The sequence below is a fragment of the Myxocyprinus asiaticus genome, chromosome 49 (assembly GCF_019703515.2).
Source record: "Myxocyprinus asiaticus isolate MX2 ecotype Aquarium Trade chromosome 49, UBuf_Myxa_2, whole genome shotgun sequence".
Lineage (NCBI taxonomy): Eukaryota > Metazoa > Chordata > Actinopteri > Cypriniformes > Catostomidae > Myxocyprinus > Myxocyprinus asiaticus.
This window is the reverse complement of record NC_059392.1, coordinates 25,046,271-25,118,359: the sequence shown is the minus strand read 5'-3', so window position 1 is coordinate 25,118,359 and position 72,089 is coordinate 25,046,271. Positions and strand designations below refer to the sequence as shown.

The following is a 72,089-nucleotide window of genomic DNA, read 5'->3' as shown; positions in this document are numbered from 1 at the left end:
ACTCAAATGAACATTCTTATCAACTATAAGAGATGACTGATTTCAGTATGGAGAGGCAGTGCAGGCAGTCCATTCATTCATAAATAATTACATTACATCATAAGCCTACAAACCGCAAGGCCGCAATTGGTTATGCAACCATCAGTGATCTTTTCCCCTCTGTCTGTGTACACAAATGAGAACCATGCATGCCATATGGTTTGTCCACACTCTCGAAGATGTCGTACAATCATAAATGTTAGGGATCAACATGGGAAGGTGGGCTGTAAAAACCGTACAGCGATGAAACCCGGGCCAAGACCAGCATGTACTTGTTGGGGGGCCAATTCAGACCCGCATGTTCCTCTGTCTAATTTTTCTAATAACTTTTCCAAAATTAAGGTTTTTTGCAGTATTATTGGAGAGCCATCTCATGTTTTTAGTCAAACCTCAAGCCACATCAGAAGCATATGTGCAGGGACCCTAACCCTAAAAGGCCCAAAGACTTTCTGCAACAACCATCCTCCTACACCAATGCCGAATGTTAATTTTAAGCATAAATCCATGGCTTGCGGCAAGAGTTAAGATTACAATCGCTCAGAGGACTCATTGCTTGATTGTAAGGCAGCCAGTTTGGCGGACACACAGATGAACTGCAACTGCAGAGCTCATCAGGTGGGGAGATATTTGGAAGAATTGTTCCCCTCTTTTTTTTTTTTTTTTTTGTCTGTTCGAACAATTAAAGCCTGGACATGACAGAGAGTTGGACGTGTGTCCCCTCTGAGTCCCTGGTGTAAGATCCTGGTCCAGCTGTGATTAAGTGATGTCTTTTGGAGCCTGTGCTGGTTTAGTTATTTATTTTGTTTTAAACTCCAAGGAAAATCTCCACCAGAGCAGATGTTGGGAAGGCAAGAGTGAAAGGGAGATGAAGGAAAGAGAACGGTGACACATTTTTCCCGTGAATCCTCTGAGGGTGCATCACGAACTGCTGATCTTCCAACTGCTTGAAAATGTTTTACTGGTTTTCCTACTTGGTGCAACCTAAGAAACACTTGCAGGATTGCAATCCAGCTCAACTGCGTGCATCGCAAGACCAATAATTTTGTCAGATATTATTCAAGTTTTCTACATCAGAGATGTTTAAACTTTATAGATCAGGATTAGTCTAAATTATTTAACTGTGCTGAGCCTCACAAGCCAAATTATGTAGAAAATGTATTCATTGGTCAATGTAAAATTACTCATAACTTATGATGAGTATTGGACTATCAAATTAAGGCTTGGTTGTCCTAATATTGTACAGACACTGCAATAAAACAGAATTTACTGAAAAGCACATCATAAAACATACACTTAGAGAGAAATGATGCATTGACATTTATCGGCAAAATTTATGCATTTGGATTATATAACTTTACTCTTTTGGAACCTACTCCCACTGCTTTTGTGAGGCTGTCTGTAACAGTTGTGTAATGTAACCCACCTTTGGCTCTCGCTTCCTTGCTCCTTCCTGGCTCCAGAGGTCCTTTACGGAGAATGCCTTCCACCTCTGGCCTTCAGAAGAGACCAGAAAACAGGTGGTGAAGCTATCTCCAACTGCTTTTCTTTTCATTTAGCTCTCTGCATATAAAAAAATGAGCCATATGGAATGCAGAGACACACTTGAAGGTGAAGGGAGGGCTGGGTCAACACTGGCACAGGATGGAGAGAGTCAACGGTCTTTCAGGAAATTCCTTTGCTAAACAAAACACTTAATAGGAAGCCTGGTCTTAAAACCGATTGCTACATTTCTCTCAAGTCAAATACATTTCTCTCCATTTCTAACCTTTTTGTGTGTGTGTGTGTGTGTGATTGTTTCTTTCAGAGGCTGAAACTCAATTCCCTTTTTTGTTATACTGAGCTTTACTTGCCAACAGGACTGACCTTTTCACAGGACCGAACTTTGCTGTTACCGAAGGCCCCTCCATTCTTTCTAAAATGTATGAACACACATGATGGTAAGTATGTTCTAGTTGAAGTGCAATATGGAAAATATTCTGATGCTCACATGCAATTTCAAATAACAGGTGTCCAAACAGGTGTTACTGTTGCATTCACTCTGAAATGACTGCCCCAGAGTACAGTGGGTTGAATGTATTGCTTTCGAGACATTAAGTCTTATCTGCCATACTGCTCCAGTACTGTGCTGATTAATGTAGCCCTTTCACTTTTGCTTAAAATATGTATTTCTTAGAGGGGATATTTCATGAGTAACATGATTGTCCTAGCTCTTTTTGAATTATGCTTGATGTACTATGTACACATATTCTAATGTTCATGCAAAGCTTAACAAGAGTTCTTTTAGGCCTGCAGATGTCTTTTTATGATGTCAAGTTGAGAAAAACTATAGATCACTGAAGTATTCATGTGCATAACAATGACATGTTAGGTGGTTTTGAGGAAAGATGGTTTCCAGACAGAAGACAAGAGATTTTGTTTAGTCATATTAGTCAGACTGAGTGCCTTTGTTCTTATTTGTTCTCATGTTAAACCATATGTGGCCTTTTTGAATACTTAAAACCAGAAACTGCCTTGAAGATTAGAGGGTTTTCCTTGACCCAGTCTGCTTTGTTTCTCTGAGTCCATCGCACACACTGGACCGCGTTTAGATGAATCAAGTTTATCGTTCTGCGGGGAAAATAAGATAGCATGCATCGGATTCATTCTCACAGCAGTGGATAGATATTTAGTTTTAATTGTAGAAGAATAATTAGTGAACAGTTTATATAGCTTTAAGCAATAGTTTTTATTGTGTTATTGGTTTATACATTAATTCCCACAGGTTAGGTGCAAGAGGTTTGAAGTGCAATTTTGGCATGTTGAGGAACCAGTCTAGCCAGAATCTTGTTGTTCAGGGTGCCCAGTGATTTACATTTTGTTGGTAATTTGCTCAGGTTCTGTTTTGTGTTAGAGAGCTGGTTTCTTCAGGCCTGTCATCACAACTCTCAACTTATGCCTCTCTGTCTACAGGGTGGTAACAGCATCTTACCATGTGTGCTTTCTCAGCCTCCACCTTGTCTCACAGACATCTCAATGCACATTTAATTCAGATATCTCCAGTGTCACATGATTTACTGAATTGATTCCCTCAATACTGTTGAATGTAACAGCTTAGCAGGTGTGTTGCCTTGCAAAAGAGTACTGTGGTGGTACCATGATACTTAGATACTGTTATATGCAGTACCATGATACTGAATGGTTACTATATTCATGTATCATGGTATTTACATGGAACTCCCAGGTATGTCAATGACTACTATGGTATTGGCATGGTACATGTAAAAAAAAAAAAAACAACAACAACATGATATTACCATAATACATGTCCAAAGAAACATGGTATTAATATGATACCATGTCCAAAAAACATGGTAAATCTAAAGTACTTTTCTGAGTCCTATGGATGCAAAGTGCAGAGCTAGAATATTGCAGAAGTCATCTGTGGTGACATAAGAAAGAGAAAGAGAATGTTTTACTTATATTTATTTTATTTATTTTTTTGTCTTTCTCTCTAAAATGATTAATGTGCTATTGTAGGATGAGCACTGGCTTACTGTAAACAAATCTCTTGCTCTGACAAATTTGATGGAAATGGGGTTTGTGTTGAAAATCGAATAACTGTGTGTACCATTTCACAGTTGGAGAAGAAAGCGCTATATTTGAACACTCACTCATGTTTTGGAAATACTGACTCTATTCGTTTTCCTTTCTGTTGACATGCCTCTCCCACTGGGTCCAGATTTGACAAATCACATTGAGTGTTGTGGAGGAAATACCCCGATCTTCTCCATGTCGGGATTCCCGAGTGAAGGAACTGGGTGGAGAGATAGCCAGCTTGGAGAAGGTAACTCCCAAGAAAGCATAAGAAAGTAAACTAAGTAAAGTAATCAAAGTCAGTTACATAAATAGGTAAGTAAACTAAACAAGCTAAGTATTTACTAAGCTAAGTATGAAAGTGAAGTAATTAGGCAAGCTAGTAAAGTGAATAAATTAAGTACATAAGTAATTTAAGTTAAATAAGTAGTTAGGTAAGTAAATTATGTAAAATAAGATAAGTATAGTAACTGAAGTAAAAAAAGAGGTAAGTATCATGTATGTTAAGTAAATCATGTAAACTAAGTTGGTAAGCAAAGTAATTAAAGTTAAATAAGTAATTAGTAAAGTAAATAAAGTAAGCTAAGTACATCAGCAATTAGTTAAATAGGTAATAAGGTAAGTAAATTATGTAAACTAAGTACGCAAGTTAAGTAATTTAAGTTATATAAGTAATTAGGTAAGTAAAGTATGTCATTAAATATGTTAAGTAGGCAAAGTTAGTTAAAGCTCCACTACCCTTACAAAAAAATCTAAACTAGCCACAAACTTGCTGCAAATTTGCAACTCTTGATTTTTGTAAGGGTACGTAATATTTCTTTGGTTGCAATTAACTGAAATACTGTCAGTTATGTCTCCAAGCAAATGTAAGCAGTGGGACAAAAAAAAGTGGATTTCTATCAAAATATCAGATCTGTGCATTAGGGCTTGCATTGTAAATGCAGCCTAATCAACCTGCTGCTGTCTAGTATGTCATTAATATAAGGCTAATCAAACAATATTATCCCTTTCGCACATGAGTTTGTCCTGTACTCACTAATCCCCTAGCATGAGTTCTTTAATGCACACTGTAATAAAAAAATAAAAATAAATGCCACCTTACACTTCACATGAGACACACTGTAGGACAGATTATATATTATGAAACATATTATGTGACTTTTAGATATTTATTGATTATTACAGATAAGATATGATCATGAGCGTGATTGCCAGGTATGCGCGCCGCCATGTTGTTTACATTGCAATGAAGCATGGGATTCTGAGTTCATCAAGCATAGATGGTTCTAAAATCCAAGCCCTTTCATTATGAAAACTGATTTAGTCCTTCTTTGCTGGTAAACAGCAGCACAAATGAAGATCGCACAGGTTTGATCGTATGCCTCTGAGCCCAACCTAGTGTTATCACAATGGTTTGATAGTATTTGTGAAAGGTAAACAAGAAAATGAGAAAATCACTCACAGCTCTTGGCTGGATAATTTCATTAGCTTTAAAAAAGTGTTTTTGTATCTAATAATCATACAGTGAAGACTGTACCTATTAGGGAAGCACCGATCTATCGGCAAACAACTGCTATCGTCTGACATTTGCATTCAATCTGTGCGCAGCCGATCATGCATAGATTGAGGGCCATGAGTCATTACGATAGAAATTCTGACTCGCTGTACAGTTAGAGACGGAGAGGACAAAGAACTGCAAATGGAAAAATGAATTAAACAACAAAGATGCAAATACAAATCTGAGTTTACTTGATGTAACGTGAGTTGTGACAATCAGACGGTGTGTGGATCGATAGAGACATTTTGAGCAATTATCACTCACTCCCAACATGCGCGATCTCCACTTTCAATTTCTTATCAGTCACTCATCCCAGCGCTATTTTGTGAGAACCCAGATTTAAATCATATATAAATATCTGTCACAATACCACTAATAACAGCAATAACAGTTTAACCTTGAATAACGGCACTGCATCTTCATGCAGTTGCTTAATAACTGGGGATTTGTTGCAACGAAAATCACTAAAGACGGTAAACAAATCATAGATACTAATGATTTCTCAGTGGAGCAGTTTTAGAGCTTGTAGTGGCATCTTATTTTTAAACATATATCTGATATGTGTGATGCTCTTATGGTGTTTACTGGTTGCCAGTGTGTCACTAGGATCTTTGATAGCGAAAACTATTCATAACGGTTTTCGATTCAAATAAATGTTGCACAATTAATTGAAATTGAATGTAATTTTACAGTTTGAGACATTAACATATAACTGCAGCATATAACTTGTAAAAAAGTGAAGTATAAAAAATTAAGTATAAAAATAAATACTGGTGTGTTTGCAGTGTTCAAATATCAATTATCATTTTGGCATCATATTTCCAAGGGAGTATGCTAGGAAGCAGTAGTAAGTGCTTGTCATGGCAGCCAGATACATTGCAAGCTGATTTGCTGAAAGATGTTCTAGTATGTAAACATCAGCGACTCAACTTGCAATGGCAAAGAACAAACTTTCCTTCCCTGCAACTTCATCCTATTGAGAACCACAAATGATACCATAGATGGTAACTATAAAGACTTTGAGCCTACATCTAAATCCAGGACATATTTACATTTTTAGTGACTTTTCGGTGACTTGGGACACCAGGACGCAACTTGTGAATCAGGGACATCTGGTCACCCTATTCTAGTGTAAAGACTAATCTCAAAATAGGACCAAAAAAATGACATATCTTTGAAGCATAGTTCTGTTTTTGTAAACTGAAGCATTTCAGTGCTCATCTGTCTTTGGTGAGAAACATTTTTCCTGCTTAGAAAATAAATTGCTACAGATCAGATGCAGATGGAAGATATTTCCCTATTGATTGTCAATGCCAATTTTCTTTGATGCAATTTGTGTAGTTTCTTTATTGTTAGCTTATTTTGGTGGATATGGTTTGGTATTCTTAATTCTACCTGGCTAATTTTCAAACGGATTGTGACCATGTTTTCAGTCTCAGCAGCCAGGGTGGATATGCTTCCCAGCACACGTTTGTTCAGAGCAACAACAATTCTCTGGCTCTCTGTGTGTCCCAGATTTCAGTAATATACTGAAAAATTTGCTGAGTTGGTCTTTGCATTAGAGCCCGACAGATATGGGATTTTTGAGACCAATAGCAATACCGATTTTAGAGAGGGAAAATTCACCTATTACCAATATGGTGACTGCTATAGCTAATTTTAGAGCTGGAATGAAAACAGACCTTTTATATTGGATTGTGCACTGATATGACTATGCAAAGGTACTCAGCAGGCTGCTTTCTTAAACAATTTTATCAAAGAAAATTTGACATTATTTTATACATTGTCAACAAATTATAGAAATGAACACTGAGAAAATAAATAAAAATACAATAAATAGCTAAATAAACATCAGTACTGAATGTTTAGAATGAGTGTAACGTTGGTGTCAGGAGTGGAAGAGGAAGAGAGAAGATGCAGGAGTAGACTCTTTCAATATTTAATTATAATCGTAGGAGTAGAACAAATGCTGGAGTGGAACAAACTATAAATCTAAACATCAAAAAACACTTCAAGGACTGACAAATGATGAAGGAAACTAGAGGGTATTTAAACACAGAACTAAATGATGGAATGAAATAAAGGTGAGGGTAATAAGGAACAGATGGAAGTGATTAATGCAGTGAACTATGGGAAATGCAGTCCAGTGGAAAACTTCAAAATAAGAGTCCTTGAAGAAAATAAGGGAGAGAGACTGACAATGAGTCAATTGCTGACCATTTAAATAAAAAATAAATAAAATAAAATAAAAATCAGTACTGTATGTTTAGTATCAGTCAATTGCTGACTATTTAAATAAAGCATAAATACAAATACAATAAATAGCTAAATAAAAATCAGTACTGTATTTTAGTATCAATCAAATGCTGACCATTAAAATAAAGCATAAATACAAATACAATAAATAGCTAAATAAAAATCAGTACTGTATTTTAGTATCAATCAAATGCTGACCATTAAAATAAAGCATAAATACAAATACAATAAATAGCTAAATAAAAATCAGTACTGTATTTTAGTATCAATCAAATGCTGACCATTAAAATAAAGCATAAATACAAATACAATAAATAGCTTAATAAACATCAGTACTGTATGTTTAGTATCAGTCAAATGCTGACTATTTAAATAAAAAATAAAAATACAATAAATAGCTTAATAAACATCAGTACTGTATGTTTAGTATCAGTCAAATGCTGACTATTTAAATAAAAAATAAAAATACAATAAATAGCTTAATAAACATCAGTACTGTATGTTTAGTATCAGTCAAATGCTGACTATTTAAATAAAAAATAAAAATACAGTAAATAGCTTAGTAAACATCAGTACTGTATGTTTAGTATCAGTCAAATGCTGACTATTTAAATAAAAAATAAAAATACAATAAATAGCTTAGTAAACATCAGTACTGTATGTTTAGTATCAGTCAAATGCTGACTATTTAAATAAAAAATAAAAATACAATAAATAGCTTAGTAAACATCAGTACTGTATGTTTAGTATCAGTCAAATGCTGACTATTTAAATAAAGAATAAATAAAAATAAAATAAATAGCTTTATAAACATCAGTACTGTATGTTAAGTATCAGTCAAATGCTGACTATTTAAATAAAGAATAAATAAAAACACAATAAATAGCTTAAAAAACATCAGTACTGTATGTTTAATATCAGTCAATGGCTGACCATTAAAATAAAGAATAAATTAAAATACAATAAATAGCTAAATAAACATCAGTACTGTATGTTAAGTATCAGTCAAATGCTGACTATTTAAATAAAGAATAAATAAAAATATAATAAATAGCTTAATTAACATCAGTACTGTATGTTTAGTATCAGTCAAATGCTGACTATTTAAATAAAAAATAAAAATACAATAAATAGCTTAGTAAACATCAGTACTGTATGTTTAGTATCAGTCAAATGCTGACTATTTAAATAAAGAATAAATAAAAATAAAATAAATAGCTTTATAAACATCAGTACTGTATGTTAAGTATCAGTCAAATGCTGACTATTTAAATAAAGAATAAATAAAATAAATATCTAAATAAAAATCAGTACCGTATGTTTAATATCAGTCAATGGCTGACCATTAAAATAAAGAATAAATTAAAATACAATAAATAGCTAAATAAACATCAGTACTGTATGTTAAGTATCAGTCAAATGCTGACTATTTAAATAAAGAATAAATAAAAACACAATAAATAGCTTAAAAAACATCAGTACTGTATGTTTAATATCAGTCAATGGCTGACCATTAAAATAAAGAATAAATTAAAATACAATAAATAGCTAAATAGACATCAGTACTGTATGTTAAGTATCAGTCAAATGCTGACTATTTAAATAAAGAATAAATAAAAATATAATAAATAGCTTAATTAACATCAGTACTGTATGTTTAGTATCAGTCAATTGCTGACCATTTAAATAAAAAATAAAGAAAAATAAAATAAATATCTAAATAAAAATCAGTACCGTATGTTTAATATCAGTCAATGGCTGACCATTAAAATAAAGAATAAATTCAAATAAAATAAATAGCTAAATAAACATCAGTACTGTATGTTTAGTATCAGTCAAATGCTGACTATTTAAATAAAGAATAAATAAAAATACAATAAATAGCTAAATAAACATCAGTACTGTATGTTTAGTATCAGTCATTTGCTGACTATTTAAATAAAAAATAAATACAAATACAATAAATAGCTTAATAAACATCAGTATTTTATGTTTAGTATCAGTCATTTGCTGAATATCAGGGGCCAGTTGCACCAGCTATACGTACATTACAACTTAGCCTAGTTGTGGCGTAAATGGGTACTAAATCAAAATTTATGCACTACTAAATATTAGTGCCCAGGGCAGCATCTTGTGGTGGTGGCACGAGGCACCAACAAACAGATGTGATAAACAGGAGTGACATGGTTGTCAGGGACAAGGTTAACGTTATATTAGTTATATAAAATAATGGGGTCATTGTTTATTAACTTTCCAGTATGTATTTCACAAACTAGTTAGCAATTTACTGAGAAGACACTGCTGAACTCCGCCCTGTCTGCAGAGCCACTGTCAGTTCAGCTCTGTTAACAATGTAGTCGGAGTGTGCTCTGCTGGACAAACTACGTTATGACACCAACTCTAAAGCATTGTTTTCTGCATTATATGTTCTGAAAAAAAGTTGTAATATCTGCGCATATCGGTAAACATATACGTTGATACCGATATATCGGTCTGGCACTACTTTGCATGGATGTTCACGTGTGTCTGTGTGGTTGTCTGTCTAATATGTCAGAAAGTCTCCAATGAAGTCTTATCCATGTAGTGTGTAATAATTGGATGTTTTGACTTTCTTCAACCCTCTTGTCCTTCCAAAAACTGCATATATCCATACTGTATATATATATATATATATATATATATATATATATATATATATATATATATATATACATACACCGTATATACTGTACAGGGTTGGGGAGATTACTTTTTAAATGTATTCCACAACAGATTACAGAATACATGCTGTAAAATGTAATTTGTAATGTATTCCGTTAGATTACTCAAGGTTAGTAATGTAATCTAAATACTTTGGATTAATTCAGCACTGGCAAATTTTTTCATTTAATTTCAGATTGGCCAGTGGCCTGCCACAGAGTGAACACAACAAAATGCTTTTCTGATCGTATGTGTATTCTCTTCGTAGAATGAGGCAGAAAATATATTATTTGTAGCTTTCTATATGATGTTAAAGACTACATTGGTTAGCATTTCTTGTAAAAATACCCTAACCACATACAAAACATTGAAATGGCATGTAATCGTAATGTAATCATGTATTTATTGGATTTATATTTCATCTGTCAAAGCATAACTGTTTTTTGTTAAGCTGTAGAAACATTATGTAGCTCCTCTATTAAGCACCCAAAGAAAGTTCCTCAATGACGTCATATCCTCCTTTTCACTCACAGCAGTGTGAACTTGTATGAATCATAACATCATAAGAAAGTGTTTCACCGCTGTTCAAAAGCGGATTTCATCATTTATATGGATAAATATTTTCCAACTGAATAGTCTAAACATTAAATGAAATAAATGACAATAAAATGCAAAGTAATCTCTTCAGTAATCAAAGTACTTTTTGAATGTAACTTTATTCTGATTACCAATGATTTACATTGTAACTGTAGTGGAATGCAGTTACTTATATTTTGTATTTTAAATACAGTATATAATCCCATTACATTTATTCCGTTACTCCCCAACCATGTGTATATATGTATATATAAATATATATATATATATATATATCTGTCTCCCCACAACTGATCAAAGCCATTTTTGTGACTAGGACACACAAACATACACACATGCCTAAAATGAGAGCAATTCCACAGTACTCCATTGAGCTATTACCACAGCACGTTTTCACGCTTCCTTTGGGGTTTGTATTGGTTCGGTTTGATAGTCATAAGATCCATTTGTCTTGCCCATCCATCTTTCATCTCCAAAAATCTCTTTGGTTTATGCGCACAGACTTGTATGCAGATAAACAAACTCTTATTGCAGCATAGCACACCCACGTACTTTTATTTGGACTTTATTTGTTAAAAGCTAAGCAACACATTTTAAATACTCTGAAACTGAGCAGTTTGTGTGTGTGTGTGTGTGTGTGTGTGTGTGTGTGTGTGTGTGTGTGTGTGTGTGTGTTTAGTCACCCCATTGCCTGGCTGTAGATATTTTAACCCTAAAACTCAATTGGCTTAACCATTGCATACACATCTACTGATGCTCAGACTTGCCACCAGGAGGCTTAATTCCCTCTGGCTGTATTCTTGCTGGCACTCCAGGCAACAACTACGCAGTGGCTACTTTGATTCATGGCCATGAGCGCAGCTGTGTGAATAGAGTGCAGTGGTAAAGCTAGCTGTGAAGACTCCAGGGAGAGAGCTGTTGATTTGTGTGTATGCCTTTCTGCTGAAAACAGCCAAGAAAAGATGTGCGGGTGGCCTGTACTTATAGATGCTTTTGAGTTTCGTCAATGGAGAATTTGAGTAAAAGTTTTCATACTCTTGTACGCTTATCAATTCCCTTTTATTCCTTTTGTTGGTCTGACAACACTCAAAGCTGTTCAGGACCCATTCACCCCATTTCATATAATTTCATGAGTTCACTGGTATATACCTTGAGTGCATTATGGTAAAAATATTTGGCATGCTGTCTATAACAGAGGGGTTTGAGAATGGGACTGGGCTTGAGCTCCGAGATCCCCCCCTAGACTATCTGACTGAAGCAAGAAAAATAATTGGTATAGGGGTTTTAAAATATAAAGGTAAAGATGGGGAGTTGGAGGGATGCCAGAAGAATTATCACTGGTGTGAAGGATGTAACCGCTTATATATCCTTGGGATACGATTGATAGGCTTAGATGAACATGCTCCACCCAGATTTACGTTTGGAACTTTCATCATTCTCGTTGTGTAAAACTCTTTGTCCCTGATATTCTTGCCTGGACTTTAGACCCATTTCCCCACAACCAGAGTATTGGTCACCCAAGAGCCTGCGTTCTATAACTTTTACTCTGTAAATACGTCAATAAATTGGCTAGACACTTTGGTTGTGTAATAGAGAGGTTTTTCACCATGTAAATTGTGGAGTTGTGGAAAACTGACTTTTTGTGACCAAACAGATTATTTTACCATTTCCGCTGATTAGGACATTGTCTATCTGCTTTCAGTTCTGTCATCTAACGTTCATATTATCTCCCTTTTAGTCACTAACCCTCTCTCTTTTTTGGGGTTGGAAACCTAATAAAGTCACATAGAGGCATTTTGAATTTTTATAGTCTTTTTTTTCCCCCATAGCTTTGTGGTTTTCTGAGAATGTCCCTGCATTGGGTTTGGCAGGGCAAACTGTCCTTCACTTTTTCTAGCTCTGGAAAAGTGTAGTAATGCAGTAAAGCAAGTATTGATATTTATTTTTATAATTGGAGTTGTACTTGGTGGTGAAATGGGGCAAAATAAGAGAGGTTTAGAAAGAGGCAGTCAAAGTCCCAGAGGTCAGATGTCTAGTAAACAAACTGCTGGCCATTTGTCTCCTTTCTCAAGGAGACCAAGTGTTATTCATTTTCTTAAACCTGTGCAATAACTTGCGCAATAGGCTATGAGACCCAGGGTACTGGGTTTCATTCAGGGCTTGACTTTAACTTTTTGGCTTACTGGCCATTGTAGCTAGTGCTGTTCCAAATTCACTAGCCACTTAGCGTTTTCACATGCCAAAATCCCTCATCCCAATAAAAGTAATAAAGGTTAACTGAAGACTGTTACTGCATCCATTTGTTTGAACTTGAATTTTATTTGAATGAGAATAAAATGAGAAGGAAACATATGGAGTTATATACGTTCCACAATGTTTTGTGCGTGCAAGATGATATTTTGAGCGCACAAAAAGTTATTTTGCATGCACAAGATGATATTTTGATTGAAAAAAATAAATAATTCTGCACACGCAAGATGAAATTTTGAGCGCACAAAAAGTTATTTTGCATGCACAAGATGATATTTTGAGTGCAAAAACATTTTCTGCACATGCAAGATGATATTTTGAGTGAACAAAAATGTTCTGCACGAGCAAGATGATATTTTGAGCACACAAAAAGTTCTTTTGCACACGCTTGAACTCAGTTTTGTAAAGCAATGTATCTTCATGCAAAGATAAACGAAAATCAATTTTGCACTTGAATACATTTTATTTGAATGTGAATTTTGCTTTCTCCTCCTACCCACTCTGCAAGCAAAATACCTTTTTGCATGCTCAAAATATCATTTTGTGTATTATTCTGCTTCTTCCCAATGGGAGTCTATGGCATCCCATAGAACCATTCGTAGGAACATTTTGAAATTTGGCACACTGATATGTGTGGTCATGAATAGTCCCCATAGCAAATTTGGGACCTCTAGGACAAACTCCATAGTGCCACCACTAGTCCAAAAATTTTAATTTTTTTTGTGTGTATCTTTTGAACCGTTTCTCCTAGAACAAAATAACATTATTTATAACATACATTATAACTCCGCAAATTACAGTAGCTGCCATTTTAGATAATGATGTTTACAATTTTCAAGTTTTCATGTCATTTAAACTTTGTCTGATTTGTCCAAAATCAAAATGGCTCAAAATAATCTCCAGACCGAGCCGCACGGAAATTATAGTAAAACATTTTGATTTTTGTCTTTGTTTAAAAGTTACAGTAGCACAAAGTTAACAAGGTCGATGTAAAACTGGATGTGAGGCTGTATTTTGGCAATGATTTGTCCTGTGAAAACAAAACTTGGTATGCTTCATCAGGACCATGATATGAGGGTACATGCAAAGTTTGGAGACTTTTTTTTTTTTTGGACAAAATATGTAAAACAAAAATGGCTATTTTTGGCTGTAACTTTCGATCCGTATGTCCTAAAATCATGGGGTTGGTACCAATTATTCTCATGTCAGCTATACTGTCCATCTGCCACATTGAATTTGATTAAAAAGTGATATATCTTTAAAAGCATTGTCAGATTTAAAAGAATGTTTTATGCATCATAAACATCATGTCCTGAGGATACCTGAGCAGTTTTGAGACAGCGCCACCAATAGTTAAAAAAAATTATCCACACTTGTGTGCTGACTCTAACCATGCAATGTCTCTTTGCCATCAGTCTAACATGTCTACTGAGTGGTTCAGTGTGTTAAAGTGCTGATTTATAGTTACAAATGTCATGGGGTCAAATCCCCACCTCAACAAATTATGCAATTAAACTTCTGTTGTTATGGAGATCTTTGCATTTGGCTTACCAAATGGTTGATGGGCTTTTCTCCAATAAAATTTTCATTTTCATTTTGTTGTAGTTACATGAATACAAAGTTGATTATGGTGACAACGATGATTGGCTGTGATTGCTCTATGCTTGGTATGTCCCTTTACTGACTGTCAGTGGTGCATTGGGCTGAGCAGTGATCTATTAAAAATAAATTTTTAGGTTCAAATCCATCCTGAGGCGATGTGTAATGTTTTGTGTGTTTGCACTTTATGTCATATCATTTATGTGATCTTTGGGTTGTGGTTAATGCTGTGCAATGCTGACATTTTGGTGCTTGGCCCTGTAATTGCTGCTTGCAGCTATATTTAGGGACCAAGCACCAAAGGTGCTGTGGCACCTATTATTTTCGTTAGTATTATTATTATTATAATTATTATTATTCCTCCCCAATGGGAGTCTATGGCAGCCCATAGAACTGAACATAGGAAAACGATGAAATTCGGAACACTGATAGGGGTGGTCATGAATAGCCCCCATACCAAATTTGGTGTTTCTAGGACATACTCAATAGCACCACCACCATGTCAAAAATGCACTTTTCTTTTGTGCGTATCTTTTGATACTTCATGTTTTGTCTGATTACTCTCCTCCTGATGGTTCCAATGGACCCCTTACATTAAAACTCTGCCCAATACAGTGGCCGCCATATTAGATTATGTCATTAATAGTTTTTTCAATTCTGCTCCTTCAAACTTTGCCTGATTTGCACACAAAATGGCTCAAAATAATCTCCAGACCGAGCCACACAGAATGAATAATACAAAATTGTGATATTTGACTGATGAAATGTTATGCAAACACATAGTTAACGAGGTGGCTGTGAAAACATAGGGACCCACTTTATATTAGGTGGCCTTAACTACTATGTACTTACCTATTTGATACAATGTACTTATTATGTACATACATGTTGTTGCATTGTAATTACATTTAAAGTACTTGCATTTAATTACACTTGTAGTTGCACTGATAACTTTACCCCTAACCCTAACCCAACACTTACTCCAAAACCTACCCATACCTCAACCTCAGTAGCAGCAAATGTGGGCATTTTTCAGAGCAACATGTAGTTACACAGTAAATACAGAGTCTTGTATGTATTTAATATTAGTTCATAACAGTTAAGGCCACCTAATATAAAGTGTGACCAAACATAGTTATGCAAACACAGTTAACGAGGTGGAAAAGGATTTGAGGCTGTATCTCGGCAACGCTGTGTCCTATCGAAACTAAACTTGGTATGCCTCATGAGGACCATGGTCTGAGGGCACATGCAGAGTTTCATGACACCTATGGGTCAAGAATTGTTAAAAATAGCTTTTTTTTTTTGCCTGTAACTTTTGAATCGTATGTCCTAAAATCATGGGTTTGATGTCTGTGGATTCCTTAGGTCATGTGGATTTCAATGATACCATATTGACATTTATTAAAAAATCTTTTAAATACATTGTCAGATTTCAAAGAAAATGTTTATGCATCATCGACATCATGTCCTGATGATACTTGAGCAGTTTGGAGACAGTACCACCTATATTTCAAAAGATAACCCACACTTGTGTGCTGACTCTAACCTCAGGAAGTCTCTTTGCCACTCAGTGGGTATGTCAACTGAGTGGCTCAGTGTGTTAAAGCACTGATTTAAAGTTCAAAAGGTCCTAGATTCCGTTCCCAGGTGGGCCAGTGTTAGAGTTAGTGTAATATTGTACTGGAGATATTTGTACTGTTTACTGAATAGTTGCAGGGCTTATCACAGATAATTTCTGTTTGGAGGTATACTTCTTGTTCTTCTTTGTCTTGGTGTTGTTCTTCTGATATATAGGGGAGTGATATCATTTGAAAGGGTTGAGAAGTTTGGAGACAGCATCACATGTAGTTCAAAAGAACATGGTCTGTTTAGCATGATTATCATGATACATGCTATGATAGCTTAGAATGCTAATTGGTTAGCATGTTAACTGTTGGGTTTTCTGTCTTATAAAGTTATTTGATCACAATGCTATCTGTAGGGCAACATTAGCTTGCCATGCTAATCAGTTAACATGATAATCAACTAGCATGCTAATCAGTTAAATACATAATGACCAGTCTGTTCTTTCTTTCTGCTGTGTTTGTCTCTCCACCATTTTGAATATTTTTTTTTTTTTTTTTTATTCAAAGCTTGGCGACTCTCAGCTTGGTATATCTCTTCAGCAACTGGAAAACCTGTGGCAATGTGCTCCAGCAGTATGATGCAACATACCTGTGTGTTGTGGTGGAAAGTTTGCTGGTTCAAGACCAGCTTGGGATGACTGGAAAAACTTTGAGTAATTGCAAAATGCCTCATGACTGGTTTGTTCTTTCTTTCTTCTGTGTTTGATATCAGCCATATCGGCACTCCACCCTTTTGAATAGTTTTTAAATTTAAAACATGCTGACTCTCATCTTGGTATATCTCTCCAACACCTGTAAAACATGTGGCACAGTGGTCAGTGTGCCATGCCTTTGTGCTCTGGAGATCAAAAGATTGCCAGCTTGGGGCAACTTGCAAAGTTTTGAGGATTTGCAAAATACATTATGACCTGTCTGTTCTTTCTTTTTGCTGTGATTGATATCAGCCATGTCGTCTCTCCAGCATTTTGAATAATTTTTTTTTATTATTCAAAACCTGATGACTCTAAGCTTGGTATATTTCTTCAACACCTGTGGCAGTGTGATCCAGTGCACTATACCTGTGTGCTTTGAAGATCAAAAGATTGCTGGATTGAGACCAACTTGGGGCAACTGGAAAAACTTTGAGTAATTGCAAAATACATCATGACTGGTTTGTTCTTTCTTTCTGTTGTGTTTGATAGCCATATCTTCACACCACCATTTAAAAAATATTTTGTATTAAAAACCTGCTGACTCTCAGCTTGGTATGTCTCTTTAGCACCTGTAAAACTTTTCTGTTTCTATAACTTTTTTGGTGACTTGTGTAGGGTGGGGTTGCTTTGTATGTCATAGGGCAATGTGTTGTACTTACTATGAAGTAATGCTTGCCATATCAGAGATTTTTTTAAATTCTGTTTACTGAATTGTTGCTGAGCTTTTCCCCAAGCAAATTTCAATTTTCCCCTTTGTTGAAAAGTTACATGAATATAAAGTTGATCACGGTAACAGCTGTGCTTGGCTGCAATTCCACTAAGTTCAGTATGTCCCTTTGTTGACTGGTAATTCTGTGTGGTGTAGTGGGTAGTACACTGAACTCTTGAACAGAAAGTCATGGTTTCAAATATGTCCTGGGGCAGTAAGATCTTTGGGTTGTGTTTAGTGTTGTGCAGTGGTTGCTTTGCTGGTGCTTAGCCCAGTAATGCTATATTTTGGGCCCAAGAACTGAAAATGCGGAGGCCCTATTGTTCTTCTAAGGATTATTATTATTATTATTATTATTATTATTATTATTATTATTAGGGTCCAAGAACTGAAAGTGCGGAGGAGTGTGGACGTGTAAACTGGGTGTGTAAGGGGGGCTCTGTAGCACCCCCATTTTCACCTAGAGTCACCAAACTTGGTACATATATTATTCTCATCAAGTCGAACAACTTTCACACTTATAGTCATTAGCTCGCCCAATAGGAAGTCGGCCATTTTGGATTATCTGAAAATCGCAAGCTCTGAACATTTAAATCCTCCTCCTAGTTTGTGATCTTTGGGTTGTGGTTAATGCTGTGCAGTGCTTGCCATTTCGGTGCTTGCAGCTATATTTTAAAATTGTACTTGTCCTTATGAAAGTTACTCATTGTTCTTTCATTGTTTAACAGTGACATTTGTAATATTAAGGCCATGACCACAGGTAAGACCAAGGTTGGCTCCCAATTACCATGGTTATGTCAATGTAGACAGTATATATATATATATATATATATATAAAAAAAAGAAAAAAAAAATATATAGTACTTGTTATGAAAAAAGAGTCTACATACTTTTAGAAACTTTAAATACAACTTTCACAGTTAAAAATGAAGTCTTATAGAATTGTGTGTGTGCTGCAGTGGTTCATTTTAAACCACACTTCATTCGCCTCACACAGGTGCGCATGTAAGTTATGAGAGGTATATTTAGTCCTTATAAAGTGCTGATGAATACATTTAAATTTACTTTGGCTGCAGAGAATATTACATTCAGAAAAAACCCTGAAAACATCACCAGCCACCAGTGGCTAGTAAGAGTGACGGAGTTACCCACCACTGCCGTGATCTACCCGCATTTGGCAGGTACTCTTTCACATGTACGATCAGTTTGAATACACTAGGCTGGGCTCAGACGTGTACAATCAAACCGGTGTGATCTGCATTCATGCTGCTGTTTACCAGCAAAATCGGTTGTCATAATGACTGAAGCAGTTGTCATAATGAACCAGCTGCTCAAATAGTCTTTTCAGCATCACAATACCTTTATTTTTATATAATACAAACTTTCAAACAATCCTTAAATAAAAGTATAAAGCCATTACCATCTGAGCGCACTATTTTGATGCAGTGCTGTGGCCATGTTTTCTGCTGTCAAAGAATATACAAACAAGTCAGTCCACTCCAGCCTACTCCCATTCCATTCATCACAACCACTTCCAGGGCTGGGAGAGTGGATGTGCTAGGTTTTAAGAACCTTCTATGCTCCTCCTTTTGTATGCTTCTATGATGATACAAACTCAGAATCCCATCTTGCATTGCAACGAAAATATGGCAGTGCACATAGTCGGCAAGCGTATTCACGATCGCATCTTATCTATCTTAATCAATCATTATAAACATCTAAAGACTGCATTATATGTTTGATAATATATCATCTGACCTTCAGTGCACCCGCTGTGATATAATCTGTCCTCCAGTGCATCTGCTGTGAAGTGTAAGGTAAGATTTATTTTAATTACAGCATGCATTAAAGAACTCCCGCTGGGAAATCTGTCAGTACAGGAGAACTCACGTGCGAAAAGGTTAATGTCAAGCCCTGGTTTCATTGTAATCTTAAAAATATCTATGGTGCTATAACAAAAGAGAAAAATAGGACACAGATGGTTTTCTTACAAAAAGAAACAGAACTTTTGATATTTATTATTGAAAAATACATACAGAAATTGAGGAAACATGTCCTAAAAACATCAATATCATCTTACAAACTCCATAAAAATATGAATAAGTCAGATAAAATCTGCCAAGAGGACCGGCAGGGGAAAAAAAACTGTACAAAATATGTAACCCATACAAGCTGTACTTTGTTTAGATCTTCAAGATTCCTTGAATATCTCTCGATTAACACTCAAAGAAAGAGGTTTTTTTAAGAAGGCCAGAGCGGTGTGACTTGAATTGTGTTTCACAAGCTTGAGGGGGAAGATTTTTAATCCTTACATAGGTTTCCTGAAAAAATACTCTCTCCATATACATATAAATACATTTGTGCTGTGCAAATTGCAAGTGTAAGGTCCTCCTTACAATCTAGAACCAAAAAAATTCACCAGGGCTTACAACTGAAGACCATAGCCATGGTACAAACATCTGACTGAATGTTAATTTGCATGTTTTGTGCCTGTAATCCCAACCTGTTGTAAACATAGATGTGTCATCGCATTTTTTCTATGTTAGTGGGGTTAACCTGACTTTTTGAGCCTTTTGCTAATACAATGTGTTTGTAAAAGCAACATAGCAAAGAGTCCCAGCTATACATATGAGTTTCAGTTTACATCTGACATAGAGACTTACAATATCAGTACTAAACTAATACAGCTGCCTCTGGTGATAGACAAAAGCCCAGGCTGTCTTTACTGCTTAAGCGCATAATCAAAGCCTGGCCCTTCCTCACTAAAAAAAAAAAAAAAAAAACATTACAAGAAACATGGCACCACAAACTTTGATAAATAATATTACACAAAATATCAAAATAGTTTCAGGGAGCCAGCTTCCCAATATTTAAACAAGTCTTTTTTTTCCTTTCTTTTTTATATTCATCACTTCAATGTATTTGAAGTAGTTTATCTCATAGTGAATTATTTCATTTTCTCTAGTTATCGAACGATAAATAAAGAGATGAGGCATTGTTTTGCTATTACATATCACAAATGCGCTCAAAAGAATTCCCTGACTCTTTGATCCTGTACACTATTATACATGGTACGACCTTTAGTGACTTAGGCTGAGGAGTGACCGCACTCCCAACCAATGAGAGTTGCTCTTGTGGGTTCTGTGTGGACACTTGCTTGAGTCCTACCATTTCCCTGGGATTGGCGTTCCACATTCATACCATGCAACATAGGTGATGTGGGAGTTTCCACCTATCTGACCAAAGTTGACTGGCTCTTGTCTCATTGCTCTGAAGTAGCCTAAAAGACATTAAGAAAAGTATTAGACTCAGGTACATCAATTTAAAGCCATCAAATTCTCAAAGCTGAAGTGTGTAATTTCTGCACCACCAAACGTAACTGCAAAAAATTTTTCAAACAGCTTTCCTGCAACTTTGCTATGTTGGGCTGGTTAGGACGCTGAAAAAATAGGCAATATTTTTATAGTGCCAAAAAGTCACAGTGTTACACTTTTGGGGGAATCCACCCTAGAAAGATGTATTTACACTGTCTCTGCACAATTAAGCTGGGATAGTATCAAGTATTTTTACATCGAAAAAATTACACACTTCGGCTTTAATGTCCTGTCTAGGTTAGAAGAGAAGACTACTTTTTGTAACAATCTAAAATGTCAAATGGTTAAAATGTTTGTGGTGGAAAGTATATTTGACATTATATTTGTTCTCCTTTGTTGTTTTTCCTGGAACTGTGCTACCTGGCCTGTCTGGCAGCTGGTCTGCTGGTAGTTGAGTGCCTGTTCTTCCATCTAGGAATGAGTCCACAAACTGGCAGTGGTCCTCACCATGTCCTGTCTGGTCTCCAATGTTGTAGAATTTACCTGAAGGGTCAAGGAAAGGAGAGAGTTGCCCATTTAAAGTCAACCGTACCATATAAAATGAACACAAAATTTAAAATGGATCAGCTTTGGTAATTGTTTTTGTGAGACTTACCATTGAGGGAGTCGCTCAGGTAGATCTTGTACCGTAGGGAGTTACAGAGCTGGATGCCAACGAATTTGCGGTACCACGTCCTCTTCACATACTGCTTCCCATTGCACTCAGAGTAGGAGTCAGTTTTGAAGGGGAACTGCGTCCAAATGGCATCTTTACCTGAATGCAATGCAGAACAACCACAGAATGTTATTTTATGAACTGATCAGCCCAGATATTATGTTCTGGAATATATTGTGCAGAGCATTGAGACATCAATGTTTCATTCAGTTGACTTTTCAAAAGAACATTGGAGTGCAGACACAATTTTTGTAGATACACATGTTAGCAAAGGCTTGCTTGACAAAGAGTAAAGGGGCTGTTCCATTAGTCTCTGTTTCCATTGGCTCCTGACACAATATTTTCTTACTATTGGCATACTTGATATCCATTGTTTCATTACTCTGTTGATTTAGGCTTGAATAGTATATATTCCAATACACCAAGAAGAAATCAAGGGAGTTGAATACCAGACTGACCCTTTGGCCAACAACTGAAAGAAGGTAAATGGAGCCCTTGTTGTTGAGTGGGGTCTGTCAGTTACATGAAGGAGGATGCTATTATCCATTTGCCACTCTTGGGTAAATGTTATGTCTGGCTGAGAATTGTATGTGGAAGAAGTGGACTCATAGGATGTCCACACAGCTTTCCTTTGCCTTCTGAATTTTTTTTTTTTTTTTTACTTTAATATTTCTATTTATTTGCCTCTGCAGTCTATAGGACTATTCATTACATTATCCATTTATTCAACAGATTGTAATTTTTCACCTGAGAGAATAAGGGTTGTAAAGAAGAAACACATACCTGAGACATTCTCACTCACTCGTGGATCCGCTGCAAGAGAAAACAGGAATAAAACGAGGAGGAATCAGAAATGATGGCTTTTTTTTATAGCCACCTGGCCATAGAGACAATTAAAATAATTTGTAGACTATAGGAAAGTTACTGACACATATCAGCCAATTCTGCATTGGCTATCCATGGGTGGGCAGAGTGCCTTGAGCAATGAAGTACAATAAATTCCAACAAGCAGAAAATAGTGTTTTTCCAACAGATCTGAATCTCTCGTGTGAAGAAAGATCAGCTGGCATGAACTAACCTGCCAAAGCTATAGGGGAGAAACATTGAGCCTCAGGGACTTCTCATCTCATCACTTAGTTTTCCTCTATTGCTCTCCCATCATTGCACATATGGACTCTCTTTCCTTCCTAGTTGCCTTTGCCCTACTCTCTTTCTTTCTCTCATTCCCTTTCTTCTGCGGGCCAGATGAGCTTTAAAGCTAAAGCCCCTCCCATAAAACATGTAGATGATGTGGGTCTTTATTTGTTCATTATATATGATATGTTGTTTGTGAGCGTGTAAGACAGGCAAACATTGGCAGGGTGACAGCACTCTAGGGCTGCATCTGTGATGGGGCCAAAAGTTACGACAGTACAGGGATATGGTGGAGTCATTAAGTTAACAACAAGAAACTCATTACATACATCTCTAAGATATAAAGACAAAAATCACAAATATGGCTGACTTATGCAGACAGCAGGGCCATATGTAAAGTCATGGCAAATCAATTTGCCCCTCCTCCCTGGGGATGTTTGCATTTTATGCCACTTTTAAAACATAGCTCATGTTAAAACTGGGATTTGGGTGGTTCAACTGACCTCTTGTGTCCAATGACTCATGAGTAAACTATGACTAAGACAAACAAACATGCTGATAGCTCCAGGACCTCTGTTATTAAAATGGCATATGTTTAAAGCATGTCAATTACAAGATAAAAATCTAAATTCTATTGCAAATAACTGTTATATATATATATATATATATATATATATATATATATATATATATATATATATATATATATATATATAACCAAATGCAAATAAATGCATAATAAACCTGTCATATGTATATAACCATTTGCATATCTGCTTATTTGCAATGCATGTGCTCAAGTTTGAAAGCATTACCAGACTCTGTGTTGAAAGACACCGGTTCGCTGGGCGGCCCCTCCCCAAGCTCATTCTTGGGCTTCACCTTGAATTCATAACTGCAAAGCAAGACAAAAAGAGGCCATGTGGCATTACACTGCCTCTTTGGTCCAATCACATAAAACCATTAAGTATATTCATTTCAGATCAAAAAAGTTATACTGCTGACAGTGCAGAAAGTCTGTTTAATACCAAATTATTAAAATGTATTGGAACACTGGTGGGTTGTTTTCATATTCTACGCAAAATGAGGTTCTTATTTTCCCATATTCTGAGCCCTGAAACTTGATATATTTATTCTGCAGAGTCTGAGGACTGAAAGCCTGTGGCCACCCCTTTAATGGATCCTCCATGTGTGATGTAGAGCCATTACCAAGGCCCACGTGCCTCGAGACGCAGTCCATAGTAAGCCTTGGTTTATGTTGTGTCAACAGATCACAAGTCTATATTTAGCCTCATTAAAAAGCCAGTGAGCGTGGCGGCTCCCCTCCGGCCAGACCACAACACACAGGTCCAACACCTTGTCCAGATCTCAGGTTGCATGAAAGTACTAACACCCATGGTATATGACACCCACATAAAACAAAACTCATCTATCAAATCCACCAGGTTGCTTTGTATGGAGAGGTTAGAGAAAAATATTGCATTGAAGTTCTACCTGCTCTCTGGTTTGAGGTTCTCCACGGCTGTGTGAGTCTGGTTTGTGATCAGGATGGAAACCTGTTCACCATCAGGTCCTTTAGTAGTGGAGATAACCTCATATTCTGAAGAAAGAAACAATTGAAAATAAAATGTGAATAGGGTAGAGTAAGGGTTAAGGTTTGAATCATCAAAGTCAAAGGATAGGGTTTAACTCCTCAAAGTCAAGGGTTAGGGTTTGACTTATTGAAGTCAAGGATTAGGGTTAGTGTTTAAGGTCATATTTCATTCCAACAACAAAATATAGTCCACATTTCAAGTGTTAAGGTCCTCAGATACAGTTGAGCCCAAAACTACAAACATTTTGCCATGGTCTTCAATCTTACCTTTGGTCTCATTATCTGTTTTTTCCCAGTCTAGAATGATGAAAGAGGGGCATCCTTCCACGGTCACTACAGTGAGGTTGGATGGTGCTGTTCTTGGCGGACTGGTGGCATTTTGTTCTGCTCCCTCCTCTTCAGGAAAGTAACTCAGAGAGGTGGTAATAGAGCATGGTTCATCTGGCTTTTTATCCGTCTTATAGACCACATGCGGAGCTGCAGAACACCACAATTGTGTTTCAATTAAGACACCTGTACTCTTTGCTTTGGCCTCAAAACACTCACATTAGATTTTAGACTGATTGCATTTATGATGTGAAGATGCATAATCAGCATCATTGAGACTGCTTGACACGACTAGTTCAGAGTGAAAAGTCTCATTACCAATGTAGCGTTCTTTGCCCATGGCATCAACTTTAGAGGCAGGAATGGAGCTGAACACTGAAGAGTTCTCCCATGTCTCAAAGTGGGGTGCTAGAACACAAAATAAGTGTCAACCAATTTCAACAAAATCATTGTTGAAAGATTGTTTCTACCTGGGTATTTGTACACACCAAGTGAAACTTTGGGCACACATTCAGCAGACATTTGTACCTTCAGTAGAATATCTGAACACTTCCAGATTTGTTTTCAGGGTAGGAGACAATTACAAAGAGGTAAGGCCAAATTATCACATTTTAAAGCATCCTATGCACACATACCTATAACTGCAGGAGCTGACGTTGTTTTTGGTTTGAATGGTTTCGCTGTAACAGGAGTCAGCGCCAGTTTTAAGATGGAGGTTTTGTCCTGATTCAGGTCTGTCATCTTGTCTGCTGTGTACACAAAGAAGTTAATTTATGCAATTGTTTAATGACATCTTCCTTAATTGTTTAGTCATTCTTTACAAAATAGACAAAGTTTTTTTTCCCCTTAGGGACAATTATGATTAAGAGCACCCAAAGGCATGTGCTATCTTTGTTACTATGACAACACTTCATAAATAAAGATGATTCTTCAATGTTTTTTTTGCAGCACCTTAGGTTTAGCAAATTCAGCATTTTTTCTGTTTAGGGTTCTTGATTCAGCTATGTGGTTCTTTTCAGTTTTTTTTTTCAGATCAGTATATTCATTTCTTGGTTCTTTAAAGTAGGGTTTTTCAACTTTTACGACCCAGGGATACCCCATCCAGACCCTCAACCACCCCAATGACCACCAAAATAAGAAAGTTAGATTTTCTCAATAATTTCTTAACTTTTTAATTATAACTTTTACAAACATTATTACCTTCTTCAAACCTTCTTGACAATACATTTAAAACATATATAGAATATTTTTAGATTATTAAAGAAAATCTTGCAAATGCAAATGAGCTTTGCGGCAAACTTGCTGCAAATTGTCCATTGTTGCCAAAGGTTTGCCAGAGGTTCACCACTACCAGCGAAGAGCTGCAAACTTTTGGCAAATATTTGTGGAGAATAAAAAGCTTATTTGCATGTGAAAATAATGAGTACAAAATGTGGTCAATCTATTTTGTTACCTACCCAATCCTCCTGGTTTGCCCACAAGATTAGTCTTTTTTGCTGGAATAGGTAGACGTGCAGCTGGAGAACCTATGATGACATGAGAGTTGAAATCACTGTTACTTCAGGCCAGAATTAAGTATCCTCCTCTCTTTTTTCTCTCATCTGTATCCAGTAATAATGAACTTAAGATGAGTATGCAGTCATTTGACAATTGCCCCCCAAAAAATATCCAGCACTGCAGCAAAAGGTCAGAAGTAGCCCTTCCTTCTAATCACCGCAAATCTTCTTAGCATTCTCTTAAATTCTTGTGAAAAACAGTGGAACACATCACTACCACCCTTAGCTCAACTACTTTTCTGCAAACCGATGTGGGTTAAATGAGTTTGACTCCTCTTTGAGTTTTAATTTATACATTTTTTGCACGTTTTTAGCTTTTTAGTTATCTGTGGAAATAAAATCATACCCCTGATTCAATAAGAAGAAATATTATAGCACAACAGAAATTATTATCATCTTTAACCTTTCATTGTCTATATCAAGACAAACCACGATAATCAAGCCAAAACTCACTACATCAATCCATGTGACACCGTTAAAATGTTCCTGCTTGGAAAATTGCTCAAACTTAATGCATATTCTAAAATATGTCTCACTAAAATGAAAACACCTGTTGTCAGTTACCCTTGTCTGTGATGGGAGCCAAATATATAACAATCAAGGTATTTGTCCAACTCTAACAGCAAAGAGTTCCTACGCCAAAATACATTAAATAGAAATACACTAAATGCCCTCATTTTGAGCCATAATATGGACAAACACAAGAAAACTGAAAGTTGAAAAATGGATTTGAAATGTTTTTTCAATCTTTGGTATCTGAAGTATGTCACACTCTAAATAGAAAATTGAATATGGTTAAGTGCTCAAATTATCCTTTTACACAACTATAATTCTTTGTTTACTTTCTTTGTGAATCTGCACTTTGGATGCTTTGCATAGGAGAAGCAAATTGAGAGGTCAAACTCACTTGTGAAGTTTATTGCAAATGAAAGAAAATTCCCTTGACTGTTTTCTTTCTGATTGCATGGATGAAGTCTAAACATTGGCACTTCAACTGCCTTTCAGGCCTTCAGTTCTCCATGCCATCTTGCAGTACAGCCAAAAGCAAACAGGCAAGAGCATGTGGACCCTTCCCAGGAAAACTAATTTAATTCATATCCGAGGCACCATGTTGAAATCCTCAGTTCATCACGGGATAATCAAACAGAGCTCAGCTCCCTAAACCCTGTGGTACGAGTAAGTACAGAAAATCTGGGTGGCAAAAAGCCGAAAATAAAACTAAAGACCAACAGATGTTATACTTTTGAAGGAGGAAAAGTAATTTTCTGAAGAGCTAGCCGAGGTTTTTGGTGGTGGTGACCAATGTTTTGGTCTCATGCAGTCTGTGGTTAAATGCTTTCAAGGTGCTAGTCAAGAGGGCAGTCGCTGTCAAATGAATCTGCCCATGTTGTTGCCATAGAACATCCATCAGTGTTAGGCACCAATTGGCCATGATTACAGCAGATGGGATGTGAACTTATGTAAACAAATCATGCTAATTAAAGCTTATTGCTCAGGTGCCAATGGTCTCTTCACAAATTATATGTTGATTTGTTGTATTCCACTGTTTTTGCACAAGTCAAAGGATGTGACACTCCTAAATGCACTCCTCAGCATTTAGGCTATATAGTGTACATGCATACATAAAGTAGTTAGGGGGTTATGTTGGTGGTTGTAACAACCTTATCTTCAATTTCTGAGCAAAAACTTATCCCAAAAGCTCTTGTGATTGTGAACTATGATTTTTACAGTTGCATTTTTGCCTGTAGTTTAAAAGGGATGCAAACTAAGAGTGCACAGATTATCTAATACCATGAATTTCCAGCTTTTTACAGAGACATGGACATACAATATGGCAGAATGAAAAAGACTTCACACCACATGGAAGCTTGTGACTACAATAAAGCATGCAAGTAGTCATGCACACCATAATATCAACCAGAAGCAGCTACAGTCCTCTGTAGAAGGGAGTAACAAACATTATTGCTAAAACACACAATTAAAAGAGCCACAGAATGTTACCAGACAGTTTAAGACAATGTGGTGGGTTTTTGTGTCTTCCAAAAAACAGAATTCATGTTTTCTCTAAAAAATAAATAAAAATGCTCTACAGCATAATTTTAAAAGTACCACATTGATGGTGTTGGTTTACAAATGAAAGAAACATCTCAGCCATTGAAAATCTGGGAAAAAGCTTTTGACAATTACACCACAAAGCTCGCGACAGCACAGGATCTGCAGAAGCTTGCAAAACAACAACAAACGTTGAAGACAACATGACAGATTTGCCAGCAAATGGGTTGACTGGTGAATGACCAAATGGTTGGAAAAAGGCAGGTTTACAGGAGATGGAAATGGATGGTAAGGACACCAACATGGGCTGCATCACAAAACAATGTTTCTGCGGGTTAATGATGGCTAACACACACAGAGTACGAATCAACTCTTTTTACCCATTCTTGCTCTGGACCACATGACTTGTTTGGGAAGAGAGAGTCCCTTATGGTGTTCACCGTTAGCTGTGGGGGGGGGGGGAGGAGGAAAGTGGATGTTATGGAATAAAGGAAAACTATGGCAGCATCATATTGTATTTTTATTTTTATTTTTTTATTATTTTTTTCGGTTGAGGTTCACAGCAGCTGAGCAAAATCATGGTTTACAAAGACCCACAGATGGAAGTTAAGTGGAATTATAGGTGGCCACTCAACTGCCTGGGGAGAAGAGAGGCTCTTTAAGATGAGATTAGTGCACCAGCAGTCTATATGCCCGTCAGGCAAAAAAACACATATTTAACACAGTAAATCTGTCAAAGAGTGACAGGTTGATGGCCGGTTTGTACACACACTACATGTTGCAAAGGAGAAAATGTGGTTCTGAAGAGAGACTGAGAAGCCTGCCAATCTGTGGTGCTGCAAGACAAATGCAACCAAAATAACTTGGTGCTGGTAGTGGAGAATAAAGGGCAACTTAATGTAAAAGTTCTTCACAGAGCAAAGATCATAACATGACTGAACAAGGGGCTGAAATAAAAAAGAAAGAGTGAAAGAAAGAAAGAAAAAGAGCAGAGTAGGACCCTACTAGAATAATCCATTTTAAACTGTTAGTTGTGTTTTGGAACATGGTAGCTGGTTTCTAGCTGGTCCAAGTTGGTCATCAGCCTCCAAGGTCCAAGCTTTTCATTAGCTAATCGACCATGCCCCAAAAACCAGCTACACCACCTTAAGGTGGTTTGACAAGCTGGTAGATTTTTTTTCCCCTCGCTTGTCCTAGATGGTCTACCAGCTCAGACCAGCTTTGACCAACTAGAAACCAGCTACCAGGTTCCACAATGCTGCTAACAGTTCAAGCTGAGTTTTTTAGTAGGGGATGGGGTAGAAATAGTTTATTTTACCCCCATATCTTCGGGAGGAGTCACCGAGCCTGGGGGAGGAAGGTCTCAAGCCATTAGATAGAGGAGAGAAAGGGTCTTTGCCCAGTGATGTATGGTTCCTGCTGGACACTGTTAGGATTGAATCATTGGGTTTGGGTGGAAGAGAAGAGATCGGGCCATTCCGGATGCTCTTACCTAGATGGAACAAAAACAGCAACCGCAGATTTGGTTACGCAGTGTCAGCTTTGGGAAGTGAATTGAATGCTGGGGCAGAGATGTCTACATTTAACATAGTTAGCTAGCTCTGTTTCAGTTAACCTACTATTGAGTCATTTGATTTTTCTACTAATAGTGCTCAATTAAAAAGTTGTGACATAACTACTTCATTTTTACTACATGTTTTCTGTGGTGAATGTTACGTCCAATTTTGCTAAATGGATGTATGTTAAAATGTTTTAAACAAAGCTAAAATTACTGCATTCTTATTGGTAGCTGAAATCTTTATCAAATTAGCCAATATTTTTAATAAATGAACACATAAGTAGCAGGGGTATGTGTAGAACTTTGGCATTCAAAGTCTGTGGAAATTCCAAGCAGGCCTAATCAAACTGGAGATTTAACCAAAGTCTTTCTAGCAAGTCAGTCGACTGGCAGCCATCTTTGGAATGCTCTCAAGCAGCTATTTTTCTATGTGAACAAGCTGCATTCAAGTCAGCTCCTATCTACTTGAATGGAGAAAGACCGAAATCTCGAAAATAGTTGGTCAAGATTACAATCAAAGAACATATTTCAAATCAGTGGTAAAATCTGACAACACTGGTATCATAAATTGTGCTTCTTTACCTTAGATTACACAAAGAAAACAAAAACAAAAATTCCTGGCTTGTATAGCTAATCGCATTCTCGAGTTGATTGACAGGCATTGTCTATTCCTTTGTTACCTTAGCAACATGCTAATGCCAAACTTGAGTTGAGTCAGAGACTATTTAGCAGAGACAGGCCACTTCTAACGAATGTAGAAAGGAAGTCCCGCCTTACAGGTAAAAGAGGCAATCACCATTTAGATACAGACATTGCCTGTAAATCAACTTGAGAATGTGCATTAGCATTCCTGGCTATACAAGCCAGGAATTGTTTTTTTTTCTTCTGCGTAATCTGAGGTAAAGAAGCACAATTTATGATTCCAGTGTTGTCAGATTTTACTGCTGATCTGAAATATGTTCTTTGATCGTAATCTTGACCAACTGTTTTCGGGGTTTTGTTCTTTCCCCATTCAAGTTATGAGCTGCTCTTGTATGCTGCTTGTTTACCATAAAATAGCTTCCCAAAAGCATTCCAAAGATGGCCGCTGAGTGGACTGACTTGCTAGAAAGACTTTAATACAACTAATTTCAGAGAATTTAACCATTTTCGTGCTTGATGTTTGATCTCCACGTGCATGCGCGAATGGAATCATTACAGCCCATTTTCTTAAAAAAAAAAAAAAAAAGGTTTTAAGACAGCTAACATTCAAATGATTATATCTTGCCAATGGTTTGGTACAGAAAAATTCAAAATTATATCAATAGAAAGCTGAGATCTTTTTACTTCAGTGCATGAAACTCAAAATGTGGTTCTGGGTCAATGCGACTCAGAATGATTAAGCATGTCACATACAGTATAATCTGCATTTTTCTTGCAATCGTCTGCCAAATTTTGATGGGTTTTTTACTAAGCTAAGCTTACATTGCAGTGCATTCTGAATTTTCCTTCTCTGCAAACATGTCTTAGAAGGCATCATAATCATGTTACCTAACATTTGGAACATCATTCGCATTAGGAGCAGCTCACTACTGTAGCTTTTGAAACGGAGTTACCTTATCGCTAATACAATAAATTAAGTAAAACTTAGAAACTACTATTAATAGGACAACTACATGAAAGAAGCGTAAATTTAACATTAACAACATGTATGTTCTGACTATAGTGAGGCTAAACCTGAGTGTTGATAGTTGCAGTAAAGTGCATCAGTGCATTCTTGTGAAGACAAGACATGGTGTATGGGAGGAAACAGGAAAGCTGTGATTTCAGACAATAACAGACATGATATACACCGATTGGACATTTGTAATAGCCTGCCTGACAGCGCAAAACAAATAAGGGGATTCTGGAAGTTGATGTCACCATGGTTCATGCTGTTTTTTGTTTTTTTTTTGGCCCTCTAACTCACATCAGCTAGAGACAGCACTTCCTGTGATCCATAGAGCTGGAGTGTGAAATAATGTCTATCTGTTAGAGGTTACAGAATTGCTGTGTTTGATTGAAATGCGGTTTTGCACATCCATTAATTTTCCATGTCTGCATATCGTTTTCCTCTAAAACTGCACAAACAAGAGGAGAATGAATGGAATATTATCTTTGAAGTCTGATATTCTGTTTTTTAGTGTAAACTTTGCTGTGGTAGAATGTGTATGCTCGTTGAACGCTAGACAAGCTTGCGCCAAAATAAATCAACCAAGTATGTGTGTGGTAAATAATGAATCATTAGGGGAATATGTTATTTACTCATTACCTGTCAACCATCAGACCCTGAAAGTAATATTTTGTAAAAGAGGTTAAAAAAATAAATAACAAGAACAAAACTTGGGAATTACCAGTGGAACTATGTGGCATCTGAGTGGCACTAGGTGCTCTGGTTTGGGGGTGTCCGTGCTGTGTCCAGGCACCGTTGGGTGGGGAATAAGGGGTGGGGGTGACTGAAGGGCGGGAGGGTTTAGTAGGTAGGAGTTTGGGAAGTATGGGAGGAATATCCATCAGCTGAGATGAGGCATTTCTAACATGGTTGTCTGAATCTGTTTAGGAGAAAGGAGCAGATGAGCCCTCCCTACTGGAAAATCCAATCGTACCAGATTAAGGTGGTTAACTAGCTCAACCTGGTCCCCACCAGTTTAGCAAGGTTGACCAAGAAGGCCTACCAGGCCGACCTTGGCCCCATCAGCTGGTAGTCCAGCTGATCAACCATATTCTAGACCAGTGATTCCTAACTAGGTGTACCTAGGGGGTTCTTAAGTAGGTTCCAGGAGGTACTTTGAAAGTCTTGAAGGGGTGTCAATGAAGGGGTACATGACCCTGACTGATGGGATTGAGAAACACTGATGTAGACCAGCTTGGACCAGGTAATGGCCAATTAAACCATATAAAAGCATCAGCCACCTTAAATTAATCTGAGATGGATTATCCCATAGGACTGACTATTGAGACCAAAATAATGTCAAATTTCCAACAGGGTGGATTGTATGTTAGGATGTGGTTTCATTTTTTTACAGCCATGAAATTGTGAAGGCTTTACTGCAAGATTTTTACATGTGATTAACAGTTAACTCAGTTCCATCCCATAGAATCAAGATGGCATGGATTCTTGAGTGCCTGTTACAGATACAACCTGTTTCCTTCTTTATCTCCTCCCTGTTAAGGTGAGCGCTTGTTTCTGTGGTTTTGTCAAAGGGATTGAGAACGAAATTGTTGACTTTGGTCTCATAATCAGTTTGGCTCTGAGTGGAAAAACACAGAGAGAGAGTTGTACTGCTATCTTATCCAGAATTTAGAGACAGAGGAAGACAGGAAAGGAGTTGGGACTCCCAAAGTTCTGCCTTGCCCTGCTAGAACCGAAAACATGTGACTGATTCTTTCTCTGCATGCAGTGACTTCATGCAGACTGAACGAATGCCAGCGGCTCAAGATGCAAAAACTCTATAAACAAAGAATCCTTGAATTGAGGAATAAAGGAATTGATGAGGTCAGAGAAAGAGATGGTTCAGTTGCTCAGAAAATGGAAAACAAGATGAGGTTCAGACAAGGAGGCTAAAGCTGTTCCAGTCTAAGTTCACTATGACCCTTACAAAAAGTACTTAGACATTACCATGGTACAGTGATGTATCAGATGTTAATATGGTACTTTGATATACGGTGGCTTCAAAAAGTATTTGGGCACTTTTGGACCCTGATGCTAAAAATGTAAGAACTTAATTGCATAGAGAAGATACCAAAGTGGGATCTGCAAAGAAATGGTGTAAGAGAACGAACCTCACTTTCTTTTTTCTTTTTCTTTAAACCTACTGGTCTTAAAGAGCTTTTTACTGGATGTATGAATCCAGGTACCCTAAATTAATGTCCTAGGAGAGTAACCACAGGTGTAGTTCATCACATTAAATATGGACACATCATTCCACAAAGTTTGACAACCAGAAAGTGTCCAAATACTTTTTGTCTTTATTTTGAACAATATATCTATTGTTTCATCTTGTGAAATCTAACAAACTTCATTGTTTGATATTTAAATATGCATTGACATTCCGTCAGTTTTAAGTGTAGCTTAAGTGTCCAAATACATGTTAGGGCCACTATATACCAAGGTACTGAATGAATTCAATATTCATATACAGCGGTATGTACATGGGACTTCAAAGAACACAGTGGTATTATCATTTCCAAAAATCCATGGTAATACCACAGGGGACATTTTATTTATTTATTTTATTTTTTTTATTTTTTTATTGGACTATTGGCTATTACCACATAAGAAGGGATGAACATGTATAAATTAACAATTCTAAGCTATTTTGAAGTATGACTACTTAGTGGATATTACATTTGGAGAGTATTTAATATTAATAGTATGGGCAAAATCCTGTCAGTTCACAGAGGGAAAGAAAGAAAGAGAAAAGAATGAAGAGAATTTATTGTCAAAGTTATGAAACAGTTGGAGGACTGAAGAGACCAGACATTTATAAGTCATGATGTGATTGGCAGGTGATGAAATGATAGAGGACTGAATAGGCAGAGAGGAGTGTGAAAGGGAAAGAGCTGATTGGTTGACTCAGAGTTGGACTGTGCTGATGTGTGCATTGTGAGCAGGCCTAAATTACACTGCGTGAATGCGTGACCATGCGTGACTACAGAGGGGCTTTTGCTGCACAGCACCCTGAGAAAACTTACACTCATACTTCCTCTGCACTGTGGAAGTGACCAGGAATCCTCATCATGGTGGGATTGAGACTTTCTAACTCAATGTTCTTACATATCATGCCAGCATGCAGCAAATAATAACAGCAGATATCTTTAAAGGAATAGTTCACCCAAAAATGCTTATTCTGTCATCATTTACTCACCGTCATGTTTTTCCAAACCCATGTGACTCTTACACAAGGAAATATTGTTAAGGAATGGTGCAATTCCTGATTTCCATGAAATAGCAATTGGCAATGACTCACTTTAAAGCTTAAAAAGCTCAGAAAAGTGCTATTAAATATATATATATATATATATATATATATATATATATATATATATATATATGCGATTGTATATCCCTAATCATATCCCAAGTCTTCTGAAGGCATTCAATAGGTTTTGGTGAGAAACCAATTTGTATTTATGTATTTAAATAATTTATTTAATTGGGTTATTTTACAGTGAAAATCATAATTTCTGCCATAGAGTGCATGAGAGAAGCTTGTTTACAGTGGCTCATGCTGAAACCTTGCAAAAGTAAAAACTGTGCAGGTTTTTGCATAAACAACATAAGTTGTCAAGTGAACAATGCAAGTTGTTGCCTAAACATCACAAGTTTTTTGCATACACAACGCAAGTTGTCACATAACACAAGTTGTCAACCAAACAATGCAAGTTGTTGTGTAAACGATGCAAGTTGTCACAAAAACAACGCAAGTTGTTGCAAAAACGACACAAGTTCTCATGTGAACAATGCAAGTTGTTGCATAAGTAACACAAGTTGTCACGTGAACAATGCAACTTGTCGCATAACAACACTAGTTGTCACGTGAACAATACAAAATGTTGCGTGAACAACGCAAGTCCTCGCGTGAATAACGCAAATCCATGTGTGAACAACACACATCCTCTCGTGAACACAGAGCCATAATGAACGAGCTTCTTTCATGCACAGGAGAGCTTTTGCGGAAGTCAAGATTTTCTCTGTAATATAACTTTTAAATCATATGCCTTCAAAAACCTTGAAATATGATGCACGAGTCACATGGACTACTTTTATGACACTTTTGGGTGCTTTTTTATGCTTTAAAGTGAGTTACTATGAGCTACCATTGTATGGAAGTCAGGGATTCTTTAAAATATCTCCTTTTGTGTTCTTTGGAACAACTAGAGAGTGAGTAAATTATGAAATGTTATTTTGGGGTGAACTATTCCTATAATCCCTACCCACATCCAGCAATAAGTCTGACAGAAAAGCGATGACCGAATGACTGCTCATAAGCTGAGTGATTCAAAACAGAACTTCTCTTGATTACCCAATGGGAGCTGAGGCCATTTTGGCTCATTGGCTCTAGGAGCAGCAACGGTTCCTTGTTGGCCCATTGGTGGCGCTGTGGGAAATAACGCAATGTTTCATAAAAGGAAAAAGAAAAAACAAAGAGAGTGAGCAGGCTTCCCCAACAAGGCTCTTGAGAGGGAGAGAGTATTAAATGTTAAAGTCTATACTTTGTTTTGTGACGTAAAGTGTCAGTTTAAAACTGAAATAAAACCAAGGGTAAAAGAAAGAGTGCAAAAAGAAAGAATGAGAGAAAATGATAGGGAAAATTACCAAAAGATGTCTTGGGAGCTCCATTAAAGCCTGGAGTTTTGAACAGTCCTGGCTGGGTTTTGTTGTGGAGTGCTAGGAAGGAGATTGCGAAGGAAGAAAGCAACACAAAACACACTTTCAGATCTAAAAGGTATTAAACGCTCAGTTTGTCCCATTTTACCCTTGGACTAAAACACATATTAAAGGTTCAGCCAAAATGAACATTCCGTCATCATTTATTCAAATACTCACTCATTAACTCACTGGATATTACAGTGACCATACAGCATACTGTAAATCCAAAAAGGCACCATAAAAGTCTCATCACAATAGTTCATAAGATTCACGCACTTTATTTTAAGTCATCAGAAGCCATACGATTGCTTTGTGTTTGGAACAGAATACAATTTAAGATTAATACCCCTTCATCACAGCTCTTATATCTCAATTGGTACTTCCACATACACTCACTGAGCACTTTAGTAGGAACACTATGGTCATAACAAAGTGCCTGATATGGTCTTTTGCTGTTGTAGCCCATCCACCTCAAGGTTCGATGTGTTGTGCAAACCTTTCTGTCAGCTCGAACCAATCTGGGCAGCGTTTCCTCAAAGCATCTTAAGCAGATCATAGAGACCATTGGAGCCAATGGTTTCTACGATCTGCTTAGGCTTAAGATGCTTTTGGGAAATGCTGCTTTCAATGCTTTTGGGAAACGGAGCCCTGGCCATTCTCCATTGACCTCTCTCATTAACAAGGTGTTTCTGTCCACAGAACTGCCACTCACTTGACGTTTTTTTTTTTTTTTTTTTTTTTGGCACTATTCTGAGTAAACTCTAGAGACTGTTGTGCGTGAAAATCCCAGGAGATCAGCAGTTACAGAAATACTCAAACCAGCCCGTCTGGCACCAACTATCTTGCCATGGTCTAAATAAAGGCTTATATTTTTCTTCACATGAAGCTATCGCATGGCTTCAGAAAACTAATAATGTAGCACATCATTCATATGAACTACATTTTTTGTACATTTATGGTGCTTTTTCATAATTTTTGGAGCTTGATAGCCCATGGATGCCCCTTCTTCAAAATCTCTACACAATTTTCCCACATATGAGGAAATTTCCCACATATGGGTCTGGAACAACATGAGTGAGTAAGTAATAACAGAATTTTCATTTCTGGGTGAACTATCCCTTTATAAAGTGCAAGTCTTGCTTTAATTATTACATCTGGACCAATTCTTAAAAGTAGTAGTTAATGGTCTTACCATGTCGAGGTGGGAACAGACTGCCGTGGGGTCCAGCCTGTAAAAAGAGGGTTACAAACATTTTGTCCTTCCCTCATTAAAAAAAGAAGTATATAGTTAAAGAACACAGAACAGCCCTCTTTCTTTGTATTGCATGTAAAAGAACTCTGTAATCAGGGTATCTTCACTGTAACTAAAGTGTTCATAAAATCCCCTGAAAGGCATGCATTTATTCCAGCTTCCACTAAGAAGATTGTGTCCCTTACACATACAAACATGCCAACAACGGATTCTTGGCTCAAGGGATTGAAAGTATGATGAACAGCAGGATGGACAATAGACTATCATGAGCTAAGGCAAGGAAAAAGAAAATTGTGAAGAAAAAAGTGAGAAAATATAGTGCTTGTAATACAGTACGGAAGAACTAGGTTTTTATATCTTCTGAAGAATATGTGAGTGGTGCTTGCCTATACAAAACTTGCCGCCACAATGCTAGGCTGTTCTGGGTGGTTGTCAGGGCATTGCTCTGCGGTTGCTAGGGTGTTCTGGGTGGTTTCTAGGGCATTGCATGATGATCTCTACAGCCCCTTTCCCACAAACAGTTCTGGTTCTTACTCCTTGAACTTTCTAGCTGCCGACTCTTTGCATTTCATTACTTTGTGCATCATATATGTTTGACCAATCACAGGCTGCAGCAACTCCTACAGTCTCTCTTCACCCAAAAGTACCAACCCCAGAATCAGAGCAAAAAAAGTATTTCTAAGCAGCTAAGAAGAACTACAGTTCCTCGTGTGTGAAAATGCTGAAAAGGAGTAGCTCTGAATAAAAGTATCTAAAACTTGCTTTAGTTTCTGCAGTTGGAAAGGGCCTTAAAATATTCTGGTCCCTACATATGGCTCAGGTCCATTCTTCAATATAAGTATATGGGAGTTATGCTTTGAAGTTTAATGCTTAGGGTAAGGGGTTTTTAAGTTTAAGCAATAGTAATAAAATGCCTTAGCAAGCACCACTAAAAAGAGGATCATGGACAGACGAAAGATACAAACTACTTCAGAGTGTAAAATCGACTCTATTAGCATATTTTTGTGGTGCCAAACCAAAAAGTAAATTCAGAAACAACCATATCAGTGAGAGAAAGTGAATGATTCTCTCTCATTATGTCTCTTTCTTTCTGTCCCAGAATGTGAACATGTTTTGAATCAAATCACAACAACATTACAAGCAATAAAAGTTGTGCATGGCCTGTTTTAAGTGGTTTTGCCTGTTCAAGTCATTATGGTGACAGTCAAACAATTCATAATTCTCTGTAGACCAATTTGACAAGCAGCAATATTACATACCAAAGTCTTGGCAAAAGGGGGTCGGTTGGGCTTGTAGGTTATCTGCATGCTTTTGTCTGAAAAATAATAACAAACAGTATAGGTGTGACTTGCACTTGATCATCGTCCAGATTTCCATCCAAAAACAACTTTGAATAGATTGTTGGGTTGTCTCCTACCTCCCATGTTGGTGTTGTGGATAACTGGCTTGCTCCACACTCCGCTGCGTTCATCTTTGTTGGGTCTGATGCCAAACTCATAGGGTGTGTTGGGCTTGAGGTTGTCAATCACAGTATCGGAGGTAGGGCAGGTCTGGTAGATCCACTTCCGGTTTCTCTCTCTGTAGCGAATGGTGTAATGCCTGCATGGGTTTCAAAGACAGATCGTACAAAGGTTATTTAAATATCCACAAACAGTAGGACACAAATGGATCCAGAGTCATTTTAACACTTAACAATTTTACATGCTAATTCTGTCAATATAGTCAAATACATGTAGCCTGTTCAAGAGATGACCCTGCTGAAAATGCTTTAAAACAATAGTTCAACAGACAAGTAAATAATATTGAATAACCCTTACAAAAATCGAGAGAGTTTGCAGCAAACTTGCCGCAAATTCACCACTTATTATTTTCACATGCAAATTAGCTTTTCGGCAAACTTGTGAAAATAATGAGTATTGAGAGACATGAACTCTCAATTTTTGTAAGGGAAGTTACAATGCAGTGAATCACAAGCTCATTTGCATGTGAAAATAATGAGTGACAAATTTGCAGCAAGTTAGATGTTTTTTTATAAGGGCTGCTCTCATACTCTGATTCGTACACGAACGAAACACTAGATTGAAACAAGTATTTTTAAGTTAATCCTTTTAGTAAACAAATCTTTCTTGTTCAGTTGAGTCAATGATTTAATGACTTACTTTTAACTTAAATGATGCTCATTTGTCGCCACCTACTGGTGTAAAGATGAAAACTGCAGAAACTGTCACTAAAAGAATCAAAAGATCTGAAAAGCCTCAAACACTGACAAGCGGAGTGATGCAAATAGTGACTCAAACTGCACCAAACCAGCACTAACCAACATAAAACAGCCTAGACCCACATGGAATCTGATGGTGGTCTAAGCTGGTCTTTTCAGCAGGGGAGGTCTCGGTCTCTTAGTAACCTGGTTTTCTCTCACCATAACAGTGGTGGGGCATTAAAAAGAGGGGCTGACGATAGGTTTATTAAGAGCAGTGCTGGTACAAGACTTTAGCTCCCAACTCTTTTGGCCCAGGTCAACATTTCCAATGGCGTTTCCAAAAGTCTCCCCTTAAAGGAAGAAAAAAGCTTTCACATACTTCTGTATATGAAAACCAGAGCTAGTGAGGGAGGTAGAGAGCATATCAGTGTGTCCCAACAGTGCATGTATCCTCAAAAAGCATTTTAACATGTAGGCACACACCTGCAATGGCAGGGATCCATATCCCACGCATTTTTTTCCCTCACTGTAGAAAAACATCACACTCGTTGAATCGCTCACTATTGAATGGTTACGCAACATAAATCCAGTCTCCTGTCAGTGCAGTGAGATCATTGAATAAAACTCTTTTTTTTTTTTTTGCATGCACTGTAATGCTTCTAGGATGGGCTCCATAAACATTGGAGACAGTCCAGCTAACATATTTATGTTCTTTAAAAGTTTCACAAATGTTACATTGTGGTTTGTAGGTTTTGTGTGGTTTTAAAACGTGCAGTTTTCTTAACATTAGTAGAACGTTACAGTACAGTTTTTAAAGTTTAGCATAGCATTCCTGAAACTTAATTTGTCAACTTCTTTATTAGTTTTCACTGCTAAAGATTTAAATAAATCTAGATTAAATACTCACAACATCACAAGGAGGATCCATCTATGTTATTTTAGTATTTTCCCCCCCTAACCTTTACACACAATCTTAGTGTTTTTCCATGTTGTTTAGGTTAAATGGTCCCTTAATATGAAGTGAAGTGAATGAAGTCTTCCTCTGGGATTTGGGGCATTCATATAGTTAGTAAAAATCCAGATGTGAAGTGAATAACTCACCCATCCTCCAAGCAGTCATTCATGATGTTTCCTTCATAGGGTGTCTTTAAGTAGGTTCCCCAAGATAGGAGCACCGATGTTGGTGTAACAGAATCGATCACCAGGTGGAGAGGTTTGTCCAGGTTCACTTTACCTGTTTCATGCCCACATATAATAAGAGTTAGCAGTGGAATATTTGTTCTATCTAATGCTTATTAGAGGTCTTCAAACCTCAAGTTTCACCTGTTGACTCAATAGCACATCTGTTGCATATTTTCCACTAAATATGCTTGCATGCTAAAACCGCCAACGTCTGCACCATGTACCTGTACAATGCTTCTTCTCATTGTTGGTTGGGATAGGTTGAACAGCCACTAAGTGTCATGGACTATTTGGATTCTTAATCCATTGCAAATGCTTAATGTATGTTTTTGCTAAAAACACAGCTAGATGTGCTAGCATGCTAAAACCGCTAACGTATGCACCATGTACCTGTACAATGCTTCTTCACATCATTGGTTGGGATAGGTTGAACAGCCACTAGGTACTTGGGCTCAGCATCTATGAAGGCAAATATCTCAAGTTATTCAAGATAGATGTCATGATGCTACAAAAGAGTCTTTTATAAACTTTTGGCTAACTTGACTAAAAGAACAATGCAAAGAGATACACAGGCAGCAACATGCATCAACAAAAATCCTGAGGAAATTAAATATTTGTGTGGCAATAAAAGATTTCCGAAAGGTTCTTGTGGACTTTTGTTTAGTAAAATGTCTTGAGTTGTATAATGTGAAGCTTTGCACACAGTTTATAACTTTGTGATGAAAAGAGTTTGTTAAACATCCATGTTTCCACTCTAACCCAGAATAAAACCAAAATTTGATTTGTTAGGGTGATAAAATTATTATTTATGCCTTTGTAATAGTTCTGAATATAAAAACAGGAAAACTCATTTAGACAGAAAGCCCATTAGTGTGATACAAAACATGCCAGTACCAAAGTCCGCAACAATATGGACGTTTGTGAGTGTGCTTGTGTGTTTTTTAAAGCTGGGAAGATGCCATTAACTGTGTTTTCACCATCTTCTGTGCACGTGTTTCAAATTTAAATCTCGGCGCACACTGTAAATTTTGGAATGATGATCCTTTAGCCTGCAGCCAGTATTGAATAATGATGTGACTGTGTGTTCCTGTGCTGAATTCGCATAGGTAAAGAAGCAGAACCTAGGCCAAAATCTCAGAGGCCCTTCTTTTCAGAACAAACAATGCTTTGTTTGCGAGCTCCTGGATAAGCATTGGTGTGTAATTATTTTTGCCTGTATCGGTCCTTTCCATTGCACAGAAATTCAAAAGACTAGACTTGGAGGTTAAGGGGCTATACAGACTGAATGCATTCTTGTGCTAAAAAAGCTAGTGCTGCACAATTATGACTAATATAATAATTTTTGATTATTTTCCTTGATATTGAAATTGCGCTGCATGCCATGCATGTTGACTGTACATCCAAAATAAGTATTCCTGAACTAATTCATTGCTATTTTGAACATCAGTAAATAAAGACAGTGCTTTAACGGTCAACTTCATATTGGCCCTCTAGCTGTAGAAGCATAAAAAACAAAACTGTTTTTAAAATTATGAATTAATTAAAGATGAAGCAACAGACTAGTCTGGGATTGGTTACAATGCTCAACCCCTTCAAAAACACACATTAAATAGTAAATGAAATAGAACATTGTGATGCAACATGAGCAGACAAACATGGACTGCTATAATTGACAATTTTTACAATTAGTTGATTGTGCCAACTGTAACTCTAATCTTAAATATTTTTTTGATTAATTGTGCAGCCCTAAGATGTAGTGCAAAACATGGAATTTGAAAAAGTTGAAGTTCTTTTAAGATTGATGCGGCATCTAAAAAACATGGCACTCCTGTGTGAAATGCTGAAAAAATAGTGAGACACGGCGCAACGTTCAAAGATGCAAAGCGCATGTTTACATTAACAAACGCAAAAACGCATTTGGTGTACATGGCCACTAACCCCTGAGACCTTGTCCACTAGAGACCCAAACATACCCTTCAACATTCTATTCAGATAATCTGACATTGTAAAGTGCATAATCTGGCGAAACCCACAAGATTCCAAAAGCAATAGCAAGTTATACCTTTAGAAACAAAATAAACCACCTGGTGTTGGCCTGTTATGTAAAAACTAACATTATCTTTAGGGTAAAGTGTGGTTGACCTAACCCTAACCTTCTCAGACTGAACTCTGGGATTGGAGCTCCTTTGAGAATGGGGGTTAATTAAGATGAATGGTGAACAGAAAGTCATTTTGCAAGGAAAAATAAACATGGGTAGTGTTACTGGGAGTACTGTGTGACCTTCTCACCTTGTCAAAAGTGATCTGTTGTGGCTTGAAGGAAGTGTCATAGTGAACTTTCTTGTGCATTTTTGGTGATGACATAAATACTGTGGTTGCAAAAGCCTCAACAAATACCACTCAATTTGGGTTCAAGTATAGTTTACGTTTTAAAATAATGGAAGAGTTGGCCAATTGTAGGTGCACAAATCAAGATGGTGGTTTTGATGGGTCAAGAAATTAACCTTTTGTGGTTATTCCCCTAAGCCTGTGCTAACCCACAAAACAATCACTCATATTGTTTTGTGGGTTTCATTCGCACTATAGAGGGAAGACTTCAGTCTTTAAATTAAAGTATCAGCTGTCTGTGGTTACACTGGAATTTACCAATCTCAGTCTCATAGGGTTCTCCGTTTTCTGGAAGCTGGATGAACTGTTTGGAGAACATGCTGGAACCATAGCCTAGGATGTATCCCTCAAGCTTGATGTCAGGGTTGGGTCTAACAAACTTCAGAACTATGGTATCACCAGTAGCGTTGATTCGAACCTTCATATTCTGTCTTCTTACTGTGAAGAGAAAATAAATGGTATTGGAATTACTTTTAATTGGCTCTTCAAAAAATATATACATATATAATAAACAATTAGTGCTGGATCTCCTCAGATGTTCTCAGCATTTGTACATTCAATGGCAGTAAAGAGGAATTTCCTAAAAAAAAAAAAAAAAAAGTGACATTCTGAGCACCGCAGTGAATAAATGATCAATTACTTTAAGAGTAAATTAGGAGAAAATCGCAGGACTTTATGTTTCCCATGTGTTGGATGAGGTTTGTGAATTTGTGGGATTTATTGATTTATGAGGCCAAGGGGGGATGAAGGAGAGCTCTTTTGAGGAGCACAAAAAGTGTGTGCCATGAAAATTATCGTCGAGGTAAATCAAGGACAGTCGTTTCCACAGTTTGCAGCTCCTCGCAAAGCACAGTAGCATATGGACCTCCAATATTTTGCCTCTGTTACACCACGCTATATTTTCTTAGAAATTATGAGCCATTGAGGGTTTGTACGATTTCGAGAATTTGACACGGTGTCAAACGTCACATTTAATGTGATCAGATCATTATTGCTCTAAACTCCGTGAGAGTTGTTTGGGGGGGGTGGGGGGGTGGACGCTGTGCTGCTGCTTTCCCCCGATTGGTCTAAATAACTCGCTGCTGCACGGTGCTGCCTGATCTGTCTTGTCTGTCCGTGCACTGTCAGTGCCCTCTTTGCTCCACGACGTTATCACTGAGTGAGAAAAGGGATGTGTGGTGTGAGAGCGTGAGAGTTGGCAGCCCTGTCCAAGCCGGTGCCAAGCAATTCATTATAAATTACCTCCTTTTATACCAGCGTCGTCTTTCACTGTCATTTCAAAGGATAATTTGCAGCATGGAAAATGCCATGAGTCAGCTTCAGGTGTACTCTAAATCCAATAAGCCACCCGATTTTCTGCTTACATCTTCTTGCCATTGATCAAAAGTGTTTAATGATTACACTGGGTTAAAGAGGACATAGGACATATACCTTAAACTGATTTAAACTGGCTCCGTGTGGGCTTTTGGAAATCAATGTGTGTATCTAACTTTTACAAATAATTACAAGCTTGGTAGGTCTTTCTCATTAGCCCCATCTGTCAAAGTCAAGATGGAGCATCATTAAACCGCAACTCATATTAATGAGGCTCATTAAGAAGACACCATTCAGATGGTCCAGTGATGAAGTAGAGATGGAAAATCTACAGGATAATTCAGTAACTCTTCTCATCCACAGCTTCTTAATCTTTTGAATCAGTTAAACAAACAAGAGGAATTGTGTGTGGTCAGGGAAGCTGCTGGATTTGTACTTACATTGGAAGAAAGGCATACTTCGGAATTACGGGGATCATTGTAAAAATAAACTCCTTAGTGAAGGGTATACAAAGCTCTTGGAAGGTGAGCTCTGTTAGAGGACTTCCCCAACATTTGACAGCTATGTACTGTATCACTTTGATTGACTATAAAGTGCAAGTGCAGTCTTGTTTCTTTATTCTTTCAAATGTCTTTTTGGATTTCTAAAGTGTGTCAGTATTGCTTTAGATTGGGGCCAAGGCTCTGAGTCATGAGTGGGCATGATTCTTGCGGTTGAGTGGTATTACTGGTTTACCTGTGCTCACCAGCTTGTTACCACAAAGCTTTTAATGGTTGTAGCTGAGGGATGTATTCATTCCAAAAATGTTATTGTTTAAAATCTGACAAGTAGAAAAAAAAAAGTCACTTTGGAGTTACAAGAGTTTTGCCATGCCAGTGGATGAGGACTGGACAATGGTTTGACCTCTGTGGTCAGGGGTGAGAAAAAGCAATTTTGAAGGCAATGAAAAATCCATTAATTTGGTGGTTGTGTAAGTATTTAATTCGTTTTTTTTTTTTTTTGGCTTATATGGCTTGATGGCTCGACAAAGCCAACATCCTGTTCTTCTACAGAAATGGACCAAAAACTCTGACTGTAACTCATCCTAGAGCTTTCAAGCTATGTCCACCAAACTTGGCACATTCCTTCAGTCTGTCCTGACTCGGAATGCGTTGTCTTTTTTAACTGATCATACTAATGGTTTTCCTATAGCGGATGATGCAAAATCTGAAAAATCCCACAGAGTTACATTGACTGAGGCTGTTTCTCAATGTGCGTTCTTTTGTGTTCTCATGGACTCATACGGCATCATCCACTGCCAAAGTTCATTTCCAATACTCAAGAACGCAAGTACCGAGAATGCATAAAATTACCCAGTTGTGTTCTCGATAAGGCTGAATATCAATGATGTATCGGATGGTGACTTGTGAGCATGCACCTGGTACTATGGTGGCAGACAAAGGACATTTATCGTTTTGTTTTCCCTCAAGAGTAAGCTTGCGCTTTCCCGCTGTAAGCTTGCGAAAGTCTGATGGCTCGTGAGATTATTTATACTCTGACAACATTTGTTGTTTTGTTGTGCATAATTTTAATATAGAAATAAACACATGGAGGAAACAATTGTTTGCAGACTTTATTCTTTTAACGTGTCACATGTCCTGCAAAATCTCACTGGTGTAATGATAATAATGCTGTCACTGGTGTGTGATAATACCAGTAGTTCTCTCACTTGCTACAAATGTGCTGGTATGGTTAATTGTGCAGCATTAATATTGCAGCACATTTCAAAGCTCGCAACAGATGCGTTCTACGTCCTCCTGTCCTTCCGAGTTCGGTCTACCAAGATAGCTTGGAAAGACTAGTCTTCATAAGAATGCAGGTCCATTTGCATTGAGAAACAGCCTGAAACGAGCCAACGGAATGTTCAAACGAGCCAACGGAATGTTCGTGAACTCCATCTGTCAAAATATTTGAATGTAAACAAACACGAGGCCTTTTTTCTGCTCTCTCTCTCTCTCTCTCTCTCTCTCTCTCTCTCTCTCTCTATCTATCTAACTATCTATCTGTATTTCAGACAAGGCTTTGTCAAGCCAACATCAGAGTTTGGCTTGACAAACTTTACCTGTATAGTTCTCTTTTAATATCTTAAAAGTTCTCCAGTCATGGCCACTGAGCAGTACAATGGAATCCACAGGTGGAACATAAGACAGTGTGATGTAAAAGAAGAGAATATTTCCAACGTTCATTATTATCAATAAACAAATTTTGCTCTTGAAGTTATCCCTGGTGACATTATCATGCTTATTACAAAATCAACAATCCAAAACTAGATATCACGTCTCTGCTTCGAGAGAAAAACATTTCTGATCCCTAAGAGTATTCAACAGATCAACTGACGTATATGTGCTCACTTCACTTGGCAAAGTAAATACATTTACAGGTAGCAACATGATATAATTTGAGCATTTAATGGTATTTTGCACCTCTAATTGTCATTCAAAAGATTTGTTTCCAGTCACATGTTTTTTGTCAGACCTGAATGCAAAAGAAAATTGATCCATTCAATGTTAATTATTCTTTCCTGTGTTTTCAAACAGAGATTTGATGCAGTGCCCTAAAAAACTAGAAATGCAGAGGGTGGGCCAAATACACTGATGTGGGGGGAAGCACAAGGGGTGAGGGGTCGGGGAGTATACCTCATTTGACACCACTGACAAGCGTAATCATGCATGCTCTTTCCAGATGCAGAAGTTGAATGATTTCCAGACCAGGGCTGATCAACCCACGTCCAAAGCCCTGCCCCAAACTGTGTTCTGTCAGATACTGTATTTTTTTAGCATTCGAATGAATACGGTCCAGTTTATATTGGACTGTGTCACGTCTGGCACTTGTTCCACTTGAAACATAATTTATAAACACAGTGATTTTTTGAAGGGTCTGTTTGATTCACAGCAATCCCTTGGGACTGAGGCCATGCTATACAAGGTACTTGCCAAGCCTGCATTTGTTAACTTTATCAAATCAAGTGATTTATTTTGAAAAAGTACTTTTTTTTTTCGTCTTTTTTTTATTGTCTTTTTTTTATTTATTTTTTTTTATCTTCATGTTCATCTTTCAAAAAACATCTTTACATACATTTTAATTATGTTTAGTTCACAAAGAACGGTCACCTGTGCACTTTTCATGGAAAATCTAGATGTCCAGTCTTAATGTAGAACTCCAGACTCTTTTTAACAACATTATAGGATAAACATGAGCTAAATATCCATGCAGATGATTTAAAAATGGCACTGAACTTCAGAAGAAGTGAATCACCTGAGGGCTCAGAGGGCGTGTAAATCTACCGTTTTCCCAGACTTCAGCAAATCATTGATCTTCCAGGCACATTTACAACAGTACTGATCTCTGCACTCAACAGCTGCTTTCCTCTCCCCTTCACCCCCCAAATCCTTTCATCCTTTCTGTCTTGTTCTAACTCTTCTGAGTTGCTCATCCAGACATGATTTTATATTAACTTGTATTAGTAGCACAAAGGCAACCCTTTATCACTAATACGGTATCCAGAGTGTCCCAAATTCTCACTCAAGGGCACTCATCTACAGTGGAGAAACCCCAGCCTAAACTAGTCTCAGATGCTTAAAGATGGTCTTGGCTGATTTAAGCTGATCTCCCAGTCTGGCCTTTTAAAACCAGCTTGACCAGACAGGGAGACCGCATAAGACCAGCTAACCAGCTTATGTTGGTTATGCCAGACGAGAAAGCAGACAGCTCAGACTAATGGTCCCCCTCTATGGGGTCAATTATCAAAAAGAATTCATGAGATGATTATATTTTAAACATGTCTTATGGGCAAAAACAAGACTTTTTGAACATAGCTACATTCATTAATTTGAACATTCTGTTTGCCTTTTATCCAGTAAAGAAATGGAGTTGGCCAATGAAATGAAAACACAGAATGCTGCTGGGCTGATTGACTAGCTGTGCTGAGTGACGCACAGCACAGGAGACGGGGCACTGAGCCAGAGCAGACATTCTCTCCCTCTGGAGATGGAGGTGGTTTTTAATAGCTGATGAACAGAGTGCTGATAGTGAACTGAGAGGTTGTATTACTAATGTTGTAGCTAATCTGAGCACACAGGGACGCTGGATGAGATCTTGCAAAGATACGCTCTACACATGCACAAACACCTCCGGCACTGATGTAGATGGTGCTGCCTACCTAACAGGGAATGTTCCAACAACATTGGAAACTTTGGTTATGTAAGAGTTAGGAACAAACATTGTTAAAATAACATAAATAGAACATCCTTATGACCTTCTTCATACTTTATTAGTAATGAATAAAAGTTCTCACAATGTTAGGACAAAGCGTTCTTAGTACAAGTTTGTTCAAACGTCCCTTCTGAGAGTAAAATCTGATAAAGAAGTCTGCACAATAACATTCTACTCAAGGTAAGAAAACTGGACATTTTCCTAGAACCCAAATGTAAAGTTGGAAAACATTTTAATAACACAAATTTGTTAGCTAGGTCGAGCATACACACACACATTCGCATAAACCTATTTTGAACTGCCGTTTCAGATTCCTAATGTGCAATGTATTCATAAGCGCGTGCACACACACACACACACATATTAAAACACACACAATCAAGTTTCCTTTTGGAATATACATACACACATGCTGTGGTGCACTTTCTAGCACGTAACACACACAGCTGCACAAAAGAAACATTGATTTTGGCCAGCTGCATGTGCCATAAGGTAACCATTACTGCTCTATTGTTCTAAGCCTGTGTTTGAAATCTTAGTCCATCAAAATTACATTTGTCACTTTGCATAACTAGCGCAAAGGCAGAAATTACAGTCTCTGACTGGTTTCTGAAGTCAATGCTGGACTTCTACACCAGCACTGTAAAGATTCAGCAAATTGCAAATGCCTGATTTTCCAGCACTTTTCATGTTCCATTCATCCAAATCTTTTCCTTTGCATAGTTTGGCTTCGCCCCAGCTATAATCACAAGAAACAGGTACTGTCCGCTGTATACCCAGTACATACAGTAATTCCCCTAATACACGCTATGTTCTATAACAAGCGACACATGCACTCCCAAATGCACCTATAAGTGTGAAATGCATTGTATATTCTCTTTTGAAAATTTATGAAAACAAAATTGATGCATGTGAAGCAAGAATAAATTTCAAGGCAAATGCAACAGGTCAACAGAACTAGTAGGTACTTAAAGTGAACCTTGTCCTAGTTAAAGCTCAACACCTGCCACTCCATTGGCACTAAACTATTTCTTTGCATCACAACACAATCTTAAATATACCAGAACTGTTTCACTGTGCATCATGTTCTAGTTAATGCTTAACACCTGAAACTAGGGAATCACACTGCAAGCATGCAGCAATGTGGTGCTGAACTTGCCTCTGACCCTCTGCGCAGAGCTGCATGCGAGAAGGAGAATTCCTGTCAGTGTCAATAGGAGGCTCAGGCGGAGGACAGTGCTGTCTGCCATGGTGCTCTGCTCCAGTCAATGGAGGATGCTGCCTGACTTCAACAAGACTGCTGGTGATGCTGGTTCTTCTGCTGGTGCTGGTGTGAGTTCAGGACTTTGTCAGCTCTCTGTTTGCAGCTGCTGAGTGATAGACAGTGTGAGGAGTCCTCCAGAATGTATAGTGACCAGGGAGGGAGGAGATTGCTGATGCAAGTCTCAATCACACCCACCCACAGTGATCTACATATACACACACTTGTTGGGGGTGAGCATGGCTTTCATTTACTAGTCTCTCTCTCTCTCTCTCTCTCTCTCTCTCTCTCTCTATCTCTCCACTTCACTCTCTCTCTCTCTCTCTCTTTTTTTTCCCCTGCAACTTGTGTGTGTGTGTGTGCTTGTGTTTTTGTACTCTCCAACAATATGTTAGGATCGAGTACATGGACTTGGGGCACACCTCCTATTAAAAAGAGCACAATGAGAATCTGGTTTCCAAGAGGACAGTAAAAAAAGAGAACACAACAGTAGAGCACAAGTCCAAAAACATACTTTACTCAAGTACGCAAAAGTGTGAGTGCTTGGCCAATGCATTGCCAACATGGGGTCCTATTGTACATACAGTACAGTAATGTGTGCTCTTTCATGGGTTTCGCAATAAACAACCACAGCACTCAAGGGGGCTATAGAGTTGCCTTCAAATATTCGTGCTGTTAAATGGAATGTGTTATTATTCTGGTAAAGCTGGATTACACTACATGACTTTAACAACTTTGATTTTAGCTCCAATTTTCAGTTGAGCTGAGTTTGCTCCAGATTGCAGATTTTGGGCCAGGCAAGGTTTAAAGTTAATACAGAAAATCACATAGTTTATGATGGGCATCGACTCCGATTCTATCTGTTCGAAGTATATCAAACATGTTTGATATTTTAGAGCTGATTATCCATGACTACAGAAGAAATCTCATAGTGTATGATGCTCCACAACTCAAATTTGAAGTCATATGGTGAGCAGCCAATGGAAATCGAGCATGCGGGGCCACAAAGCTCTTGACATGTAGATGACAAGCATTCATCATGAAGCTTTAAGGTGCACTCAGTAATTTTTTCCCCATTAAAGTTTTACTCCTAAAAAATTAGTTGTAATTTTAAAACATTTATATGGCACCATAAGCATTCACATAATATGAAGACTGCATTCATATCAGTAAACTTATACTGTAAAAGCTGATTTATTCTACATGGAGAGTGTCTCCTCATGGGGGCAGCCATATGAGGATCACATGACCAGCTGAATACTACTCGCTTAATCTCAGTAAACACCCTGTTATTGGACACTTTCACTCATGGATTAAATGAATTATGGCTGACTGTGATTAGTGAATTTCTACAATGTCATCAGTAACTGAAAACTATTGTGTTTGAATGATGCGCATCCACGTCACTAGGTGTCAGTGTAAGACCAGATGACAGTAAAAATTACTTGGTGCACCTTTAACTTTTAATGGCACTCACCTTAAACTGCCGTTACCGTATCTAGAGGCAGTACTGGCTGCATCTTCACATCAAAGACCGTACCCAAATGCATTTGGTCAGTGCCTTCACATCTTGAAAGGAACACAGCAGCAACAAAAACAGCAGCGCTCTTGTAGATGTTTACTATTGTTACGCAATAGTGAACAAAAATTGAGAGTTCATTCACTGATAATTTTCACATGCAAATGAGCTTTGCAGCAAACTTGTAGCAAATTGTCCATTGTTGCCAAAGGTTTGCCGGAGTTTCACCACTACCGGCAAAGAGCTACAAACATTTGCGTTGAATCACACGCTCATTTGCATGTGAAAATAACAAGCGGCAAATTTGCTACAAATATGCGGCAAGTTTGCAGCTAGTTTAGATATTTTGTAAGGGCTAGAACAGGGGGCACGTGTTTCTGTTTGTTGTGATCTGATTAACTTGACAGTCAGCTAGTGTGTAGTGCAAATGCGTTGTGTTATGAATTGTGGTTTCGTAATGCAATCATGCACAAAATCAAGCATATCTAGAAGCATCTGACTTCACGTACTCGATGGAGAGGCAGATGGCATATGCCACCCTTGCGCCATGATATGAACTGGTGGAGAGTACAGTTCACACTCTCATCTGTCTTCCATCACATACAGACAGAAGTTCTTGTCTCTCTGCGCCCTGTGACATTCTCATTGCAGATCGTTGCATATTATGCTTCGTCCAGAAGGGCGTCCAGCCTCACACCCTGCCAAGCAGCCTCACCTCCGGGGAAGAAATTGGAAACTGATTATAATGACAAACTTCCAACACGTGCCACTGCATGCGATGTGAAAAGGGGAGCACTCGTTCCAGTGAGCGTCGTCTGACCCACAGGATGTGAACAAAGACATATTCATGAATCAGTCCGCCCTCCGCTTCTTTCCTTTTTTTTGGCAGAAATTATGCTACTACAACCTAGCATGTGTCTCCCACTACATCAGAGGACATAAAATAAGCAATCAAACTCCAGAACATCCCGTGCTATGAGAAAAGTTGTATTTAAGAAATTTAAAAGCACAACAATCAGAAATAAGGAAAAGATTTAGAAAATCACTTTTCATGATGACTCATCTCAAATGTCCCTTATTAGGTGTTTAAAGTCATGTCTAGATCGGCTTGCTTTACCAACATAATAATTTACAACAAAGTGAGTTGCTAGAATCAACTAAACAAGCCATGCAGTGTTTTTGGCAAGCTCTTCAACCCTACATACATTTTCTCTGCTGCATATATAAATATGGTCTCTACAGCTGGTACCACTCTGTACATCTCTGTGATTGCCTTGTAAATTCTTAATAAGTCACTTCAAAAGACAGAACTGGACTGTACTGGAGCTTGGACAAATTAGGGAAGACTTAGTACACCAGAATAAGGTCATTACAGCTTTGTTTTCTTACCTGAAAACATGTTGACCCTTAACCCTCCAAATGGGCATGCCTCAAATAGTTATGTTCTCCTTTAACTGTCTAACCCTAACCCCCAGTTCAAGTGACTCAATTTTCCAGTGTTTCATATTAAACTGCATTGACAACACCTTTCTGGTTAAAGATTTGTATGTTGTTTGTATGTTGTCATCCTCCACCAATTCCAGTTAAATCCCAGCTCAAGAGGTGTCAGAACTTGGATGACTGGGTATTTGCTCCATTCTGGCCAAGGTTTCCATGACTAACCCTTACCGAAAATTGTGGGGTTTCCCAATTACGTTATAGCTTCTCAAACATCATCTTAACTAATGTCATTTGTTATTTAGAAATGGAGTAGCACCTGTTTACCAAACTAGCATGTAGATCACTCATTATTAAGTGCTATTATCCAAAAGTGCTGAACTAAGGCCAAAATATTTGCCAATATACCTACTGTAGGATTTAATCTTGAAAATAATCTGGAAATGAAAATATTGTGGAAATATTGCCAAACATGGAAACTGTCCCTTTGTTTCTTATTTTAAAAGAGATACAGTATATTAAATGGACTCGAACGAATGGTTCGAAGATCTTGTTAATTTACAAATGTGATTACGTATTACTTTGATAATGATGCTTTTGGAAAACACGCCATGTTTATTGAGTACTACTTACCTGTGACTAACATTCTACTTAGTACTTCGGGAAACACAGGCAAGACCAGCTTAGAACAGCATGAGGTACAGGCTGATTTAAAGCCATGCTCTTTACCAGCAAAACTTGGCTGGTGAAGTCGACCAGCATGGTCTTTCTAGTGATGCTGGTTTACCAAGGAAGTCTTGCTGGTTAAGCTAGTAAAGAAGCCTTGTTGGGACACCAGCACACCAGTATCTCATGCTGGAGACTAGCGCCCAAAACCCAAAATATGTTGGTGACTAATTATGCTTGTCTTTTCAGCAGAGATAATCTACATTTTTTAATTTGGAGGCCACAACGGGATTGCATATACATGTTCATTAACCTCGCGTGACCCCGCAGACACATGCGTGGACGTTGCATTTTGGCTTCGCTATACGCAGCGCATAATTTAAATTAATTTAAACTGACTGATTTCAGTTCAGGTGACTCTGTGCTGTCAGTAAAGGGATTAAATTAGATGGACAGAGTCAGGTGACAAAACAACATGGCGCCAACCACAGCAGAGTTTGCCTTTGGGAGAAACGTCAACAAAACTACATCTGGCAAGAATCCTAATTACGTTTTTACACTGAAACCTGTGAGTCAAAAGATTAGAGTCTATAGTTTCATCCAATATGCCATTTTTATAAATTGAGCGAAAACGCCACGCTGCTAAACATAATGTACACTAATTTGTACTTCTTTCTTCCTTTGCAATCCTATATTAACGTGCGTTATCACATTTAGAAATGATGGGATCATCCAAAAGCTGAACTTTTACTTCAGAGGCTTTATATGGAGTTAGGATGAAAATAAGGTGCATTTCGAGACACTTGCAGACGGACAGCATACTATAGGGTTCAGTCAATCACTAAATAGAGAGCAAAGGAGCATCCTATAGCTCTCTATGCAGCTAAGTGCATTCAATCCAAACTTCTTATCAAAAGTTCAGTTTCAGGCTGCAGATATTGGATGATGCTGGCCATTACTTTGAATCAGAAATTATGCTAATTTCTGATGTAATATCTGTAACATCTCAAAAACTTGAATAACCAACACACCTGGAAACATAGTAAAAAATTTGATTAAAAAAAAACACTTGACATTCTATAGCTTGGTGTTATTTAACATTTCACAGCTTAGTCCCGCTGTCCACATATGTTGCTATACATTTTTAGGAAAACTATTTGCTCTAGATATTATTTATTTTGCATGTGTATTAGGTGCTACTAGTTACAAATCAAAAAGGGAAATGGAAAATGCACACAGCAGTCACCCTCGGGTCTCAGGATGTTAAAAAATACATGGCAGCATTAATGCATAGGGTAGACAGGATGTTGTAAAAGCAAAGGGGTTTGGGGAGTATGAATGTTACGATTCTAAGAATCAGGAGAATAGAACAAGAACCTGGATGAACAAGTTGTTTTGGATGGATGAAAGTCTCCACACCGCCAGAGGAACACACACACATACGATACACAGACTGCTCATGGCCTCTAAGTCAAATAAGCACCTGCTACATATCAAGATGATGAGTGTTGAAACTACAGGAAAGACATGGCGGACTCCATGCACTGTGTGTGAGTGTGTGTCAGAGAAATCAAGGCTTATATAACTGCTTCTCCATGGCCTGCAAATTGAGCCTCTTAGAAGGGAAAATAATTCTCTGCTTTACAATGCAGCCATTGTTTTCTAGCCTTGAGCAAATGGCTTCAGTTGGAGGATTATGACACGGATCTATACACTTTTTCTAAAAAGGAAACAAACATTTAAAGCCTTCCCTCCAGCATCCGCCCAGCTATCTCTCTCTCTCTCTCTCTCTCTCTCTCTCTCTCTCTATATATATATATATATATATATATATATATATATATATATATACACACACATACTATATACATATCGGATTATATAAATTAGATGTTCAATGATCTAACTCTCAGGATGAATTGCCTTCTTCACAGGTATCGCTGACATGGGCATTATTACAGTAATGCTGCAGGTTTGGGCTTGTTCCATTTTATTCTGAATGGATGCTGAGTTAAAGCTGGTTTTGCTTTGATAGAAGCATGACTTATATTATTGAAAGAACTACATATGATAATGTTACATCAGGTTCAACGAGCTTAAGATGGTTTGCTGGTCTAAACTGGTCTCCCAACCTGGTCAAGCTTGTCTGCTTGCTGGATTTAGAGGGAGTTTTGGCACTTGTCAGCTGGTCAGGCAAGGAAACCAACTAGACCAACTGAAGACCAGCTTGGCCAGGCTGAGAGACCAGCTTAAACCAGCTAAGACCAGCAAACTTCGACTTGTTTAAGCATTTTTTTCCCCCAGCAGGATAATTCCTGATTCAGACTTTCTATTCTAATTCTCCGAATGTCTTTAGGTTTACACACATCAAGCGGTTCCTCGGATTTCAAGGCTTGCATGATGTATTGATGTGTACATACATTGTTAGCCGCATCTGTGAGACATTTCATGGTGAAATTTACCACAGCTCAAAGCAGCACTGAATTACTCTAACCTTCTACAACACTCTCTGCTGACTTTCATCAAACTCCAGACGCTTGATTTACCAGGAGATACGTTCAACTTGAGAATAAATAGAGTGCAGAACTGCCTTTTAAATGCTAAATATTCTACAAAAACAAGCAATTTAGGGCTGACTCTAAGGTTGGCAGAAGTTGCCCACTTTTTGTAGTTCACAGAACATTTTTACAGTGATTGCAAGGCAGCAGAGTATTGATATTACTTAAACATTTGGTTAGGGTTTGCTCTAAACTCCTAAGCCTTAGTATTAAACGACTGCAGTTGTACTTTAATTGGTTCTGCATTCAGCTCAAACCACTTAACGCACTGACTTCAAACATTTTGTTTTGTAAATGATTTCATGCCAAAGCCCGTTTTGTCCATGGTTTATCCTTTTTTTCTGTCTTGTTTACTTGTGAACACGACTTCATTTTCTCATGATAAACATAACAAAAGTTGTTTTTTGTGATGATGGGCTCTTTTTCATAAGCGCTTAAAGGGCAGCACTACCCCTTATTTGGCGCTCATTAGTTTCACATGCAAGTTTGCAAGACGTTTGCAGCTATTCATCGGTAGTGGTGAACCTTCGGCAAACCTTTGGCAACAATGGACAATTTGCCGCCAGTTTGCAACAAAGCTCATTTGCATGTGAAAATGATCAGTGGTGAATTTGCGTCAAGTCTGTGGCAAATTTGCCACGAACTCTCGATTTTTGTAAGGGACACACTACGACTGTGCGCTACGTCTTAATAAATCTGCCAGTGCGATGCATACATGGGCTTGGGTGGGAGTGTTTGTGCTATCTCTGGATGTATGTGCGCAAACTGTGGGTATATTGTATGGTAATGAAGTGGCGCAAAGTGCAATTTGCTGTTTCCCTGAGAAATTGGTTATTGTGCCGAGACATTTCAATACCATGTCTGTTGTCAACGCAAAGCCCAAATTCAGTTCCTGCATTTGCAGTTTGAAGATTCCACCTGCAGGCGGTAATAAAGTTCATGTCCAAATTCAGAAAATACAAAATATGGTGGAACATCAAATTATGTCCCTGACAATAAGCTTTTAATGAAAATTTGTTATAAACAATCTATAGGTCATAGTTTATTGTTTAATTATTATTATGTTTATATTTACAATTTTATTTATGATCTAATTTGTATTGGTATTTTTTCACGTGTTGTCGCAGAGTGATTTTTAAGTCACTGCAAAAGGGGCTTTAACCTCTGCTCAAAGCGGCACTGAATTACTCAATTACTTTGAAAGAATTTGGACAGAGTAAAATGTTTGAATTTGCTATGATTTTTTGACCACTTTGTTATTTTGATTATGTTTTTGTTTCATTTGAAGTGTAATTTGAATTTAGAAATATTTTGTAGTTTAATTTGAATTTTAAACCAAACTCACTTGCGCCTAGACTTGCACGAAAATACCAGAATTTCATGGTCATGCTCATTGAGTTTGTACTTAGCGCTAGCACTCTTAAAATAGGGCCCCACAACTTAATTTAACTTTTTCAAGATCAACATAGCAAAATCTTGTTTTCTCATGATCATTACGTAATTATCTCAAGATCATGACATAACAAAAGTTGTTTTCTTGAGATCAGTGTTAATAATCATTTATTTACTCTTAGACATTGTTTTTATTTCTTAACAGAACAGTGACTTCTTAACTCATGTGAATCATTTGAGCCTTCACATTGTTATTACTTATTTATAAACACTTTGTTTAACAAGAAATGGAAACAACATAATAGCATTAATAATAAATTTTGTTGCTCCAAAAAGTTGTCTGCCACAGAAGCTTACTAGTTGCACTTAATTTTTTTGAACACCAGATAACAGTAAATTGAACCATGTACAGAAGCTTTAAATAACGAACCCAATTTCAATGTGTTTGTTATGAAAGCACCATTGCTTCACAAACTTGCTGCAAATTCATCACTGATAATTTTCACATGCAAATGAGTTTTGCGGCAAACTTACAGTAAATTGTCCATTTTTGCCAAAGGTTTTCCAGAGGTTCACCACTACCGGCAAAGAGCTGTAAACTTCTGGCAAACATTTGTGGCAAATCAAAAGTTAATTTGGGTGTGAAAATAACGAGCAGTAAATTTGCTGCAAATTTGCGGCAAGTTTGCGGCTAGTTTAGATTTTTTGTAAGGGAAGCTTCATTTTCCCATAATTACTCCATGGATTCCAGATTAAGTCTGAGGCTTGCAATTCACTAGATAAAACTGAGATAAAATCCATCTCCTTGACCTAAAGAAGCCTACTGCTGTGCCTGTAACATTATGAGGTGCTGCAGGCATGAAAAGGTTTTTTCTCCCCACATAAGTTTAGAATTGTGAGGGAAACATTTTTATGTATATTAGCGCAGAAGTCCAATGAGTTGATGACAATAAATGGAAACATTTTTGCTGTCACAATTTTGAAAGTTTTTTTTATGTGTGTGCATTTGGCTGTGTGTACAACACAGTCCTCAAAACAGAAAAAAACCCTCTGAAATTCCCTGCTGAGTCATGAGCCATAATTCCCCCATCCTCTGACTGTAACACCCACCTGTTTTCTGACATCCATTCATCATCCATTCATTCTTACCCTCCAGTGTTGTGTTTCCCTCTCTGACCCATAAGATGCACACTGACCTCAAAGAACTCCAGCATATACTCATGATCATTAACCTCTATAATTTCACCATCAATCATTATTCTCTATCCCCAACAATCTCCTATCTAGCCATCTTCTGGAGTGAACCACTAAGCAAGATCTTCGGCATAAAACCCAGCTGTTACCTTCAAGATTACCCCAAGCTATTGCGATTTGAATGAGGACTTTTAGGAACAGATCGTACAGCATGTCACATAGTTCTGATGGAAGCTTTTGTAAATAAATAAGTGGGTGAGAGTGGATAGTGGTCATGACTGAATGATGAAGAGTGTTTATGATTTGGTGAAAGATAAGAAGGGCTCAGATCTTGTATTTGCAGGGACCAACTGCACATCTGGAACGAGTTAAAGCCCCTGTTTAGGAACAGCATGCTAGGCCTGTATTTTCGAAAACTTTATTTGCACAATGTGGTGATGAGGGCATGGCAGAGCGACGTCTGTAGAGAGCAAGGCCGGGAGAGGAAGAACGGTAAGGATTGACACCTGTGGGAAATTATCTCTAACAGCTGTTCTGTGTTGCAGTGAGAGCTGTAAAGGGATAAAAGAGACAATCCAGACCGCCGGAGGAGAGAGAGAGAAAGAGACGCACACAGCCGAGTTCTTATGAGTGTGCATTTGTTAAGCTGAAAAGCAAACCTGTTTGTGTTACACAGAAAAGTGTGTGAATAAATGAGTGTGCACAGAAACAGCGGGATGGGCAGAGCCCCAGTGGGTGGTCCGCCTGCTACTGCTGCTGTTGTAAGAAGTGCAACTGGCAGCCCAACAACTACCCGTCGCCAACCTCCTGGTGTATCAGGACTTGAAACGTCATCTTGCAATGGGTCAGCCGCAGCGCAGAGCAGCACCGCCTGCTCTTCCACTCGCTGACACTTGGTGAGCTCAGCCTCCCGTTTGCCTTTGCCCAACAGCTCCGTGACTCCTGCCAGCGGTGGCTGCTGGCAGCAGAATGCGACGCTGTGGCCATAGTTGACCTGGTGGTGCTGGAGCAGCTGATCAACCGACTACTGAAAGGGACGGCAGAATAGGTCTAGTGCCACCACCCGACGTCACTAGATGAGGTGATCCAACTGGCAGAGGACTATATGGCAGCATATTTGGGGGCCGTTGAGCCCTCTTCTTCTCTCTTTCTTTCTCTCCTCCCTCTCCTTCCACATCCAGTTCTTATTCCCTGGAAACGGGGAATTCCTAACCCAAAACTGGTTCCCCAGTCCCGTGGGCCGTTCAACCCGCCGGTTTCCCCTAACTCTCTCTGCTCTCCCCCACAGCTGGTGAATCTGCTGCCGCGGGTGTTGGAGTGAAGTCTGGGCCGGTCTGCTGGAACTGCGGAGAACCTGGGCATTTTGATCAAGTAATTTTTATGTGATTTTGTACTACAGATGCATGTTTATTGCTATTAACTTGAAATATTGAGTAAGCTAACTAACATTCTGCTGGCACTTTAACTCTAGCTGATCTTAAAATTAGCATGTAAGCTCAATTTAAATACTTAAAGTAGAAGGAACCTAACTAGCTATTAGCTGGAACTAGCTAGTACAGTGAATGCTAATAAACCAAATGCATGCACACACACCCCCAAAACGTTAACATAACAGAAACTTGGGGGCCTGGGTAGCTCAGTGGTAAAGATGCTGGCTACCACCCCTGGAGTTTGCAAGTTCAAATCCCAGGGGTGCTGAGTGACTCCAGTCGGGTCTCCTAAGCAACCAAATTGGCCCGGTTGCTAGGGAGGGTAGAGTCACATGGGGTAAAATCCTCTTGGTCACTATAATGTGGTTCGTTCTCAATGGGACGCATGGTGAGTTGAGCATGGTTGCCGCGGTGGATGGTGCGAAACCTCCACACGCACTGTGTCTCCATGGCAACGCGCTCAACAAGCCACGTGATAAGATGCGCGGGTTGACGGTCTCAGACGCAGAGGCAACTGGGATTCGTCCACCGCTACCCGGACTGAGGCGAATCACTACACAACCACAAGGACTTAAAAAGCACATTGGGAATTGGGCATTCCAAATTGGGAGAAAAAGGGGAAAAATCCAAAAGAAAAAAAAAACATAACAGAAACTCTTCTAAATAACACAACAAAACATTAAACACTCATAAGTCTCACACTTTACATTAATTTTACACACATTATAAAACACTTAATTTTAACATTTTCTCTCCCTGTCGAGTGCCATGCAAAGCATGCTGGGAAATAGAAATCCCCTGCCCAGTTTCAGTTCAATTTAAGTTCCTGTAAATTTAAAGAGACAAGTTCATTGAAGTCAAAACAATATAACAGTTCAGGCTACTCAAAAGGCTTAAGTTTCATGAACTCAAAAGAAAGAGAAAGTTCTAAATACTCAATAAAGTTAATTTATTTGAACTTATTTGTATGATTTCATTTTTCCCTATTCAATACAATTAATTATTTTGAGCATTAGGGTTTACAGTGTACAGTATGTAATCCTGATTTTAAACTTGATTGACAGCAAGCGGCATTGGATATAAGTATTCTGGTATTGCTTTTGCTGAAAACAACAATTTTGACTAGAAAATGGCACTAATGTCATCACAGTTTATTTTGCAAATCTTCATGGACACAATCCAAAGATATTTGAGTATGAATATGCCATGATCGGTGTGATTGTTCATGCTCAGACAGACTACAGTCATGGATTGCATTCTTGGATTGTACTCCCTGAAGTCACAGAGATAATGTTCTGGCAGGTCCAGCTCTAAACTGGCAGATAGAGGTGATCAGTCATGCTGATTTATGAACTTTTATCATTTACATTTATTTTAATAATGTATTTATTTAGATAATTTATTTATCTAAATAACCCCATTTTGAGTAGAAAAATGGCATACATGGCAAAACAAAACAAAAAAGAAAGAAAGAAAAAAAGGTCAAATACCTCCAAATAGTAGATTAGAAAATGTCATGCCTTTTCTTGGTCTGCAGGTTTTGTGATTCGGAAAATACTTGCTGATGTAACCCATATGGGCCAGTCTTGAATCATTTGGCCAAATCTGCTTCTCAGTTTCGACTAGCTGACATTTTAAAAAGTGAGGGGAAATATTTTAATTCTCCCAATGAAATATTATTAACTCATTTGTAAAAGCCTGGAGTAAAATCAGTTTCTTGGTTGGTTGACTGACTTTTTATGGAAGGCTGAAGTTGGTTATGCTAAAACTGGTGCATCCCATTGTTTATTTGGTTAAAATTTTGCTTCTTCTTCTTTTTTTTTTTTTTTTTTTAAGCAGTGGCCTAGAATCTGTAGCACAACACATACAGATACTCCTGAAGTAGGTCTTGTCCTGTCAACTCCAGACATTTGGTACACTGTACAGTTGCCTTTGAAAGTTTTTAGTCATCCAGACCATCAAATAATGCCTTAGAGAGTTTGTTTAAGAGCATCTGAATATGTTTTTCATCTGAACTGCTTTCTGTTATCCTTTATTATCAAATTCATACAAGATGTGCTTTCTTTTCATTCAACCAATAACCTTTAAGTTACCAATCCAGATCTTTCACCGCTAAACCACAGCCATCCCATGATACTTAAGAGCCACAAACATCTGCTTAGTGCTATCTATTTATCAAGTTCTGAATTCAATGTACTGAGAGCATTCATACCTCACATACAGAAGACTGGAGCTTCATGACAGCTCCACTGACACACAGAATCCAGCATTAAATATTTACTTTCCCCACTTTGTAGCAGTTACATGTCGGACAGGACCACTAAGTACCGGCATGGAAATTCCTTATCTGTGATCCACTGCTAAAACCTCTTTATCCACTGGAATCTGTAGCCGTCTCTGAAATCCATAAACTGATTTGTCTGACACCACCAGCAAAGCCACTGGAGCCATTTCCCTGTTTAATGGGAATTTCTCTCAACTCAAGTTTCTACTTTTCCTTGTTAAATATTCCAAAGTTTCATTCACACTGACCTTGTCAATCACCCATGGCCATCCGCAAGAACATTTTAGGCCTGAGGTTGTATTTTTATGTGATTGACCGGAAAAAAGGAAAAACAAATAGCCTAGTAAGAAAAAGAAGAGACATGGGTAACTAGTAAAAACTGTGTACATTTTTTAAAGCTAATTAAACTGAATAGAGATCAGTGAAGATGTTAACAATATACAATTTTGATCCAGAACTCTAACAAACACGTTCTTAGTTTGTCTGAATGCCAAAATTGTTTTTTTTTTTTTTTTTTTGTGGTTTTAAAAACTACAATAAATTTCAATATATTCTCCATTGTTCTAAATTATTCACTATGAACTATTTTAAGATGATTTTCCACAGACCTCTGTTTATTTAGATTAATTAGGCAGGGCTAGCGAATATAAACTAGCAAGATGAAAACAAACTATTGTTAAACTCATGAATTTTTTTTTCCTCATTAAAAAGTTTTACCCCCAAAGAAAAAGTGGTAATAAAAAAGGGGGTTTAAAATCATCCATACTGACATGAGATGAAGAACCCAGTCATATCAGCAGGGGTTCCTGTAGTTCAACTCGTAGAGCATGCTGCTAGCAACATAAAGATCATGGGTTTGATTCCCAGGGAACAAACAAACAAACAAACAATCTAATAAAATGCATACACTGAATGCACTGTAAGTCACTTTGGCTAAAGCATCTGCCAAATGTACTGATATTTTATGTATGTAAATATCAGTAGCTTAAAATAGCTGATTTAATTTACATAGCTCCTTTACATGAGATCACATAACCAGCTGAATACTCACACTGTCTCAGTAACCCCTCTATTATCACTTATTTCTACTCACAGAATGAATTGAATTATTGCTGATTGCAAATAGTGCATTCATTCAATGGTAGCATAACTGAAAATATTTGTTTTTGCATGATGTTGCATCCAGTATTGAGTTGTTAAATAAAAGTAGCAATGCTACTAACTTAACTCCGTTTTTCAGTAGTGTGACAGTAGTTCAGCTATTTTCACAATAGTTGTATTGTGAATGCAGCAAAGGAGCCAAGGGAGTAATCGAACTCGCTCACCTTAATTGTTCTTTTTTCCTTGTCATGTAGCACTTTGAAAACCAAATCATTTGAGTGAATCGGTTCTTTCGGGACAGTTGTGGAGTAGTTGGGTGGAGGTGGGTTTCACTCTATCAGCGTGCTGCAGTGAAACTGGATTATCTGCAAAACTGAGCTGATTGGCTAACAGATAACAAGTTTCAAATCAGCTTGTGCCAAATAGAGTTACATGGCTGAACTTAAGTCATTTTACTTACTTCAAGTTACAGTATGAGTAGCTTGTATCTTGGAAAGCTGCAGTTTAAAAGTAGCATCCCCAACACTGGTTGCATCCATGCTATGTGTCGGTGTAAGTAAAGATGACTGCCATATCGGTCAGTATATATCTAAAAATTACTCTCTACCATTTAAAAAAAAAAAAATGGTTCAAATAATTAAAGAGGTTTAAATATTAGAGATGCTAATTCAATATAATACTAACTCCTAGATCCACACATTTTAAAAAAATTTTGGTTTCAGGTGAAGCTTGCAGTTACAGTATAATATTCGAGTGACTGTAAGCTAACCAGCCATTAAAAGCCCATTCATTCCCAATGGTCTATTGACAAGTTTCTTCCATGTTCTCATTTAGCCATCAAAAAACACCAGAAGTTTGGGTTTCCTCACTGGCAAGGTCTTCAAGTACTAAGCAGGCATCACCTGTCTGGAGTGACTAATAGGAATCCTTTGGATACCTCATATTTTACCAGCCCCATTCATCAATAAGAATTACCAAGAACAGAAGTTTGTGGTAAAACATATTTGTGGGGTATCATTGGTTGTAACACAGGAATTCTCACTGATGTTCAGATGGAGAATCGTAGAACTTTCAAACAAACATTAAATGTTGTACTGTGCAGCTTTCATAGTAAATATTTTTTTCATGTTCCCTGAAAAGAGAGACGACCAAGCACAAAATGCTCTCAGAGATCAAATTTCCACTTGTCCTGTTACAAAGACATCTCTTTTAAGTATCTGATCATGTTAGGAAACTGGCAGTACATCTTGCTTTAGGTTTGGATGAACTGTGATCAGTTGTGATATGAAAGATCTGTTAATTACAAAGTAAAGATGTAAGTTGCACTGAGAAAGTTAACAGGGTCAATTTTGATTTCATGTTGAAAACATTTTGCATTCCTTGAATATAGAAGCAGTGTTTTAATCTCTCTGTCATTGTAAATCATGTCATTACATTAAAAACTGTTGTGTTATCTTCGAGGGCTTGTGAGGAAAAAATTGAGAAGGACGTTTCACCTCTGTCGTGTGTTTTTCTAATCTGCCTGGCATGACTAGCTGCACAGCTCCCAAAGGATGACTTGCAGCTGTATCAGTACTTGGAATACGATTAACTATCATAGATTTCCTTGCAATGTGTCCAGGAAGTGATGCAGTTTCACGTCAGTGATCGAGCACTGTTCGTCAGAAGCTTGTAAAATGCCTCGTGTGATGAAGCTGAGCTTCTGTGTGCAGCACTAGTAAAACAGTGGCTATGTATTTATTAGTTGCATTACTGCCCTATAATTGTATTAGTGAGGCTATTTCTGCTCAGATTTGACTGTGTGTACGGTAAGTGTGTGTTTGTGCTCTTAAAGGGTTAGTTCACCAAAAAAGAAAAAGAAAATTCTGTTTCATTTTACAGAATTGAACTCTCTCTCATGTTGTTCCTGTAATAGTTTTTTCTTGTGTGAATTGAGACGATCGCCAAACAGGCCAAAAAAGCACCATTAAAATAACATAAAAGTAGTCCATGTCACTCATGTGCCATGTTAGTCTTCAATATAAGCTCTCAAATCTCAAAAGGTTCGTGGAGAGTGAGAGGCATGGCGGCCAGACATCCTGGCTCTACATTGTGTAAACTGATACTGTAGGTTCTTTGAACATGTAAACTTTTAGTCAACAAACTTGCATACTCAACTATTTGTCAAACATTTAAATTGTCTCAGTTGTTCGCAGATAAGCTGATTTCACTGCAGAGTGCTATGAAAGTTTTCTCTCTGAAACCCTCCTCCTCCCCAGCAACACATGTCTAGATGTGCTTCAGGGGGATTGAATGTATTTATAATTGTGCAGACAGTCCAGCAGCAGCAAGTCTCCTGACAGTGTGTGTTTTAGCAGTAGCAAATCTTTGTTCTTGTTCTGCAGCAGGAGCATAAGCAAATGCTGTCCGCCAAGACCAAACCTACCAATTTGTCATATTTCTTATAACATATTAAATGTATTCAGAGAGTTGTCAGGAATACCCAATTGTGCAAGTTTAGTCCTCACTGAAAATGAATTGTTTTTCTCAACAGTTCCCTTTCCACTGACCACTCCATGTCTGCTGATATCTGTTAGCGCATAAGTCTCCACACTTGCTAGAAGTCAAACATAGTGAGGGGATGGATATTATATTAATAGTCCAGTATAGTACAGTCAAATGGATTATTTGGTATATTGATAATCATATTTGATATGAAAATATCTGTTATCTACAGTATATGCATACAGTATATACATATATGCTTATGTAGTAAACAAAGTGGGGAAAGCACCATTAGTTATGCAAGAATGTTTTTTCCAACAAAAGAAAACTGGTAGTGTAAAATGTGAAAGGAATGGCCTCCTACAGGCCTTGATTTTGGAAGGAAGAGAAGATTCAGTTATGGGACCAAGGAAAGTTGCCTTAAAATCTGCTGACAGACTTCTGATACAAACCCAAGTTTCTTAATCATTGATCCAGGGTAAGGATGTGGAGGGGCACTTGTTTAGTTGTCTCATTACTGCTGTTCCAAACAGCAAACCCTGCCAGCTAGATAGTTTCCATCCATACTAACAGCCAAATGCAGCACCTGCTCTGGCTAGTGGATTTTGTCTTTTTACAAATCTTTAGTTCTGTTTCAATCTGCTGTCACATCAGAACGGTTGCCATGGTGAGACTGTCTGTTTCACATGAATGGATGTGGCTGATTTGCAAACCTCTTGCAGGCCCCAAGTTTGGGTTCAAGCTAGAAAAGGTGTTAATCTCATATGTGTTCTTTGGAATCAATGCAAGCCTCTTCCCCCTCTTGAAACATACAGCATTATGTAAGATAAATGAAGTAGTTCTGCCGGCCATATGCTTACAGGGATCTCAGACATGGAAAAGTGGAAAACAACCAATCCAAGACTTATCACACTATACAGGGACCAAACGTTTGTACATGGATGTATTTATTAGAAAAGCATTCCATGGCTAAAATGAGGGTTTGCAGACATTGGTATATACATGATAAGGTAAACAATACTAAACAGACTTTATACTAGAATTATACTATTGGATATTAATAAAAAAGCTGTTTTAAGAAACAGAAAGGTCTACAAAGATTTTGGAAACATTGGAAACACCTGGATAAATGGGTGCAATGTTCTTTTTGCTTTAATCAACAATATCCATAAATGTTTTCATAACTTCTTTATCATAAAAATAGTCCATGCAACTTGTGCATCATATTTCAAGTCTTCTAAAGGCAGACAAAATGTTTTGGTGAGAAACCAACTGAAATTTAAGTTGTGATGTCCATTGTGCATTCACAAGTTTGTTCACAGTGGCTCGTATGAACTTGCATTGTTTTTAGCATTAGAAAGAAAGTCATACAGGTTTGGAAAGAAATGATCATAGAATTTTAATTTATGGGTGAACTATTTTTATAATTGTCTGTAAAACTGTTAAGAAATCTCCAGGAATACTTTAACTCATGAACTCATGTCATCAAACCTGAATATCTTCTGCAACAGGATTGCAGGGATTATATTTGACATCTGCTTTTTGACACAATCGTGTCACAAAGAATGTGCTCTACAACACTTTTTGCAAATGCAGGAATACCTTCAAATTCCTTTCCGATAGGAAAAAGATCTGTTTTATTGCTATTACTTTACCGTCTTGTCTTAGCTTGAAGAAATGTCCATAAAAACATGAAAATAAGGTTCTGTGAGTTATCATTAAAACAAGTTAATCGTGGCCTGGGTATCTCAGCAAGTATTGATGCTGACAACCGCACCTGGAGTCGTGAGTTCGAATCCAGGGTGTGCTGAATGACTCCAGCCAGGTCTCCTAAGTAACCAATTTGGCCCGGTTGCTAGGGAGGGTAGAGTCACGTGGGGTAACCTCCTTGTGGTCGCGATTAGTGATTCTCGCTCTCAGTGGGCTGCGGTTCTCAGATTGGTGGATCTTTCTCTGCTGTACCATGGGTATTGTAGTTATTTACCATGAATTCCACTATCACACACAATTTTTAAACAATGGAGTTGAAATAACATGGATGGATGGCTTCAACAAAAGCATGTACAATCATTGAACAACCTTGTAGCTCACGGTAGGTCTGTCTTTAAAGGTTTATAAGTTATAGTTAAAAATCAATTTGTCTGTGGGATAAATGAATGGGATTTTTACTTCTGGAACTAGACTGCTGCACTCTACTGTCTAACAACTCTCTAAAACTCACTCTAAACACTTTAGCAACTACATAGCAACATCCTGGCAACCACCCATAACATCCTAGCATCATGGGGGTATGTTATAAAAAAAAAAATCTTTTTTACATGTTATGATAAACAAATTTGTATTGGATATGCCTGTTATTTAGTCATTCCTCCATCAGTTTCATATGTAATAGTATAAATACAAACTCTAAGATTATGATAATGCTGGTAGTAGAATCTTTAAAGAGAGGCCCATAAGTTTCTTGCAAAGTAATCTGATGAAACCATACTACAACCCGCAGACAATATAGTAAAACCACAAATCATAATATTATAAATTGCAAATGCCAATAAAAACATCTTGATCCAGGGGAAATATAGTGGTATCCAAAGGAAGAACATTTCCTTTAGAGCCAAGTTTCAGCAAAGCCTCCATTCCACAAAGATGTCCTGTATGTATTTACACAGCTGATGTTTTCTCAGCTCATGAGATTTTGATTTTCTTGGTGGTGTGCAATAGGGTTTCATTTTTATTGCCAGGTTTCCTGTTCAAGATAGTCAAACTAGTTTGAAAAATTGCATTTCTTAGGATGAGGTATATGTTATACTTAATCAAAGTTAGTCAAGGACAGCTATTAGCGGTGGGGAAGCTAATTTGAAATTGTAGCTTACTAAGCCTCTCATAAATTAAAATAGTTTAATAGTAATAAGATGTAATATTTCATGCAGGGACATCTGGGAACACTTTTGATTGATGACTAATGAATCAGTAAATTGGTTAATTGAAATTACCAGCCATTTCCTTTAATTATATTGGACTTCCAAATACTAATAAAGGGAGAGAAGGGCACCTTTGACTTTTACATCAGCTAGCTTGGTGATATGGCTGCATGCACAATACAGGGTGACATACATTCACTGAGAACTTTATTAGGAACAACTACTTACTCATGCGATTATCTAATTAGCTAATCATGTGAAAGCAGTGCAATGCATAAAATCATGAAGCTATGGGTCAGGAGCTTCAGTTATTGTTCACATCAACCATCAGAATGGGGTAAAAAAAATATGATCTCTGTGATTTAAACAGTGGCATGATTGTTGCTGCCAGATGGGCTGGTTTCAGTATTTATGTAACTGCTGATCTCCTGGGATATACACGCACAGCATTCTCTAGAGTTTACTCAGAATGGTGCAAATAAATAAGAAATAACAAAATAAAAATCCAGTGAGCGGCAATTCTGCGGATGGAATCGCCTTGTTGATGAGAGAGGTCAACAGGGAATGGCCAGAATTGTTTGAGCTGACAGAAAGGCTATGGTAATTCAGATATCCCCTCTGTACAATTGTAGTAAGCAGAATTGCATCTCAGAATGCACAACACATCAAACTTGAGGCGGATGGGCTATACCAGCAGAAGACCATGTCTGGCAATTTATTAGGACATAGTGTTCCTAATAAATGCTCAGTGAGTGTAACAACGATGTAACATCCCTTACAAAAAATCTGACAAACTTGCTACAAACTTGCCACAAATTTCTCACTCATTATTTTCACATGCACATGACCTTGCTTTTAGCCGCAATTGTTTGCCAGAAGTTTGCAGCTCTTCACCAGTAATGGTGAACCTGCAACAAACCTTTGGTGACAATGAAGAATTTGCTGCAATGCTCATTTTTATGTGAAAATAATGAGTGGCGAATTTGCGGAAAGTTTGTAGGAACTCTCGGTTTTTGGAAGGGATGTTTTCAGGGTTCACCACTAGTTGAAAAGATAGGTTGTCACTGGAAAAGCTACATTTGGAAATAATCTGTTTTCATGCTACTTAAAAATATAAATAAGCTAGTAGCGCCACTACTTTTAGTTTGTTTGCACTGTTGCTAATACCTAAACTCTGTTAGGTTATTGTTGAAAAGATTTGCATTGCAAGTCACCAGCATACATGTTGTGTTTTGGATGTCCCTGAATCCCAAACCAGGTGTGAGGCTTTTTAACTACATGGAGCCACATTTAGAGCCCCAATCTCTGGTATTTAACCACATAGAGCCTTAAAAATGTAGAGACCAAAAGAAAGGTTTGTTCTGAATCAGAATCTAAAAGGATATTAAGATATCTTTCATATTTTAAGAGTTATAGGCACTCCAAAACGAAAACACAAAACCAACACACACAAAAAAAGAGTATTACTTAAAATAAAAAAAAAATCAGCTGGGGAAGTTTTTTTACTTTGATTGATTTGACATGGAATGACCCTAAAGGAAGCTTGTAGATCAGTGCCAAATAGAAATGTCTTTCTAGGGATAAGTTCAGACTTGATTTATGGGTGTATCAGGCAGTATAGACTGGGCATCTATTCTCTCTGAACTAATGAGTCCTACATGTACATACAACAGTCTTATGAGAAAATGTATGGCTTAGGACTGGCGCCTCTTTGTTTTTGACCTGCACAGTCTTTGATTGATTTATTTTGAGTGGGCTCTTATGATGAAATAAGTTGAAACCTTACCATCACCTCCATCATCCTCTCTCTTTCTTCCTCGTCATTTCTGCTTCCTTGACAGGCCAATGTGCTGCCAGTTCGGCGGGTTTTACGGTCAGCTAGAGCTCCAAAAGATTGGCGCGCATTGACTTACAGTTTATAGTTGAGTCTGGAGGAGCCATTAAGGCTGACTGGACTGGCCAGGGCCCAACAGCAATGCACAGCGGATCAAAGACCATTACGCAATGATGTATTTTAGTTCCTCACAATATTTGGATCTCTCTTTACCACTTACCGTGATGTTTTGTCTCTTGGACAAATGTGTATGAAACATTATCTGCTGTCTCTTAAGATGTGGGCTCTAGATTTAGACCAGGCCGGTCAGTTTTGTGACAAGAGGCTTCTTAAATGCTGTTACAGAGTGTTTGAGAACATTGAACCCCAGCAACGAACTGTATGGAGTGAGTTCATGGCTATAGTATGCTGGAATACCACAAATATGACCATCCATTCCCCCTGACAGAATTTCACGTGTTATCACCCGCAGAGGGACCTGCGAAATGAACTAAAGGGATGGCTGGGTGAAAAGTATCTCGTTCCTTATCCCACCATGAGGTTGACTTTGATTCACAGTCTTGGTATAATCCAACATTACATAAGACGCTGCTAAATACCTCCCTGGTCTCCATGGCGAGGCCTCTCCAAATAAGATCTTCTTGTTGTAAGCCACAGAATGCCAGGGAGCACCTGACTATCTTGTTACGCAAGGAGTTCTGGTTTTAATCTGATAATCAATCATTTGAAATTGCCATGACCTCACAACGACAACAAATTCATAATTTAATAAAACATTTAGCATTCTGTATAAACCTCTTTAACATCTGTCCTTTACATTATCATCATCCGGTTTAATGATTCCTCTGAACGAAGCTGTTATTTTAGTTATGGTGTTTACAACAGAAAAGATGTCTTCGTACACACAGCAGATATAGATAAATAGTACTCATAAAGCTGCCAGGGTGATGGCATGCTTTAGATCTTGTTAAGATGTTTGAATGAATGCTGGACTTTCGGCTGCCCTCCAATTCACAGGAGATTGGAAGCCAAGGAACACAGAACAAACATGCAGCCGGCACTGCATGTAGCATGAACATTGCTTTTGCAGGCCTCATTCGCCACGCCATACCATCTTTTCCACGGGTGCCCGTCCAGTGGAAATGTTATCTGCACAATGTCACAGTGCATATCAGTCACATA

The 72,089-nt window shown here is 37.7% G+C and overlaps 1 protein-coding gene across 6 annotated transcripts; it reads right to left on the bottom strand.

The window, feature by feature from the left end:
• Positions 1-19,411: 19,411 nt before the first annotated feature.
• LOC127438192 (target of Nesh-SH3-like) lies at positions 19,412-50,246 on the bottom strand. 6 transcript variants are annotated; one of them, XM_051693569.1, is made up of 22 exons: positions 49,985-50,246; positions 43,523-43,698; positions 41,267-41,335; positions 40,796-40,928; positions 38,912-39,093; positions 38,754-38,809; positions 37,435-37,471; positions 36,189-36,260; positions 35,896-35,970; positions 32,224-32,421; positions 29,612-29,785; positions 28,674-28,739; positions 26,143-26,211; positions 25,321-25,431; positions 25,004-25,093; positions 24,626-24,835; positions 24,259-24,364; positions 23,580-23,659; positions 22,414-22,443; positions 21,571-21,729; positions 21,336-21,458; positions 19,412-20,881 (listed from the first exon to the last, which is right to left on the bottom strand). In XM_051693569.1, exons 1-22 carry the CDS (start codon positions 50,077-50,079, stop codon positions 20,766-20,768), a joined length of 2,427 nt encoding a protein of 808 aa, XP_051549529.1. In that variant the 5' UTR covers positions 50,080-50,246; the 3' UTR covers positions 19,412-20,765. The 6 variants fall into 6 exon arrangements, with proteins under 6 accessions (XP_051549529.1, XP_051549528.1, XP_051549530.1 ...); XM_051693568.1 differs by having other exon boundaries at positions 25,321-25,434; positions 49,985-50,245; XM_051693570.1 differs by lacking the exon at positions 28,674-28,739 and having other exon boundaries at positions 25,321-25,434.
• Positions 50,247-72,089: the final 21,843 nt, after the last annotated feature.

Excerpts from the sequence above, each read along its gene's own strand:
- LOC127438192 (XM_051693568.1), bottom strand. The coding sequence starts at position 50,079 with ATGGCAGACAGCACTGTCCTCCGCCTGAGCCTCCTATTGACACTGACA. Across the intron at positions 32,422-35,895 it reads ATGGCCTCAGCTCCCATTGG|ATTCAGACAACCATGTTAGA; the intron begins GTAATCAAGAGA and ends TCTCCTAAACAG. Across the intron at positions 20,882-21,335 it reads CCAGCTGCCAGACAGGCCAG|GCTACTTCAGAGCAATGAGA; the intron begins GTAGCACAGTTC and ends AATGTCTTTTAG.